The sequence below is a fragment of the Xenopus tropicalis genome, chromosome 3, assembly GCF_000004195.4.
Source record: "Xenopus tropicalis strain Nigerian chromosome 3, UCB_Xtro_10.0, whole genome shotgun sequence".
NCBI lineage: Eukaryota > Metazoa > Chordata > Amphibia > Anura > Pipidae > Xenopus > Xenopus tropicalis.
In genome coordinates this window covers 76,071,539-76,143,627 of record NC_030679.2, presented here as the reverse complement: position 1 = coordinate 76,143,627, position 72,089 = coordinate 76,071,539, and the positions used below count along the sequence as shown (strand labels likewise).

At 36.2% G+C, this 72,089-nt stretch overlaps 1 protein-coding gene across 1 annotated transcript; it reads right to left on the bottom strand.

Annotated features, from left to right (window-relative positions):
* Positions 1–16,704: 16,704 nt before the first annotated feature.
* slc26a3.2 (solute carrier family 26 member 3) lies at positions 16,705–49,888 on the bottom strand. The gene is made up of 21 exons (XM_031899013.1): positions 49,795–49,888; positions 44,919–45,092; positions 40,022–40,161; positions 38,565–38,675; positions 37,954–38,120; positions 37,708–37,872; positions 36,278–36,430; positions 35,028–35,110; positions 33,201–33,348; positions 31,660–31,773; positions 30,015–30,092; positions 27,778–27,873; positions 26,808–26,914; positions 25,310–25,379; positions 25,053–25,145; positions 24,852–24,947; positions 21,304–21,540; positions 20,358–20,412; positions 18,713–18,858; positions 17,848–17,907; positions 16,705–17,040 (listed from the first exon to the last, which is right to left on the bottom strand). The coding sequence occupies exons 2-21, from the start codon at positions 45,047–45,049 to the stop codon at positions 17,017–17,019; spliced, it is 2,274 nt and encodes a 757-aa protein (XP_031754873.1). The 5' UTR covers positions 45,050–45,092; positions 49,795–49,888; the 3' UTR covers positions 16,705–17,016.
* Positions 49,889–72,089: the final 22,201 nt, after the last annotated feature.

Below are 72,089 nucleotides of genomic sequence, written 5' to 3'. Positions count from 1 at the left end.
CTTTGGCCTTTTCAATCAGAGGTTCCTCTCTTCAGCCACTTACCTTCACTTTATCTTTACTCCTCTCACGGTGTGCTGCTCTACTTTGAGATAGCTTCCAACATGTCACTTTCTTTCCATATCAAATCACATCTGCGTATTCTCTCCTGCTTTTGTAGATAGGGATGTGTTATCCCCTGCAAGAATAATGACTCAGATATTTTATGAACTACAACAAGTGTTTTTGATAATTCACCTGGCATTTTAACCTACTCGACTCTGGTTACCTGGCTCATATAATGAGTTACTATGATGCCGGCAACCAAGCAACCTGTCCCTTGTATGTACATTCTCACCCCACATACATGGATTTGTAATCAAATGAACTTATTGTGTACCTGTAATTACTAATATTTTACCCCTACTGTCCCAATTGGGAGTGGTGTAAAAATGTAGTGTTACCATGGCAACCCATTACCATAGCAACCCATTTCCATTTACTGACCAAGTTTTCTTTATTATGAGTCTATTTCAACTCACGGGGCTCATGTGAAGCAGAACTGTGTTGATACAAACTTACTTACTTACTTTCTCGGCTCACCCCTGACAGCTAGCTATAGTAGCTTGTTAATTTTGATACTTTTGTTTCTGTTTAAGCTGCTGCTTAGACCTTTTGATTACTTGCTTGTACTTTCTATTATTTCTCTTGTGTTTTTTGTTTTTATTGCATGTTTTCAGTTTTTTTATTGGTTTATCTCTGGTATCCTGTCTCTGGCGACGTATGATGTCATCTCCACTTTTTCTCGCCACTTTGTGCTTTTTTAGACATGGTGTTTGTTGTATTCACCACTTTGATAAAGGCTAGAGTGTTAGCCGAAATGTTAGTCTCCTCTTTAATATATATATATATATATATATATATATATATATATAGTATACAGGGAGGAGCACACCCTATACAAGTCCAAATGCCCTTGGTGCAGGTCAAAAAACAAAAATATAGTAGAAAGAGTGCCGCACACACAGGGACTTGATAAAGAAAAAGTGGTTTTATTGAAAAAATTCCAACGTTTCGAGCACAATCTGTGCTCTTCCTCAGGGACAAACCAGAGGAAGAGCACAGATTGTGCTCGAAACGTTGGAATTTTTTCAATAAAACCACTTTTTCTTTTGTATCAAGTCCCAGTGTGTGCGGCACTCTTATTTTCATTTTGCTGCTCAGTTTTCGAATTTTGTCAAACCGCACTGCATCCTGCATGGAACTTATAGTTTTGCACGTTTTAGTATCATCAGCAAAACTAGAAACAGTACTTTCAATGCCCACCTCCAGGTCATTAATAAACTAAATAAATAAATGTATAAAAATAAATAACAAAAGCAGAGGACCAAGGACTGACCCCTGCGGTACTCCACTAACAACACTGGTCCAATTAAAAAATGTTCCATTTACCACCACTCTTTGTAGTTTTCAGCCAGTTCTCAATCCAAATGCAAATATTATGCTCCAGGCCAATATTTCTCTATTTTATCATTAACTTTTTGTGCGGTACTATATCAAATGGTTTACCAAAGTTCAAGTAGAAAACATTCACTGCCATCACAGAGTCGAGGTTCTTGCTCACCTCCTCATAAAAAGCAACTAAATAAGTCTGGCAAGATCTGTTACGCATAAAACCATGCTGGCACAAACTCACAGTAATGTGATTTGCAATGTATTCAAGTATCTTAATCCTTATTACCCCTTCCAAAAGCTTTCCTACCACCGATATTAGACTAACAGTCCAATGGTTTTTAGGCTGAAAACTGGATCCTTTTTTGTATAGTGGCAACACATTACCAATTCGCCAGTCTCTTGGCACCAAGACCTCAACAAATCCTGAAAAATTAAGTGAAGAGATTTGGCAATTACAGCGCTCAGCTCGTTTAATACCTTGGGATGAATCCCATCCGGTCCTGGACCTCTGTTTACCATTACATGTTCAACTCTTTTTGAGTTTCCATGCAGCAGTAGTTATACAGGTATAGGACCTGTTATCCATAATGCTCGGGACCTTGGTTTTTCCTGATAAGGGATCTTTCCATAATTTGGATCTCCATAACTTATGTCTGCTAAAAATCATTTAAATATTGAATAAACCCAATAGGACTGTTTTGCCTCCAATAAGGAATAATTATCTCAGTTGGGATCAAGTACAAGGTACTGTTTTATTATTAGAGAGAAAAAGGAAATCATTTTTAAAAATTAGAATTATTTGCTTATAATTGAGTCTATGGGAGATAGCCTTTCAGTTATTTGGAACTTCTAGATAAGGGGTTTCCTGATAAGGGATCCCATACCTGTATTAGAAATTAGAACTAGAATTTGGTCTTATAAAAATCAGACCTACAGTATATTAGCTGGTTTCTCAATGTAGATGAAAAATGACAGTTCAGAATGTCTGCGTTTTCCCCGTTCTCATTTATTAACTGACCCCTTCTTGCGCCATTTTTTTACTATTTACATATTCGAAAAAATTGGATGCATTTTACTCCTTGCTGAAATACCATTTCCATCTCTATTTTAGCCTGTTTAATCTGTTTTTGTATACTTTATTGGCCTCCTTGTACCTGATGAAAGTTTAGACTGTTCCAGCTAACTTGAATGGCCTAAAAGCACTTTGTTTCTTACCAACCTAAACACTAACACTTTTATAAAACCATAAATATGTTGTTTTGTGGTGTTTGCTTTGCGGTTCACTGCCAGCCAATTTGGTCACGGCAGAGCTTTTATTGCCAGACTCCTGAAAACCATATATTCTTGTACGTACACATTCTGATGAATCCAGCATGGGTAAAGATGATTTTCTACACCAAAGTACAAATCTGCAATGCTTTCTTAAATTTAGTGTTTTTTTTATGACTTTTCTGAAAATCACCTAAAAATGTTGCAATTTGCCATATTTATCTCAAATAATGTTTTACATACAAAGAAAAATCACCCAAAATATGAATACCAAAGGTCTACTGAATAGTTTGATGCCCAATATGCATAGATATACCAAAATATGCAGTATGTATGGACCCCAACATGAAACTCATCTTTTGCATACAGAGCCCCTGATAGCGTATTATGTGCCGTAAGACACCCTAACTATACAGAACACCCAGAAAGCCATGTATTTTTGGAAAGTACACATTCTAATAAATTCAAAATAGACGTCAAAAGACGTCTTTCAACACCAAAGTACCAAATGGCAAAGCTATGTTAGAAAACAGACCAGAAACAATAATGCAATAAAACTACAACAATTGTGCAAATCAATGAAATAACAGTAAGTAAGTCACACAACAGCATAATTACTGGTCAAAATACCTGAACCAATAGTCACTCTCCCAAAATAAACAGCTTTCAGGGGAAAGACAAAGGGTTAAAATGAATAAAAAAGTGTTTGTGTACACATTTAAAAGTTGTATGACAGCGTGTAAGTGTGTATATGAGTGTCTATAGGTATGCGATAGTGTGCAAAATTGTGTGCTGTATAGGTGTGTAAATGTGTGTGTGTAATAGTGCAAATAAATGTCACTTACCTGTTCTGAGCACTATAAACTCTTGTCTTGTTTACTTGGTAAATAAATGTTGATGTCCTGATGTTATTTTAGGGCGAGAAAGACCTTATTGGGACTTGTACACTGATAAAAGGATGCTAATCTTCATTACTGAACTAATAATGTACCCATACTGCAACTGAAAAATATCTGATTTGCAAGACAATGTAAGTTAGAAAGCCCTAATATTACTCTGGCAAAAACAACTCATATTCTTTTATTTTTCTCTAAATGCCATGCACATTTCCACTAAAATATACAATATTAACACAGGTTTAAGCACAGTGTAACATTTCTAATTTGAGAAATTGGAGAGTATATTGAATTGGACGATAACTAAAGAGGAATAATAGCAGAATCCTAAGCATTCATTTATCTCCCATATAAATAAATAGAATGTTTATTATACCTCCTCACTTGGCAAACTAATCAGTTCTTTTGGCTTTCAGTACCACCTCTATGCTGACGATACTCAGATCTATCTTTCCTCTCCTGATCTCAACCCAGAGCTTCTAACTCGCGTCTCTTCCTGCCTGTCCACTATCTCCACTTGGATGTCCCAACGTTACCTGAAATTAAACCTCTCTAAAACTGAACTGGTTCTCTTTCCCCCAGCCAACGCCCACATTGTTCCCGAGGTATCTATAACGGTTAACAATTCTACCATCACCAAATCATGTCACTTTCACCTAAGAAATATCTCCAAAATCCGATCATTTATCACCCAAGATGCTGCCAAAATTCTTATTCACTCTCTTATAATATCTCGCCTGGACTACTGTAACTCCCTATTAATTGGCCTTCCCCTCCAAAGACTGTCCACAGTCCATAATGAATACTGCTGCCAGGCTCATACACCTCTCCAACCGCTCCACCTCTGCCATGCCGCTCTGCCAATCCCTGCACTGGCTTCCCCTACCATCCAGGATAAAATTCAAGCTATTGACCCTCACATTTAAAGCAGTCCATAACTCTGCCCCACCCTACATCTCTGAACTCATCTCTAGGTACCATCCAACCCGCTTGTTACGCTCCTCTACTGACCTGCTCCTCAACTCCTCTCTCATTCCCTCCTCACACGCTCGCATTCAAGACTTTGCAAGGGCTGCCCCCCTTCTCTGGAATTCGCTCCCACAAACTGTCAGACTTTCTCCCAATCTCTCTGCCTTCAAGAGATCTCTAAAAACACGTTTATTTAGAGAGGCTTACCCTAATCTAGTTTAGCAATACCCTGTGCCCCACCTCTCACAACTCTGGTCATGCCCATTCCCACACCTTGTGTCTCAACCCTTTCTCCTTGTAGATTGTAAGCTCTTTTGGGCAGGGCCCTCTTCACCTCTTGTATCGGTTATTGATTGCTTTATATGTTACTCTGTATGTCCAATGTATGTAACCCACTTATTGTACAGCGCTGCGGAATATGTTGGCGCTTTATAAATAAATGTTAATGTAATGTAATGTAATGTGGGTGAGTTTTTATATATTAAGCTTTGAACTCACATTTGCACTAATGGGCTTACTTATCAATGTTCAAGTTTCTGAATTCAAGTTTGTTTTTCTAAATTGAATAAACTCACATATCAAGTGCTCACATATTTATTAATGTGGTAAACTTATGTGAATAAAAAAACTACGAATACCTCAGATTTTTGAGTTTACTAACTCAAATAAAACTTGAAAACTCGAATTGAAAATATGGCTTGACTTTGCCTAGGACAACTCCCATTGACTTCTATAGAAACTCACAAGTTTTTAGATACTGAATTTAAACATTGAGTTTTTGGTTTTTTTGCAATTATAAATGATCAGAATTTTGAACCATAACTCAAATTCAAACTTTATTAGTGCAAAAAAACTCAGATTGTGAAAAAAAATCGAACTCGAATATTACTAAATCTCCCCTTTAGCCTGCTCTTTCTATTATAATTCCCCTGTTGTGTCACTACTTGCAGGATTCCCATAAACTGTAACCTTGTGGGTTAGGTTTGTGGTGGTATTTATTACTGCGTATGATTCACTGATTTGATATCATATTGTGTTCTAGCAAAGGTGCCAGTATCCAAAAGGTGTGTCGTGCTATCTTAGTTATTAAAGTTTTGCATTAAAACCTGTGTCTCTGTGCACTTTTGTATCCACTTTGTAGAACCTCTGCAGAGAAGCCTCACAACAGATGTCGCTCTGAATCTAAGAGAGCTGTGGTGCCTTGCTGAGCAAACCTGAAAAACAGACCAGTATGTGTGGATGAGGGTGTATGTTTTAGGCTTTAAGTACTGGTAGTGACTTTGAGCTTGTCATGTGGTCATACTGTATGTTAGTCCAAGAATGGGATCTATTATTTAGGAACCCTATCATTTCACAAATTTCACACATTGTATTAATAGGTGTTTATTTTTTATACTGTGATTATAACACAGTATTTGTACTTTATGTCAACAAATATTCATATTAATAGCTAAACATTTGTACAGACAAAAAAATTGTTTAATTGTTTTGGATAGACTGTAGACATAAGGGGCCACATACAAGTGCAGCTGCAGGTGTGGTCCGTTTAGATTGAATAAAAATGTTTCACTTACTGACAACATTCTTTATATCCAAACATGCTCCTTGCACTTCCATATTCTAAAACCAAGGGGCATTTTTTCTGCTGTGTAGTGATGAGTAGTGATGAGCAAATCTGTCCTGTTTCGCTTTGGCAAAAAATTTTAAACTGACAATTTTTATTGATTTTATTGATGATATACATTTAGCAGACTGCTTTGCACAGTTTTCTGCTTTAAAAGTGCTATTGAACAGTAATACTGAAAAAGAGAGAATAATAACAAGTAACAGATATGAACATATAACATAGATATAGCGGCTGGGATGTAAGTATTTTTAAATTAGAAATAACTTGTTCTTCTAAGTTCTGTAGTCCCTGGTATTTATGAGAAAGTTAGGCAATTCAAGCATGTAGGGCCGTAAATAACAGGATCATTTTTATAAGCTAGCCAAGGGAACCAGATTTTATCATGAACTTTCATGTCGTTTTTTTTTACATGTAGGAGAGTTTTTCATTATAGGCTATGCTAATTATTTTTGCTTTTTCAGAGTTTTATGTGAGTTCATTTTTTTCCATTTGCTCGCAATGAGGGGGGTTTGTAGTTCTGGGTAGGTAGCTTTATTAAAGGAAACTATACCTCCAGATTGAATACTTAACCAAAAGATAGTTAGCAGGGCCATTCAGAAGATGGGGGGGGGGAGGGAATGTGGGTATTCAGGTGGTGGGGCAACCTGTTGGCGGTGGGAGGACAAGGGTGCAACTGTTGCACCCCAGGCACATGCCTCTTCTGTCTACCCCTAGTTCCGGCCCTGGGCCTGCTTCATCCCCACCAGTTGTCAGTATGGATGCTGCAGTCCCTGACTCTCCTTAGCACACTGCTGTACATGGGTCAGAGCAAAAGCCAGTAACAACTGTCCCTTCTTCTTTTCTTCCTCAATACTATTCAGCAGGGCCAGAAAAGGAATCAGGCAGTGAGCTCCAATATCACACAGCCACAGTCAACACTGCAACAACCAAGTTATATGCATCTGTGGTTCTGAAGTAAAGGAAAAAGACTAGTGGGCAAAGAAGCGTTAATGTGTTAGAGCTTGGTGTCCCTGAAACTAGCTTGAAAGAACAACAGAACATTCACTAATTGTCTCCAAGCATACTGCATTTGAAGGGATTCTGTCAGGGGAAAACATGTTTTTTTTTTTCAAAATGCATCAGTTAATAGAGCCACTCCAACAGAATCATGCATTGAAATTCATTTTTTTAAAAGAGAAAACAGATTTCTTTTTAATTAATTTTAAAGTTTCACATGGGGCTAGCCATATTCTTCATTACCATTACCCAGGGTGCCACAGCCATATGACTTATGCTCTTATAAACTTCAGTCACACTTTACTGGAGTGTGGGTCATTCCAGGGGAGATGAAGAAGAGCCCCTTAGGTATTGGCAAAGGCAGGCTTAGAATCTGGTAAAGCTAGTCTTGGCAGTGATCTGTTGTGGGGAAGCCTCTGCGTGGTGTCAACGTTCTGTCAGGGAGATGCTGGGGCCTGCTGATGACGTCAACAGTTCTGCACCTGAAAAAGCCAGGAATACATTAAGAGAAACCAAAAGAATTCTAACGCCAGAAGTCAAGGGAAGTAGGCGGAAGGCTGGCCTATGTTTTTCCCATATGGTCAAGGTTCATGATGGAACCAGTTCCCTTACTGGAACAGAGGAAGGTTCCCAAGGTAGATGGTTGGTTTTGTCTGGTGATAAATCTGAAATACCTCAGCCATTTAATAAAAAAAGAATGATTCGGGATGGAAACGATTTGGTCAGCCATAAACATTATCCAGGAAGGCAATATTATCTTCTTCAAGGGGAGCCAAAACATCCAAAACCCAACAGATCTCGAATCTTGGAACGTGACAAAGAAAGCCTGTTAGGCCAAGGTGTCTCGGAAGAAGTTGTAGAAGCTCTCATTTGTTTTAGGAAATCTTCTAAATCAAGGATTTATAGTAGAGTATGGAGAATTTTTCAGAAATGTTCAGAAAAGAAGTTAGTTGCAAGAAATGCATTAAAACACTGGGGACAGTTCCTCCTTATTTTTGGTGCCAACAGTCAGATCATCATTCCAGCATTTTTGCAATCTCCCTAGAATGAGGAAGAACTAAAGATTCAAAATTTGGTTGTACATAGGTGTCTTTTTAAGAGTTTTACACATACCGATCATCTGTTTGTTCTGTTTGCTAGTATAGGAGCAGGAGAAAAAGCCTCTAAGACAACTATTGCTGTATGGATTACGAAGGCAATTTACTTTGCTTATGAACTGAATTAGAGAGATCCTCCTGAGCATTTGAAGGTACATTCTACAAGGCCTATGGCCACCTTTTGGGCCATAGTCAAGCAGTGACCTGGTAAAGTGTCCATACTTTTGCAAAGTTCTATAAGCTGGACTTAGCAGCCCAAGTTCCATGATCCCACCCTGGATGTTCAGCTTGCTAAATCCCATATGTGTACTGTCTATAGGACAGAAATTTTTCTTTTCTTTAGTTCAAATACGCCAGCTAAATCCTGTCAAGATTATGTAGAGGTCAAGGGCAGATGTCCCTATACAATTGGAAGATCTTTCTTTGCTTAGTAGTTTTAGATGCTTTTGGAGTTTTTTGACCATGGATTTTGTGCAACAAATGGATTTTTTAATAAATGACTGCCATTTATTGAAATAATTTCGTTGTGGTTTTAAAAAAAGATAAAACCATGAAAATGCTAATGTTAATAAATTCCCCCTTAAAATTAAGCCACCTCTGCTGCTTCTGAATACTAGTCCACTCATTTCCTAAGTGTTTCCTTGATTAATGTGGCCTTTGATATGAATTTAGAAATGATTCATTGGATGGGCGTTGGCTAAGCTACAGATGGCTGATACGAGGCATGTGCTTACCAGGAAAGTGTGTCTGTCCATTATTTTTTGCACAAATGAAAATCTGTTACCTTAGAAATTATTAAGATGAGAGTCGATGATTCAGCTGTTATTGAGCTGAACATATTGATCATAATGCAGCTTAATGGAATATTGAATGATGCAGTATATACTGTATAAACATTTGAGATCACGCGAAATGCACATATGCTAGGCAGGGTCACAACAACTGCTTTAACTAATTTTATGTTTTTAATTTCAGATTTGTGTACTATAATACATTTACAAACACTCCTAGATTGGAAACTGGAATCTGATATTAGGTACAATTGTAATGTTTAAGTCATGTTTAACAGATAAAGCCCTATTATATGCTACAGAGCTTATCTGTTATCTGCTATGTAACCTGTGCTTTTTTCCTGCTTGAATGGCTGCCCCCATGGCTACACAGCTTATTTATATAAACTATAGTAGTGTCACTGTAGAAAACACGCAACTTTTACCAGTGCAGGGCAACTGTATATAATATTTTAATTACTTTAAAACACTTTCATTTTTTGGTGTTACTGTTCTTTTAAACATTCTCAGACTTAAACATTACAATGCACCTAATATCAGATTTCAGTTTCTACTCTAGGAGTGTTTGTGAATGTATTATAGTACACAAAATTAGACAGTTGTTTCAAGGTATAATAAGTGTGTGGAAAATTCCAGATAGAGATACAATTAAAGTACATTTGATAATGGTAACAGAATAGATTAGTGGGGTTATGTAATAAGCGGCACTAGGAGCAGTACCCATAGCAACCAATCAGCAGGTAGAATTTACTTGTCACCTGTTTTAAAGCAAACATCTTATTGGTTGCAATGGGTAACTGCTACTGGGCAAACTAAGTGCCTTTTATTACATATGGGTGTTGATGCCTTAAAACTTTTGGGCCTCCATGGCTAGAAGAGGGGCTGTCATCTGCATTTTGTTAATAATTCTGTAGTCATGGGGAGTATATACTGGTACAAAAAGGGCCGGTGTATGCCTGAATCACTGTTTTTGTTTTGAGCCAAGACCCTTGCTTCAATAAAGGCATTTTGTATCCTGTTTGAATTGTGTGGGGTTGGTACCAGTGGCAAAACTACCTATACAGCAGTACCCACTCGAGGGGGGGGGCTGAGCATTAGGGGGGCCTAGACCGTGGTGTCTGCTGTGTTGCTGTCCCTCCTCCCTGGCCCTCTCTTACCTTTTTTTAAAAATAGCAGCATGACACGATGCGGCTTTGGGGAAGGGAGGACAGGGAGGAGGGACTGTTTGCGCTGGCCCCCTTAGAAGTTTTTTGCAGGGGTATTGGCGCAACCAAGTTACGCCACTGGTTGGTACACCTTTTAACCACAACTCTAAGGGGCCCATTTAAAAAGTCATGTTTTTCAGTTGTGAAATTTTGGTGAAAAAGCCATGTTCATAAATATTTTTGAGATTGAGTTTTGGAAAAAACTTGAATTTGAAAATTAGTAAATAGCCCTTGAGGGGGTGACAATAGTTGTGGTTGCTTTTTTCTGTTTTTTTTTTGCAGGATAAAAATCAAATTGGTCCATTCATTGTAATTGTGAAACTGGTGAAATAATTAAATACATTTGTTAGCCACAATTCCCATAGACCAGTTACTTGCTGAGTTTTTCTGGTGATTTTCTTTAATAAATCCAGAGGTTTCAGAAAATAGTTGCCTGTGTACTTGTGGCTGCATTTTTTCCTGAATTGAGAAAAAATGCCAACTTGATTTTTTTCCTAACAGATTTATGTTTGCTCAAGCCTTTTTCAGGTGAATAAGCACTTTTTGACTAATTGACAATCAGTATGTTACTGGATTCTTTTTGATCTCTTCTAAGGAGTTATGGGATTATCACCAGTTTGCCCTGGTGCAGTAACCCATAGAAATTAATTAGCAAGCAGCATTTGCAAACAACACTGTCTACATCTAACTGGTTGGTCTTGGGCACATGGAGCATTGCTGCTCTCAGCCTGCAGCAGGCATTTTCAGGACGACCTCTGCTCCGCACTGTTTACTCAGTGAAAGCTGTACTTTTCCTTGTAGATACATGTGATGCAGAAAATACAGGCTGATAGCAGCAGGGCCAATGCTTTGTGTGTCCAAGGCCTTGGACATGAGCCTTGTTAACCCCTGCCGTGCCTTTTCCCTGTCTGTTTCCAGTAATGTGCCAGTATCTTCACCCCTATTGTCTGCTAGTACTGCAATGCAGTGTGTACTTTGTCTTGCCTGTAAATTAACCATACATGTACCAGTGCATACCTTGTGCCTTGGCTTGCACCTACCTGTTGGTTTATAAAGCTATTCTTGTTTGCCAAGTAGCATACCCCATGGTTGCGGGGGGACCTGGGGTCTGCTTCTTCTATACAGGGGTCATAAAGGGAGGCTTTGGATGACCATTTTAGCATGACACGGGCAGGGAAAAAATTATTTTGCTGAGGGGTCACTGCCTGTTTCACAATAGTTAACTTTTTCAAACCCTGAAGGGGGCAAGTGTCCCAGGGTGCTCCATAGAGGCCCCTGCTTCCCTGATAATAATAGACCAGTAGACCAGGTAATAATAGGCCAGATATCTGTAATCTGTAGTTATCTAGCTGATAACTACAATGACAAGCATTCAGAGCAGAGCTCTGTCAAGCTGGGAACACGTGAGCAGATTAATTTTGGCAAATTTGGCCAATTTTTGAAACAATGTTTGTTTATAGGTTTGTGTTAGAGATCAAGTTCTGAGACTACAGAGAGAATTAAATGTCTGTTTCCCTTTAAAGGGTGCAGTTTAGTCATCTCTTATAAAAGACAATAAGTAACAGTACAAATTAAACTATAACCAACAATTATGGATAAAACTAAGGCTTGCGGCTGTGAATATGAAACAATATATGCATTGTATAGTTTTATTCCTTAATGTCTGTAGTTAATCCATAATCTAGTGCTCCAATTAACTTATATATAAGAGCTGCATTGTGTTTTTGCTGTATTCCACACAGTTCTGACAGCTGGGTAGCTGCAGTGTATTCTATCCCTTTTTTGTTTCCAATGTAAAAGTGCTTTCTTATATACATTGCTAGTGGACAGTGTCTGACCCCTACTGGTTATTTTTGCTTATTACAGTGATAATGCCATATTTGAACAAAAGCATTTCTTTTCAAGACCTAAAAGTACAGTATTTACCATACATGAGCTTGCTTTTATTAATGAAAAATTCTATTGCATTGACTCTCAACTCTAGTGAGTGTTGGTTACCAGGTAGCAGGTCTTCTCAGGGACTCTTGCAGCCAAAAGGTCAATAGATTTTTGGAGAGAAGTTCTAAAACACATTGCAAGATGGTGTAGCATATGGCACTACAACTAGGCCATGCCCACTTTTTGTTTATGCCCTGATAAGCCACTCCCCATTTTTTAGAGGTGCCCTCATTGATCATTAGTGATAAGTGTGAGAATCCCTTAAGTTTTTACCAGGCCTGGCCGTGTGGCAAGGCTACAAAAGCCCGGACCCAGGGCAGGGCAAATTAAGGGGTAGCATGCCACTCAGCCGCACCTGAAGGTTCCCCACACCCAGAGCATTAGGGACTGGGCACACAGGACATTTTGATCTACCCTTACCTACCTACCCTATCTTGAAATCACCACAAGGTTGGAACTTTGTTTTTGTTTTCTCTGTGTAGGAGACAGGTGTTAGGCCTGCTCCTGGTTAGTTAGGACAACTGACCTGTGTTAGTTAGAACCCATTAAGTGGCAAGGATTTTTTTTAACTGTTTATTTTGTTATATTTGTTTCAAGTGAAAATAAACTGCCTGAAAGACACTACTCTCTCACAAGTTGTGATTGTGCCGTGGGCTGCTTTACTCCCAGAAAGCAGGTCACAGTTGCCTAACGTTTTACAGTTAGAGTTTTTGTTTTTTCAAACAGAAAACAGTAGCACACGGAAAAACAATGCTTAAAAAGCACTCCCAGGATGCATTTCAAGCTAAATTGAATTAAATAAATTATTCTACCATTGTGAGCTCATCAGAGTAGGTCATAAGAGTTATTTATAGAGTTAAATCATAAACCATTAATCATTGTGTGATTCTTAAGGCAAATGCCAACTTAATCTCTTATGGGGTTACGTCATAAAAGGCACTAAGTTTGCCCAGGAGCAGTAACCCATAGCAACCAATCCGCAGGTAGAATTTACTGGTCACTTGTTTAAAAGCAAAAATCGGTTGCTATGGGTTACTGCTCCTGGGTAAACTGAGTGCCTTTTATTACATATGGGGGTAAGTCTCATCTATGCTATATCTGTAGAGCTCATACTTCAAAATCTTCATCCGTGAATATTTTTATTTGCATCATGAAATAATAATTTGGATTTACTCTAGAATAAACTCTAAAGTTGCATTTCTCTAATCATAACCCGAAAAGACTACAGAGTGTTATCCACTTAAAAATACTGCCATTGGTTTTTGATCATCTTCTGTCTTTATTGATATTATGGTATAACAAGTATATTTCTGATATACAAAAGTGTGTGCAAAAGGCATAGATGTTAACATTGTCATTATATATCAGTAATACATATAAATAAGTATATATATATATATGTTCTAGTTGTGCCTAATATTTGCAGTAAAAGGCAGATCTTCACTGCAGTCGGTTGAAAAAGAGAATTGCAAAATTTATTTAAAAAAACAAATGATTCTTTCTCATACTCTCTTACTTACAAAGGCAATTAATAACCAACACACATACTTGCAATATTGTAACAATCTATGCTGCTAAATTGGAAACACCAGCAGCTAAATGGGAGAGAGAACTACAGTCATACCCCAATAGGAAAAACAGAAGAAAAAAAGAGGGGCCCTTGCTACAGTTTGAGGTGTCCAAGAGTATATTTGCAACATCATACACACTCCATAAGATCCATAAGCCATTAACCCAATAGACCAAGGTATTTAGACTGGATATAAATGCACCCCCTTGTCGGCAGACATGATGTCACACGCACATAACTTCCGGCTGAGCGTGACATCACTTCCGCAGGTGCATACACCCTTTCTAAAAAAGGAAATTGTATTATATAGGGACCCAAGGGCCACCCTCCAAAAGCTGTCTGTCTTAGACACAGGCTATCAGGTGCCTATATATAAATACTCCAATGCATTAGACCTTATAAAGAATAAACTCCTGAAACAGTTGCTTCAGTATTGCAGTACATTGCTTCAGTATTGTTCTCTTTTTGGCCTTCTTTTTTAAATACTTGCATACTAAAAATGTCAGCTTTTTGCAACAGATCAACAAGGTTAATAAATTATACATGATGAAATGAGATATACAAGAAAAAAAATTGAAAGAATAGTAAAACATGAAGTTACAAAACATTTAAAAAATATACTCCTAGTAGTAATACATGATTTATTAATTCTCTAAACTATTGAAATAACATAATTCAAAACTGGTTTAGCTGGCTTTCTACTCATAAAACCTACATAAAATGGACTCTTAAAAAATAATTTTTAAAGGATCCATGATATGTTTTTACTTACTATAAAAAGACATGACACTTGTGTAAAAAAAAAGTGGAGTGAAGCATTACCGGTGATGTTGCCCAGGGCAACCAATCAACAATTCGTTTTCAACAGTTAGAAAAACATCTGATTGGCTGCTATGAGTAACATCACCAGTAGTAATGTTTCACACCACTTTTTACACAGCATGATAAATATATCCCTTAGAATGACAGGTTTTATAAACAACAATCTAGTCTCTTCACTGCTCATGTTTCTGGGTGATGTTCAGACTTGGGAAGAAGAAAGCTTTAAACACAATTTGCAAATGAGGGGCAAGAACCAAAGTATAAAAAGGGGTGCAAGGTACAATGTTTTTTGCACTTTTGAATCTTCCCCCCTGAATTTGCTGTCAGTGCCCATGGCCACAAGTCTATCTTGAATGAAAGGCTAAGGGGCACATTTACTAACCCACGAATCCGAATTGGAAAAATTCCGATTGGAAAATGACTTTTTCGTATTTTTGGCGATTTTTTCGGCGCCTTTACGACTTTTCGTAAATTGTCGCGACTTTTTCGTTACCAATACGATTTGCGCGAAAAAAAGCGAGTTTTTCGTAGCCATTACGACTTGCGCGAAAAAACTGCAACTTTTTCGTATTGAGTGCTCGTAAGCGGCGGGCGAAACTTTCAGACTTAGCATGATTTTGGAAGCCTCCCATAGGACTCAATGGCACCCTGCAGCTCCAACCTGGCCCAAGAAAAGTCACCATACTGAAGCTTGAATGAATCTGAATGTTTCGTACTCGGCGGGAAAGCTGCGAAAAAGTTTCGACTTTTCGCGCAAGTTTTAACGCTACGAAAAAATCGCTACATTTTGCGCAACTTTCGGAATGGCTACGAAAAAGGCGCGACAATTTTCCGAAAAATTGCAAAATACCGATCATTACGAAAAAAATGCAATCGGACGCATTCGGCCCGTTCGTGGGTTAGTAAATGTGCCCCTAAGAGTGTGCCTCTCTTAGTATGCCACAGCTGGGGACACATAATGTAAAGTAAATAAGGTCATTGATGTGACCCCTTCTAGTAGTGTGGCCTGTCCTATTTCTTTCTGGCCTCTACATGCTTCCTTGAGTGCGTAAAACTGTCTCTTATATGAAACTTTTGATAGCCTCAACTTTTGTTTATTGGCTACCTCAGTTATTTAGGACTCTTAGTAGGGATGTCTAGCCATGAATGTACAGCAAGCTACAGAAGCACAGGTTTGATATCCTTGATCTCAAGTCATGTTTTCAAGCTTCATTCCAGTATACATGATATTGATAGTATGTTCTTTAATAACCTAAAATTTGTTCTACAGAAATAAAACTGAAGTTCTGCAAAGAGGAAAACGCCAACTACTATGGCAAGAAATTCTCCTTCACTACTGCCCACTGTTGAAACTACTATGGGACTGTCATCCACTTTGAACATTACGATGACTACTGTTGTAATGGCGTGCATTTTCTACATACATTCGTAAATAGTCTTATTTATAAAAAAATAATTAACTTAAATTAATTTAAGGTATGTATTGAGCAATTGTAATGTCAATTTGACTTAGGGGCACATTTACTAACCCACGAACGGGCCGAATGCGTCCGATTGCGTTTTTTTCGTAATGATCGGTAATTTTGCGATTTTTTCGGCGTCTTTACGATTTTTGCGTAAAAACGCGAGTTTTTCGGCGTCTTTACGATTTTTGCGTAAAAACGCAAGTTTTTCGTAGCCATTACGAAAGTTGCGCAAAGTCGCGATTTTTTCCTAGCGTTAAAACTTGCGCAAAACGTCGCACCTTTTAAGTTTTAACGCTACGAAAAAGGCGCGACTTTGCGCGCAAGTGTTAACGCTACGAAAAAATCGCGACTTTGCGCAACTTTCGTAAAGACGCCGAAAAACTCGCGTTTTTACGCAAAAATCGTAAAGACGCCGAAAAACTCGAGTTTTTACGCAAAAAGCGTAAAGACGCCGAAAAACTCGCAAAAAATATGAAAAAGTCGCAAAATGTTCGTTTCCAATCGGAATTTTTCCAATTCGGATTCGAAATCGTGTCTTAGTAAATCAGCCCCTTAGAGTCTGTGTTAAATATTAAATATTGCAACTTATATTGATAGATTAAAACATAAAAAACATACGGCCCACGTTGCAGAAAAATTATATTTTAATGAGCGTTTATTAAAAAGAAGGGTATGTAATTCTTATAAATAGGGGGACCTTTAGGTTTTGCTCTGTGGTGTCTAATGAAATTTACCTCTTCCCTTTTATGCTACGGCCTATTTTCATAAAAAACTTCACAAGAATGCATAAAAGACAGCAGAAAGTAAGAAAAAGTTTGATCCATGGAGAAGAGGCTGGAGGCAGGAGCTTGAATAGTGCTTTTCTTGGATTCAATGTCTATACATGTTTGGAATGTCAACAAACAGCCACTGCCAGTGATTTTCATGATAAAACATCCTTAGAACTTTGTTTCATTTGCCACCTATGAAACAAAATAAAAAGTTATATTTTTAATAAGCTGAATAAAAATGCATGCAAATACTCTAGTACAGGGGTCCCCAACCTTTTTTAGCTGTGAGCAACATTTAAATATAAAAATAGTTGTGGAGCAACGTAAGAATGAAATAAGTTCAGAGGGGGTGACCAATAAGGCATGTGATTAGTTATTTAGTAGCCCAATGTGGACTGGCAGTCTACTGGAGGCTTTGTTTGGCGGTACATGTGGTCTTTATGCCTCCAACTTGCATTCAAGTCGGAAATTAAAAAATAAGCACCTATTTTGAGATTACTGGGAGCAATATCAAAGGGGCTGGTAAGCAACATGTTGCTCACGAGCCACTGGTTGGGGATCACTGCTCTAGTAGTAAGGTTATAGGCTACTTACTACATGATGATAGCAGAAGGATAATATAGTAATATTGCTTAAGATGAATTATATATTTTTTGGATCAATCTATTATCTTTAAAGTATTGCACCTGTTATATTTTGCATAATGTAGAATACATCTATATAGAGATCACTACATACATACATTACATACACATCAAAGCAATTCATTCATGCCTGATTCTTTTCAAAACATCGAAGAAAAAAAAGGTGGTTTTTCTGCCAGATTGTACTATTCCCCAAATTTTTTACTTCAATGATATTGCATATAATATAAAGCCTGTTAGTGGGTATACAATCAAATCATATTCAAAACTGGTCATTTTCCAATTAACTTGTCTATATATGAATCTTCATTAACATGTTTTTAGTCACAACTTGGTAATAAAATTATTAACTCACTGGTCGTTCCCTCAGTGTTCCGTTTGATGCTTCAGATGTATATAAAATATTTTCTGACTCCTACAAAAAAAAAAAAAAAATACAGCTATGAAAAAAAGGATCCCACACTGGTTACTTTTATCAGCTCTGCTAAAATCTTCAGAGCAATGGTATTGCACAAACATTTTGTATCTTCTATTTGTATTTTAAATTGTTTTGTTTCCTTATAGTTGGAGTTGGGTATAAAGGTTAATCCTGCAACAAAAGAAGTGGCAGCTGTGGGGCAGAATGGTGCATGTATCAATGCTTTGTGTGCCTTAAGTTGCAACTATTTGATTGATTTACTGGAAGGGGCTTTGCAGGGAGTTGACAAGTGATGCAATACTGGTGGCGATATTAGGGGCATGCTTTAATATCATACTTCAAAGTCAACAGTGGAGCATTCTTATTATCCAGCAAAAATAAAATAGCCAGAAGGCAAAATTATTGTTGAATCATACATGTACTGTTGTGAGGGTTATTTTATTTCTGGGACCAAATGCTCGAAGGCAAGAGGAGCAAAATTGTGTGGGGGACAGCTACAGGGCTTCTAAATATTGATTTAAGTTAGAGGGTATACAAGGGGATGTTCACATTGTTACAGACCCAATAAATACAGTGCTGCTGAAAGCCTATGGGTGCAAAGTGTGGGGAAGCCACAATGTACAAAAAACATGGTGCTTTTGCTCCTTTTTTTGCACATTGTGCAGTGTCTCGATGATTGTAAATGAAGCCTTATACATCTGTCCTATCTGAATGCTACATGCACAAAATATATTTTGATTTTTTTCAGAGAAACTGATGATTATCCTAATCCTGTTATATTTCAGGAAAATTTGTTCCTTACCTTCAGCGTCCCATTTATCAATGTTCCTTTTAGTCCTTTCTTTTCCAGCACGTGTAAAACCGCATCATGGACAGTCAGAAAAAACATTGATGTTTTTACCTCATTATCAAAAAAATTACTCATTGTCAACTTTTCTAAAACTCCACCTGAAGAGAGACAAAATTTTACAATTAATGAATATATTTACATTTTCTTTATCCAGGATTGTATTTCTAGCCGCCTTCTGATTTTGCCATTTATTGGAGAGAAAGGAACCATGTGGTTAAGAGTTTTAGGGTTTGGGAGTTTTATGGATCTAAATCATATATCTGTCTAGTGTGGATGTTGGGGCTAAGGGAGTACAAAACTAGAATTTTAGTGCCAAGATCTGCATCATGCCCTATACATTTACATACAAAAATGTTAAACAAGGCATATTAGTGTTTTACTTTATCAGCTCTTCATCTGTCACAAATAGCAAATGCTACCTTTACAGAAATATGGGCACTGCAAATAGGCCAGACAATTCTAAGCATTCAACAAGGCCTATCTGTTATTGTATTTGTTACATTTATATTTCTTGCCTGTATCATTATAGCTTAGAATGGCATTTTGAACATTCTTTAAGCACTCTGGTTAAGTTTCCTTACACTTTGGTGGCTTAATTTCATAACAAACAATTCATTTGGGAAAGTATATATCAAACACATTTTAGACCTGCACTTGAGGAGAACCCCTAAAACATATTGTGTGAATCAGCAAAATACATTTTATTGCATAATTGACACTATTATTTTATAAGTAGTATTTTACAAGACCATAAAAGACTTCAGAAGCAGTAAAAGAAAATAGTACTGTGCTGAACTTAGACCTGTAAGGCTACTTTAGAAATGGTTACTATGGGGACTAAACAATATCATGGTTTTAAAATAAATCAGTATTATCTTCACTTAGTCTTTGACCCTACCCTTAAATTACAGTGTTTATACAGTTGTACAAAAAATATGATACAGCCAAAGGGCTGGGTGATGCTGTTTAATGTGTTCTTAGTAATTTGCCATTGTATATCTAGTGCTGTGAGGCAAGTACCAGAACATTTTCTGTGACGAAATTAACAGAAGGAAACAGATTAAAGAACAAAAAACTCTCATTCACTGCAGATTCCAAAATGTTAGGAGCCCTTAGTTAACGTCTAGGCAACTTATAGATAGAATATAGTAACTTGGGGAACTTTCTGAAGCAGTTTAAAGCCATTCCACCATCTTCACTGTCTCTCCCAGATGTCCCTGTCCCATATGTATAGTAGCAAACTTTTTCCCAGTTTTCCAGTACTTTAAGGGGTGTATTTATTAACATTGGAGACAAAGATCACCAGTGATGGCATAGCAACCAATCAGCAAATGCTATGGGCAACATCACCGGTGATCTTTGTCTCCAATGTCTATAAATACACCCCTAAATGTGCAAGGTGCACCTGGGAAAGACAATAAATAGGCTTCCTTGCACTGCTTTAGAAAACTTCTCTGGCCAGTGTTTTTTTTTTCGGGAACACTGGCACTGGGAAAAAATGATTTACGTTGTAATTTACTGAGCCCCCCCCCCCCAGTGAATTAGGGTTCCTTGTCTTTTAAGACGCTATCACAGTTATCATAAATAACAAACTTACAGTCAGCACCAACAATGTACACATCTACGTCAATCTTCAGAAAATCTTTTAGTGTCTGCAAAAGCAGAAAAATGTAAGTTTTATTTTTTTGCCATTTTAATACATTTGTACATAACAGTATTCAAAATTCACCAAAGACTACTGTTATTGTGATATGTATTAGCAAAAGTATTGTAATTCTTTGTTTAATTACTGCAAATCAAAATGTAATATTTAATTGCTTATACATGTGTGGGCTCTATTTTCTGGAAACCCAATCCAAAAAGTTCCAAAATATGGAAAGGCTCCAGAAATCTCCAATATGTTTCATTTTAGTAGATTATTATTTTTTTCTGTAATAACAGTACTGTTGTTCATTGTACTTATAATGCATCCGATACCTGATCACCTAATCACAGAAATGCACATCAGCATTTTGAAAATGTCTGTTTTTTCCAATTCCTATTTGGTAGGAATGCAATGGCTTCTTAAGATCATCTTGTGTAAAAATAGTGTCCCCTATGGTGTTGTACGCATGACTATCTTATATTTCTATTCTATTTAAATTTAAGTCAAGTCAAGTCATCTTTATTGTCGTCACATTTGCATATAAAATATACACAAGACGATATTGCAAATTAAAAGGCCCACCCAAAAAAGAAGAAAAATCAAAACATATTACATTTCACATACATAATACCACTATCCAAGTGAAAAGTGCAAAACCAGTGCAAGCAAGCCTGCCCTATGTAGATAAGTTAATTTAAACTATTCTCTGGCAACAGCACAAAAACAAAGAAATCAAAGAGAAATGCATAAAATAGCAATGCAGAAGATGTTTTCTTTCTAAATCAATATCACTCACTCAATAAATCTTAAATACAAAAGCTTTGGTAAAAATACCGTACATTTTTTAATAAATAAGAGGCTTAATTAACATAACAGACAACAAATTATTAATACTTACTCCTTTTAGAACCTTCATTCCAGACAAATCAATAAATGATACTGCTCCAAAATCAAGAATTAGACTGTGGATGTTAACTTTGGGTACTACAATGTCCATTGGAAGATCTGCATTCCAATCGATATCCGCGGGTAAATCTGCAGTGTATGTAGGCTGGTCCAGCTCTTCCACCTTATTATTATCTAGTTCCTCATCCTCAATGTCTTTGCAATCAGGAGATACAGTGACCAAACCTTTCTGCAAGAAAAGATGAAAACAACTGGTGGCCTGTGTTGTTAACAACATCATTAAATTCTTACTTATGCGCTGAGCTTGTAACTTTGTTTTTCCCCTGTATACATTTTAGATCCAATTCTGACTACACAACTGAGGAACCAGCTAATGAAGTCTTCCCTTTTAAAGACCCAATTCTAGTAATATAACTACTGATGCATGGGTCACTCAGGAGGAAATTAAAAAGTAACTTGAACAACTAAAGGTAAACAAAGGTCCAGGACTGGATGGTATTCATCCCAGTGTACTAAACAAGCTTAGCTCTGTGATTGCCAAACTTCTTCACTTAATTTTTCAGGATTCATTGAGGTCTGGCATAGTGTTGAGGGACTGACGAATTGACAATGTGGTACTACTGTTATTCAAAAAGGGATTCCGTTCTCAGCCTGAAAACTATAGGCATGTTAGTCTGACATCAGTAGTAGGAAAACTTTTGTAAGGGGTAATAAGGGATAGGGTACTTGAATACATTGTAAATCACAATACTTTGAGTTTGTGTTTCTGTGTAACAGATCTTGCCAGACTAATTTAATTGCGTTTTATGAGGAGGTGAGCAGGAACCTCGATGCTGGAATGGCAGTGGATGTCATAATAAATAAAATCATAACATTCAAGGTTATTGTGATACTAAAATCTACAATTAGTATTGATGTTGGTTTATATAGTTTATGTATGTGAGTGTATAGATAGGTAAGTATAGGTTAATGAGTTCACTTGGAAGGGTTGAACTTGATGAACTCTGGTCTTTTTAAACCCAATTATAACTATAAAACTTAGACTTTGCAAAATCATTTGATACAGTCACGCAGGGAAAGTTAATGATAAAATTGAGGGGTATTGACCCGGAACATAATATTTATACTTTGATAGAGAACTGGCTGAAGGATATATTACAAAGAGTGGTGGTAAACTGAACATTTTTTAACTGAACCAGTGTTGTTAGTGTAGTGTCGCAGGAGTCAGTCCTTGGTTCTTTGTTTCTAACTTGTTTATTAATGACCTGGAGGTGGGCATTGAAAGTGCTGTTTCTATTTTTGCTGATGATACTAAATTGTGCAAAACTATAAGTTCCATGCAGGACACTGCCGCTTTGCAGAGCGACTTGGTAAAATTGGAAAACCGGGCAGCAACATGGAAAATTAGGTTCAGTACTGAAAAGTGAAAAGTTATGCACTTTGGTAGAAATAATATAAATGCGAGTTGATAACGTGTTGGGGGTATCCATAATTGAGAAGGATCTGGGGATAACAAGTTTTCTAATTCCAGGCAGTGTCATTCTGTGGCTACTAAAGGAAATAAAGTGCTGTCTTGAATAACAAAGGGCACTGACTCAAGGGATAAAAACATAATTTTGCTTCTTTATAGGTCTCTAGTAAAGGGGGTGGAAGATTTAAACTATGAGGTTAGACTGTCATGGTTGAGGTTGTTTTCTCTGGGAAAAAGATGCTTGGAAAGAGACATGATTACTCTGTATAAGTACATTAGAGATGATTATAGACAGACAGGGGGTGTTTTTCCCATAAAAGGGATTAGTGCACCAGAGGCCACCCCTTTAGATTGAAGGAACGGAGCTTCCATTTGCAGCTGCGTAGGTGGTTTTTCACGGTGAGGGCAGTGAGGTTGTGGAATGCCCTTCCTAGTGATGTGGTAATGGCAGATTCTGTTAATGCCTTTAAGAGTGGTTTGGATGATTTCTTAAACAAACATAGTATCCAAGGCTATTGTGGTACTAAATTAGTATAGATGTTAAACAATAATAGAAAGTATTCATGGCTCACACAAAATTCTGATAAGATGCTCATCACATGGTATTTACCACTGTATAGATTGCAATGTATGTATCTGTAAGGTTTTGTGTCTATAGCTAAAATTTAACTAAAAATCTATATTTACAAAAATGAAATAGGCTAAGGAAAATAGAAACCAAAATAATTTGAGAACAAAAATTTGAGAACATGGACCAGTGATCGGTTGGTGGAGTGTGTGGCCTGGGGGGAGGGTTAGAAAGCTGTATTGGTAATGAATTGGGGTTAGGGACTGGCTGCATACCCATCATTACACCAATTAATTTGGTGTCTAACGAATTGATCGATTCATAGTTGGTAAATTTGAAACATATATGGGAACAACACATACATACTAATTTAATGTATAAGGAAAAGGACTGATTATCCCCTAAAAGATTATAGGTGAAATTCAGTCAATTAAGAATCATATTGTTTTTAATGATTTTGGTTTCTTTTTTCCTAAGTCTATTTTATTTTTGTAAATATAGATTTTTAACTGATATCTAATAAAAGTTACATTTTAGGTATAGGCACAAAACCTTACAGATATAGTATAGATATTGGTGTATATAGTTAAGTATGGATCTATGTGTGTGCGCTGGGGCTCACTTAGAAGAGTTGAACTTGATGGACTTTGGTCTTTTTTCAACCCTACTTAACTATGTAACTATATGTAACTATGTACATTTGCAGAAGCTGCTGAATGACTATTAAGCTGTGTGCTAACAGGTTTTACGTAACTTTCTGGTCCAAGATAGGAATGGGATTAAATTAGATGAAGAAAGAGTCATGTACCTTTTTATGTTTTGTGATTTATTATAAAACAGTATCCCTTTACTGTGGATTCTATTTTTATGTCATACCTAAACTATCCTTCGTACACTTCTGTGAATATACTGATTTCCTAAGGTGTGAGACTAGGTTCTCCACTTTTATCTGTTTTATACTTTTTTATTATATCTGAACACTGATCAGTTATGTATATGGGATTCATAGCAGAATAAAAGAGATATTTTAATTAATGTCTTTACACAGATAAGATCTTTAATAGCTCCATAGATCCATTGAGGTCACACCCTGTCCCAATGGCTCACAAACCTGGTACGCTTGACGCTTTTTTTAAAGTGTTAGTTCCTTGACTAAACAAACATAGTTAGGAGGTTTCTACTAAAAGCATTGTAAATGCTAATAAAAACACAAAGGGGGTTATGTAATAAAAGGCACTAAGTTTACCAAGGAGCAGTAACCCATGGAAACCAATAAGTGGGTAGCATTTACTGTGTAAAAGCAGATATCTTATTGGTTGCTATGGGTTACTGCATCTGGGCAAACTTAGCACATTTTATTACATATGGGGGAAACTAGTTAAATATCCACAGTTAAATAAGTAATTCTCAAACTTCTTATACTCTATGCTCCAGTTTAAACAGTATAAAGATGGATTCTATCTCTTGTTAAATATTATATTGCATCTTCAAAATTACTTACTGGTGTCACTTGAAGCTCTCCTTTCTTCAGTAACTTCTTGATTTTTCTTAAAGCCTTATTGCGTTTACGTAATACCCACAGTGGGTTAAAGCCAGTCTGCAAAATGGTATATAATATAGATAAAAAATGTAGATTTCCCTTTAAACAAAACTGCCACCTACTATATGAATAAAGAATTTTGAAAAAAGCCCATGTACTTACTGCAGCAATGATTTTATCTCTAAAGAAATCTGCATTAGCAAAAAAGAGAGGAGCTGGAGATCTGAAAATTTTTACCCCTTCTGGTTCATAAATCTGTGAACAAATATTATGCATAAAGTTATTGTTTGTGCCTGCCGAGGGAGTCTGTATGCAGATACATAATAAAGAGACAGAGGAGGGGACTTTTGGGAAAATGTAGATTTAAAATGTAAGACAGGGATGATAATGTGCTTTCCAGCAAATGCATTGCTACTTACCTCACTGTAGTCTTTTTTGTTTCTGTAGATGTCTGTTCTACCAACGTTGGCAATCACTGAATATTTGGGGCTGTGAAAATAGTAGTTGGAAAACATTACGTTCCCTTGTAATATAGCCATAATTAAATATTCAATATGTGTGTCGATGTAAAAGATATGGTAAAACACATTTGCAGGAATGAACAATGAGTTTTGGTATATAGTGCTTCCCAAATAAGTAGGTTCCTATAATATGTCTCCTTTAAACAGCTGGCACATATTCTTAACAATAACATATACTTGATTTGATTTTGACAAAATCATTGTCAAAATGAGAGATTGAATATCATTGGTGTGTAGCTAGTGGAACAGGCCGTAAATGAAATGCTCCATAACAGGGACAACTCAGAAGGGTGCATTCACTTACACTGATGCAGTGAGCAAAGTGCAATTTTGGATGAAATTGGCATGTTTTTTTCCCTCACAATGTATCCTTTTCCCCCAGAATTCATAGGTCACTGCGTTGAATCGGATGCTTTCTCATAGCATCTGACTCATGCACGCTGCATCTGGTGCAACTGTGTTTGATGTGTCAAAATGGATGTAACTTTGTGCACTTTGCATAAACTGGACACAGTTGTACTGTATATTTTTGCAGTCTGTCTGGTATCAGTTCCTGCATTAGCTTGCATCTGTTCCAGTGAATGATGTCTGTGCCCAATTCTTTAGCCTCAAGTTAGGTAAAAGCCGCAGCAGTGCTGAATTTGGAATAGAAGGAAGGACGGAACGATTGCCACTGAGTGCAACTAAACACAAGTGTTCAAAGCCGATTTGGATGCAATTACTTTGGTTTTAAAAGCAACTCACTGTGGGTAAAAATGCAAGTTGGTATTATATCTACAGACGTAAATAAGCCCTTATGTTTCCTAGTAGCCTGTACAGAGACTTAGGGGTAGATTTAGCAAAACTTTAGAGCTTAATACATATAAAAATTCACCCATGTTCTATTCATTCCTATAGGATTTTTAGAAGCAAGAAGAAGTACTTATTAAATGGTGAATTCTAAAGTTCGCCTATTGATAAATATGCTTCTAAAAATCCCATATGGAAGATTAGAATGTAGGTAAGTTTTTATGTATTAAGCTCTAAACTCACATTTTGATAATTCTGCCCCTATATATCGCATTTTCTCTTATGTAAAAATTTTAATTCTTAATGACATGGAATAGGTCTTTCAGCTGATTGAAATGACATGTTTACCATTTCTGAGAGATTCTTTCTCACCAATATTCTCAACCATTCTAATTTTAGAGTTCTAGAATCTGATGTACATAGCAATGATCTAAGGAATTATATTTCAATGATCAGCAGCAAAATTGTTTGCAATGGTTTACAATTTTAACATAAACATCTATGAATTTCACTATTCACATGTAACCACGTATGGCACATATTTATAAAAATATGTTATCTTCACATATAAAAAAAGAAAGATTTTTTAAAAAAAGATTTTACTTACAATTGTACACGGAATACCACGGTTAGAAGTTCTATTCCAACACCAACTGCCAGTCCGAGATCCAACCCAAGAAGCAGAGCTGCTATAAAGGTTAAAATCCATACAAGCTGTGAAAAATATATATCCACAAATTAACCAGTGAAGTATAAATTATAACCCTGCTCTTCTACAAAGAGCCTTATTCGATTTCTCCTACTCAAACATTGAGTGATATTTGAAAAATTATACCCTTGTACAATTTTCCATTCCATTTTATGGAAAAAGAAAACTATTGTTATGAAAGCTTTTTTTAGGTATGCAATCCTTTCATTCCTACTTCATACCACTGGTTGTATTTAGATACTTTTGCTGTCTATTTATCTCAGGCTATATCTTTTTTATATCTAAGATTTAACTACTGCCATAACTGCTGCTTTTGCAGCCATCAAATATTACAGATTTCTGGCACTACAGGTTATCTGCTTTTCCTCAGCACATTACTAGTGGGCAGCATATGAATGGCTCTGGTGGGTATAATGTATCCATGCACCACAATTTCTCCTGATTGTCAGCATATTCCTTTGTCCAGAGTAAGGCAGAGTGTTAAAACAATGCTCAAACACAACAAATGTCAGGGTTCCATGGCACATTGTGAGTAACACTGAAAAATAAGTATACCCAGTGGCAAGTTATAGGATTTTTGTTTTGTAAATACTGCCAGTACAGACTGAATTGGAAGGTCAGAGATCTCAACCATTAAGAAGTGCTGTTACACCAGAACACTAATAAAAATGTAAACAAAACTGGGTATAATGTGGTACTGCCAGTGACAAAAACTATATATACCATTTTGCAGCTAGAAATGGAACCTTTCCTAGAAGCCTATACCTGTACCAATTATTTCATACATGGCAGGTATTTCTGATTAATATACTGTACATGTGTTATAGAAAAATAGATGAGCAGTTGTCACAGAAAGCTTTGTACTTACACAGTCAAACTTATCTCTCTTGAACAACACGGGAATTTCATTAAACTTCATTAGCATTCCTTTTAAATTGATAATAATTACGCCTGCCAGGACAGACTAAAACAGAGAACAAAGTGATTACTGTTTCCATTAGCATTATAACATTTTGCTTTCTATTTATTTTCAAGATATTTAAGGAGGACACATACATTGAAGCAGAAAGAAAAAAGTTTGTTATCTTTTACTAAGATATTTTATCTTTTATCGAAATTTCTATTCATAAGGGTAGAACGATTTTTTTTACTTTTTGAATGGAATGGGATAATTTGGCATTAAAAGGTCAATGTCATAAAAAAAGTATTTTATTTACATCTAAAAACAATTTGTAATAATTAGGGTTGCCACCTTTGGACTAGGCAAAAATCATCAAGAGGGATAAGCTGATGACACCAGGGGGCTGGGCACTGAGAGCAGGGTGGATTGGTGACGTATAGGGCAGGGTCATGATGTATGGAGGTGTGTTTATAACATGGGGCGGGGCAGTGACATCAGTGGAGGAAATTGGCCAGATTTATGTTCAGGTTTGTATTCATTCATTCCCCACACGTTTTATTACTTTAAGGAGAATTTTTTGTGTAATAGCAGCTCAAAGTTTTAAGGGAGTATTTATTGGTTTTGCACCCTGTTCAAGGTTTTGGCCCATTTTTTCAGGCATACTCCAGTTTAATCCAATTAGACACAGAATATCAGTTGAATTTATATCAGGGAGAATTCACAAAATTGGCATCACGAAGAACATGAGTTAAAATGAAGCAAAATATTCATTTATGCCAGAACATCATTTATAACAACAAAAATGATCCTATAATAATAATCATACATGTTTTTATGTCAAAAAATTGGAGTAAAGAAATTTGACCACTTTACTGCCATCTTTCTGAAATTTACATTATTAACTCCTTCCCCTAGTAACCATAAACATTGTTCAAACAAGTTTTCTGCTGAAAAGTCATGTACAGAGGATTGTTAATTATATAAACTATTTATATAATAATTCATTTCAAAGTTCAAGCTCCCTTTTTTGTCTAGCTTGGGCTAAATAAGACTATAAATATATGAAACTATTTCTGCTAATCAACCAAATATAATTTTAGGGATATCCAGCATAACAAATCATTTTATAGCTTACATCTCACTCTAATTCAAGGCCCTAATGTCTACAGCCTTGAATTCTCTGGAGTGAGCAGTCTTACAGTTTAAGCACATCTGAATTAACTGAAACATGGTTCTAAGTAGTGTGCAGCATGTTTCTGTATGATGTATTCACCTTTAAATGACCTATTTCTAAATAATATTGTTCTGTATCGTTGGTATTTGCAAGTAATGATGACATGCAGTTCTTTGCTATCGTTCTAGCACAAGCCAGTCATACTCTTATTGGTTAATTTTCTACTATAATTTACAGGTGTGTCAAGATAATCAATAGTCATTACTACTAACTAAGTGTAAGTGTGATATTACGTCTGTTTACTTCCCTTTGGCATTACTGTAGAACCTTACAAAGGCTAATACTGGAAAATAAGGTATAAGGAAAGTACTGGGTTATGTTAAATCATTTTTGCTTTAATCAACTGCTAAAATTAAAAAAACTCAAGCAACCTTTAAAAATAGCAGTTCTGGTCTTAACATAATCTGCAAGTATATATTTGTTATTTGAACACAATTTAAAAAATTGTTTTTCGGCATCCCTACTAATTACAACTGTTTTTCAGGAGAGCAATGAAAATAATATAGTCTTGCAACATACATGTTGCATAAAAGAGCATATTGTTTTACAAATGTACTGAAAAAACATTTAACTGTTAAAAAAAGCCATTTTTAAAATCTTTTGCAAATCAGCACTATAAAAAAATGTGGTCTGTTGCGCTGGAAAAAAAAGCTCTAAAGAGGTGTGGAAGATTTTGGAAGAAAGTGCCAATATAGGAGCCATATTTTTCTTAGAACAGTTGTAGCTAGTGGAAAGGAGCTTCTATAACAAGGTAGGGCAATGTATATGCTATTCCTGGGATTCAGATCTTTCTGAATTACTTTCCAGAAATGGATAATACATACCAAATATATATCAAACCTTATTTTTTCAACTTACTGTAAAAGCCCAGTGATGCTACTATTCAAAAGAAGTAATGATCTGTATCGAATAATGTTACCCATTAATAATGCAGAATTATTGAAATTCTTATATTTATGTGTACAAGTACCTTTGGCAATGGCTCTAGAAGATATCCAACAGCCAATGTAACTATCAAAACAATTATTCCTGATATAATTCCAGCAACCTGTAAAAATAACCACAAAAATATCTATCAGAAAACAACAGTTCATAGGTTGGAATAATATTATCTTAACTAACACATACATACTCACCAACAGAGTTTCTTTCCTTTAAAACATTTCTTAAGGTTGCCATACCAAAAGTTAGTAGAACAGTTTTGCTGATTTTGACGATGTTATCAAATATCCAGAAATGTATGACACTTTAGGTGAACAGTTAAAAAAAAACATCCTGCAATTCTATTGGATCACAGGTGTTTTTTTTGTTTTTTTTATGTACTGGCTACATTGAGATAAACTGCTAAAGCACACAAGGAAGATGAAGCCACATCTCTTTGTTTGATCTTCTTATATGGATTGGCCTATGAGTCTGTTGGTTGACAACTATAAACCAGCCAGTGTATGGCCACCTTTAAGCTGGCCCTTGCTGACCAGTAGCTTTGATATGCAGTTTAGACACATTGCACAATTGTGTACTGGGTGACAAATCAGTAATAAAATAAATGTGAATCCATTTCCACATAAGGCAATGATCAGACAATGGTTCTCCATTTTTGGATTATTAACTGTGATGCAAGTATTTGATCCTCCAAAGTCCAATCAGTCTGAGATGATTAAATCCTATGAAATGATTGGTGTATGCTTCAGGAAGGTCTTTATACAAGCATCCTTTTTTCTAGTGTCGTAATAGATCATTTGTCTTGCCTATGAGTATTTTAAGACTACTGATCTGATTAGAATTCTATAACTAAGTTAAAAAGCAAAAAAAAAGCAAAAACAAAAGCAGGAATGCTGTTTTATTTGTTTTTCCAGATAAAAGCAGAGGTTTTTGTACAGGTATCAGGAAATATCTGTACAAAAACTGTACAACAGCACAAATTCTGACTCTAAAGGGGTCATTAACTATCCATCAGATTTTTTTTCTTTCGGATTTTAAGATCTAAAAGTTGCGAAGAAAAGAAGTTTCAACATTTTCAAGATTTACTATGTGTCCAAACAGTAGCTCAAAACTTGCCCAGATCATGCAGTCAATTGCAGATGTCCCTTCTCTTTCCTATAAGATCATTCTTTTGCCTTGAAACTTTAGAGGTGTTCGATTTTTGACAATAGTGTTTGGGGGTGTCAATTTGAAAAAGTCAAAGTTTCTGTGGCATTTTCCCACGCTGCCTTTTTCAGTTCGGATTTTGCAGATTTACTAAAACTCTAACATTTCGAATTTTTTTATTTTAAAATTTGAATAGACTCATTTCCATGAATATCTGACATTTACAAAAAGCCTGAACTGAAAAAGTACATTCAGGGAAAAAAAATCTGAATTTATCTACTTTTTGCACCGAAATCTTTACTTTTTCCAATTTTTGCATTAAAAAAAAGTGTCACAAATCTGAAACCTCTAAAGTTTCAAAGCAAAAGAAGGATCCTCCAGGGAAGTGAGAGGGCATCTACCTTTGACTTCTAGATGATCTTGGCAAGTTCTGAATATAAGCGTTAGTAAATGGCCCCCTAAGTGTAGTGCAGAGACAATAACTAAAAGAGGACTTGTGTTTCCCTGCAACAAATATACCACCTTACCTGAGTTTTTCCTCCTGTGCTTTCTTGTACTGATGACCTAGATAATGATGTGCTTGCAGCAAATCCTCTAAATGAGCCACACACAATGTTGCTTAGCCCAAAAGCTATTAGCTCCTGTATAAAATAATTTGAAAAATAAATATACATTTATAATATTCAATATCTGTGGATGATTTTACATTTTCATAACATTTTTGGCTAAAAAAGTTACGAAAAGAATCAGGTCAGTTCTCCTTAAAATTTAAATTAACTTTAATTATGCTGTAGACAGTAATATAAAGAGAATGCTTTAAACTGGTTGCTAGTTTACATTTTTATGTTTTTTAAAAAAAAAATTGCCTTTCTTTTGTTTTATGTTGGAATGAAATTTAAACAAGCAACCAAAAATCAGAAGAATCCTGCTAGAGTTCTACACGGATCTGATTTTACAGACTCGCACTCAACCTAGACTTGTACATGTGTGGTTTGTCCCTGGACCTGCGCACCTGTATTGCCTCTGGTGTCTCTCCCTAGGCGAACCTGGCCAAAGAAGTCTCTTCCTGAACACACCATGCTCCCTGACAGATATGTCTGTAAACTGGAAGTAAAATATTTTGGGGCAGGAAGGGCTTGGGAACCAGAAGTGATGTCAAAATTTGGATAAACACCAGGGTGTTTCTTCCAGTTACATAGGTTTGGTGGCCTTGCCTGCACTTGTATGTGCTCTTTAAATCACATGCTATAAAACCTGGAAGCAACCAAGTACTTAAAAGACCCCCCCCCCCCCAAAGGGAAGGCAGAATACTGAGTTAAAATTCTTTGAGCATCTGTTGTGCTTGGGTTGTCACACTGGACAGATATCTGTGCAATATGTGCACATATGATTGGATTATTTATACTTGCAGATTAGCATATCAAAAATCATATGGGTTGATAGCCCTATGAGAATTGTTGTTACTAAAATTCAAGAAGTTTGCTTTCTGGTGAGCAAAGAGGCTGTGGAGAAAATCAGACCTGATTTTGTTCATTTTCTTCAGTAATATAAAATCAAGTGAATCACACCAAGTGTCTTCCCTTTCAGCATAGTCAGGCACTGATACATAATAAATTTACAGTGAGGAAGATGTATTTTCAACAAGAAGCCCTGTCTACAGGCCGAGCATGATGGTTTATTATACAACAACTAAATTGCACAAAAATGCACTCCATTAGTCTGTGCAAGGAATAGATTGTCATACCTTGACTATCTGTAGCACTTCAAAGAAGTTGCAAAATAAGGAAACTGGTGTATAGGGTCATACTGTGTCACATAAGGCGACTTTTGTCTGATGTGACATTACAGGAATATGTTGCTCTGCTAGTGAGAATGTTGTTCTTATTTTATTGTTATTACATTTGGAGGTGAGTTAAGGTAAGCATTGGCAGGCTAATTCAGATTTGCAATGAGTGAGCTAACTCTTGAGAAGCGGAATGTCCATGAACTGGTGTTTACAAATCTTTTAACAGTTTTTCCTTATCAAAGTTACTTCAATTATTTAACACATGCAGTAAATATGTCTTACCTGGTTTCCATCTACATTATAGTTGTGCTTGATGGCATATACTTTGGCAACAGAGAATGCAACCGCAAACCCAACAATAGCAATAGAAAAAGCATTAGCTATTGTGGTTTGAAATACTTCTATACTTGGGGCCAAAGGAGGCTGGTATCTGTGTGTAAAAATAATAATATGAATGTCAGAATAAACAGCTGTCAATACTTACTATGCATTTTGGTGGTATCTTACTAATATTTGCTGATCTACTAGATAGATAGTTGCCCCATCTAGAGCACTGAGGTGGTTTTTGTTTTAAATAAAGACATAAAACATATTAGAAGCAAAAATTATACACCAATACCACAATATGTTTATTTTGGAGAAGATAACATTGATACTTCTTACTGGGAGGTGTTACTGAAGTTTGAAAGTGAATTAATAATTATATGTAATCAGGAAAAAAGTGTTTTGAGCTTTCTCAAAAACATTTATAATATTTAATACAATTATAGGCCTGTAAGTTTGACATCCATGGTGGGCAAGTTATTTGAAGGCTTGTTAAGGGATCACATACAAAATTATGTACTGGAGAATGGCATTATAAGGCAGTAATCAGCATGGCTTTATGAAGGACAGGTCATGTCAGACCAATTTAATTGCTTTTTATGATGAGGTAAGTAAGAAGCTGGACAGTGGGGATGCAGTAGATATAATATGTTTGGATTTTGCCAAAGCATTTGATACCAGTGAGGGAATACAGGGTTATGGGAGAGAGCTCTCAGTACAAGTGAGGGAATACAGGGTTATGGGAGATAGCTCTCAGTACAAGTGAGGGAATACAGGGTTATGGGAGATAGCTCTTAGTACAAGTGAGGGAATACAGGGGTAGGGGAGATAGCTCTCAGTACAAGTGAGGGAATACAGGGTTATGGGAGATAGCTCTTAGTACAAGTGGGGGAATACAGGGTTATGGGAGATAGCTCTCAGTACAAGTGGGGGAATACAGGGTTATGGGAGATAGCTCTTAGTACAAGTTGATCCAGGGACTGGTCCGATTGCCATCTTGGAGTCAGGAAGGAATTTTTTCCCCTCTGCGGCAAATTAGAGAGGCTTCAGATGGGGTTTTTTGCCTTCCTCTGGATCAACTAGTAGTTAGGCAGGTTATATATAGGCATTATGGTTGAACATGATGGACGTACGTCTTTTTTCAATCCAACTTACTATGTTATTATGTAATATGATTTAGAGCAGCATACAAAGCATCCATGCACACTGTATTATAATAAACTTTTTAAAAGTGTTTGTTGATAACTTTGCAACCTTTAAATTAATTTTAGTATGTTGTAGAGAGTGCTGTTCTGAAACAATCTGTAATTGGTCTTAATTTTTTTTATTTGTAGTTTTTTAATGATTTAGCTTTATATTCAGCCACTCTCCAATTTGGAATTTTAAGGAAATGACTCCTACCCAAATTACCCCAGCAACAAGGCAGTGGTTTGAATTAGAAACTGAAATATAAGTAGGAGTGGTCCTAAATAAAAAGATAAGTAATAAAACGTAACAAAAATAATGAATTTGTAGCCTCAAAGAACAATAGTTTTTTGGCTGCCGGCGTCAGTGACCCTTTTTTGAAAGTTGGAAAGAGTAAGAAGAGGAAAGCAAATTACAAAAATAATAATAAAATAAAGACAAATTAAAAGTTGCTAGGAACTGGTCATTCAATAAAATACTAAAAACTAACTTAAAGGTGAACAACCACTTAAATACACATTCAGAAAGGATTTCAAAATAACATTGAACAAAAAGGACCAAAAGAACTGTGGTTGAAAAATGCAAAAACTGAACTCTTACCCTTTTTGTATTGCACCTACAGTTGTTACTTGGAATCTGTCTTTAAAATTAAATCCATAGGACAGACCAGCTGTAATGATTGTCTATAAAAGAAAACAAATAGAGGTTTTTGATAACAAGACATCAAGGCCTGATCTAAACTTACCTACGCAAAGCACACATTCCTGGATATAGTCCAGGACTGCTACGTCATTTTTTTATTCTCGAGCACTAGTACATATAAGAAGAAGTGTACACAGAATCGTCGCAATCACATTTTTTTCATGGTAAAAAAATTGCACACGTACAAAAATGACATTTCATAATGTTCCATTTCATAAATAAATGTGCTTGAAATCTTTAGAAAAAGTTCCAAATGACTTCTATAGAAGCTGCAGCTTTTACTTGCAGAGTATTTAATGCAAAAGGTGCAGGGTTGAGGGGATTTGGGACAGGGCAGGTTAGAGGCTTGGCCAGCTGGGTGTAGGTGGTCACATGGATCATTATAACAAACTGTGAAGAGGAACCAAAACAGTTGAAGACAACTCCCGGCAGTTCATGTGCCAATTCCCTTGTTCCAGTAGCACACCTACCAGGCCTATGGCCAAGTCAAAATGAGTACATTTATATAAACAAAAGGGGCCATAACACCACAATTATGCTCTAATTGTTATTAATTGTGCCATGTCCCAAAAACGTTTCAGTGGATAACCCTGTCCTTTCGTCAAGTTTAGCTCTAAAAAAGGGCTGCGTGGAATTGGAAAATCTCTGCATGTATGAACTGTGTTAACATACTTCAAGCAAAGTATACAGCCTTTCTTGTTTCTAGTTTCTAGTAAGAGACTATTTACTGGTCTAGTCCACTTAGAACAATTAAACTGAAAACAGATTATGCTAATCACACATGGAAGCATTCTGATGTACACTATGAAAAATGATGGGAAAATTGCACCAATGGGCTGTTTTTAGATTACCTGATCACTAGAAGTAAAGTTTTGTTCTGTTCTGGCTAATTCCTGATGGCAGCATTAATAAACTGGTCTTATTAAATAGGCTGTAAAATGCAGATTGCCCTCGCTTGAGGCAATGTTACAGTAGGTTTTGATATGACATGTGAGGTGGCATCCCCAAAGAGAAACCAACTGTTCCAGAGGGTGATTAGGTAACCAGTTATTGTGCATTACATAGAATTATCCATGTGCCAAAAATCTGTTTATAGTATGTGGGTGACAAGTAATTAATAATCTGTCAAAAATAGATGCAGTACTTACCAGTATTATTTCAATAGGAATTGGAACAGGCAGTTTTGCCTTATATTTCACATTAAGTTCTTTCACAATGTAAACAAGAACCATTATTATAATGCCTATAATAAGATCGGGAATATTGGTTGAGGTTATCTGAGAAAATATGCTCTCTAGAGACTGAAAAAAGGAAGAAATAGTTAGAATACAGTACACTGCTTTAATTTAAGAATATATAATCCTGATAAATCCTCTGTGTGTTAGATATATATGTATCCTACAAAGTAGTGTACATGCGCTGCTTCGTAAACCTTATGTTTAGCATATAATGTTTTAATGCTTAAGTTTTACATCTACAATGTACAGGTAAGTATGCTTTTAAATTATGCTTTGCATTTTTAAACCATATATGTGTTGCAGCCTAACCATAATATCTCTATCTTTAAAGGGCTCAGTGGATTATGCTTGTTGACACTGCCCATAATTTTCACTCCTGCCAAATATGCTAGTTATAACCCCTCTATTAAGGCCAAAATATAAATACCTCTGTGTGCGATAGGCAAAATATTAGGTTACTGGGATTGCCCAGAATTTTTTTTATATATGGCCCTAAAATGATGACAGTTTTTTTGAAAGAAAGGCAAATTCAATAAATTCAGTCTGCACTTAGGATGCCAGGAAACAGTAAGATGGTGGTATGATATTAATCTTTTCCATGGGCCAGTGCATTTTTTTTCTAAAAGGAGCACTGGTATAGGGAAAAACTTAACATACTAGCATCCCACAATTAATTTGTGCTTTCTTGTGCTTTAATTTAGAAACTGCACCAGGGCTGAAGTACAGATGGACCAAGCAAGTTTTACAGATGCATCTGGCACATACAGCTACTTTGTACACTGAAATGAACTGTGTGCTGTTTTGGATGCATTAAAGGAGAAGGAAAGGTTAAAACTAAGTAAGCTTTACCAGGTCTATATAAATACACCAATAAACAATTACAGTGATGCTGCTTTGAGTGGTTTGTCAAAAGAAACATGGCATTCCTTTGCTTCTATTGTGTCCACATGGGCTTCTGTAACAGATTTCCTTCTCCCAGCTCAAACTTACCGGGCACAGGCGTGAGCCTGCACAGCTTTCTCCGCTCTCCATGTCCCCCCTACCTCCTCCCCCAAACACAGAGAGCTTCTAGGGCTGTTTACTCAGGTATGGAAGGCACATAGGTGTCCCTCTACCAGTGCACTAATTTGTGGCTAATTCAACCCGGTGCTAAGTGAAGCATTCTCTGGGGTGCAGGTGCTTGTTAAATGAGCATATATATAGCACTAAATGACCTCTAGTGTTTTCTGCAAAAGGTAACATTTTTCATTCTGTTGACAGTATCCCTTTAACAAATAAATACATATGTCATTTTCATTTACATTTTAGCACAGAATGTACAAAATGAAAGCAATACTTACATAAAATATAGATAGTGGTCCACTAAATGAAGGAATTTTAATTCCAAACATATATTTAAGTTGTGACACCACCACTTCAATAGCAGCAGCAGTCGTGAATCCATTAATTAATGGGTCTGACAAATATATGACTATAAAACCAACTTGCAGAAGTCCTAAAGCCAACTAAAAAAAATAAAAATTATTAAAAATAATTTGTGAATTTAATATAAATAATAGAATTTTATCTAAGCAGGATATACTCACCTGTATAATGCCAACAAGAAAGCATAAAGATGATGCTACGATCATTCTTTGTTGCTCTATCAATGCTTCATTAGTGCCATTGGTAGAATTTGAAAAGCTTGTGGTGTCACCAGGGACAACACTGGCCACAACTGAGCCCACCATAAGACTCACAACTGGAAAAGGACCTATAGTGAACATGACGTTTTGTTTATTCAACGGTTATTATAAATATTTTATATGTAGAAACAATAATTTAAGGGCAGAACAATCAAATGGAGGATTTTCCAGTTTTACAATTTTCCAATTTAATATCACTTTTCTCCTGGCTGTTCTCAGCACTGCTCATGTCCAAATTATTTTTCAAATTCAAGTAAATAATTAAACAGTTATAAAAAAATTATCTTTTTATGAATAGTACGCAACGGTACCTCAAAAATATCCTTAATAATATATCATCTCCACAGTGTAATTTACTGAATACACACATGTGCAGAAAAGCACTCCAACACACACAAAATGTAAAATATAGAAAAAGAAAAAAAACATTATTTCACAAGCACATATAAAAAATTTTTATAAATATAATTCATGTTGATTATAAACTGTTGCAGAAAACCATAACTGATTACCTGCTGATACATGTCTGGAAGAGCCAAAGAAGAAATAGACCACTACTGGGAAAAATGATGTATACAGTCCATATCCTGGTGCTACATTTGCAAGCAGTGCATATGCTAAACCTATAAAATATAAAGTCATTTTATTAAACAGAAAAACAGAAAATAAAACCAGAATGCATGCAACTGGTCCATCTGGTGATTTCAAAAGCCCTTGCCTCACCAACAATTCTAATTTCATCTCTTTTGCTACTTTCATTTGAATTCATTTTGGCAGTGGTAGTATGCAAATAACAGATACTTAGAAAAGACAAATTCATGGAAACCTAACCCCAAAATCTTATATGGTGAAGGGTCCCATGCCAAGGGTAGCAGGACTATAGGTTTCCCATGATTAATTTACCTGTAAAACACAAACCCCATTGGTTTTTTTAAGAATGAATGGGTTATCAAGACAAAAAGTGTCACATCATTAAATTATAAAGAATCTTTAAAACCTAAAGGAGTCATGCATTCAGTTGAGAGAGATTAGACACGTGTACAGTATGGGGGAGATTTATCAATCCACGAAAGCTCCGAATGCGTTTTTTTCGTAATGATCTGTATTTTCGCGACTTTTTCACCGGCGTTGCGACTTTTTCGTATCTTGCACGTATTTTCCGTGAATCTTTCGTTGCAGTTGCGAAAAAATTGTATTGTTGCACCGAGTGCGAAAGTTTCGGATTCATTCAAGCTTCGGTATCGTGACTTTCATTGGGCCAGGTTAGAGCTGCAGAGTGCCATTTATTCCTATGGGAGGCTTCCAAAATCATGCAAAGTCGTAAAGGTTTTCCCACCGTTTACGATCGTTCAATATGAAAAAGTTGCGCCAGCGACTAAATAATAGTGCAAAATACGATAAAGTCGCGATCTTCAGAAATTTTCGTTTCCAATCTGGTTTCCAATTTTGTAAATCTGCCCCTATATGTTGGCATAGGTTCCCTAGATGGACCATAAGATCTATGTCATTGTGTCACAGTGCTCAGCATGTTGAAAAATGCATTTTATCACTTGGATTTCCAAATTCAAATACAGTTGCATTATCAACTTAAATTGTGCATTCAGGAGCAGATCAGGTAGCACATTTGGCCAGGTGTGTCCAATGCTATTAAAGGTTACAGTTGGCCCAGGATCCTCTTTAGGGGGGTTAGCATTAAGTGCAGAGCTTCCTACCGGGTTTACTGCGACATAGTACACATATCTACCTGTGGAGCATCAGTCCAGCATCTAAACATGTACTGTAACTATGGTAATCAATAGCCAGTGCCAAATTGCCCAAATATGGTGTATTTACAAATACAGACATTGACAAATAACCCCTAAAGTGTTTGGGTGGCCATTTATAGTTAAATGCAGCATTTAATTTATAAGGAGATTTCAAATGAGGTAATTTGCTATATAGGAGTTATAAAGCAAAAACAACTTATCACCTTGAAGCACGGCCACAAGTCCTGTGGTGACGCCAGAAATAATATCACTTAGGAGCCATTCCTTAAATCGGTAAGCAGGAAGCCAAGTCAAAACAGGTAAAAAACTTAAAGCAACCTTCTTTGCTTTCTGAGGAGAACACCTATAAAAATGATAATCAAACATATTAATTTACCTACATGCAGTAATGATCAAATCGAATTTCTAATATAATGCTATTTTATTAAACTTATGGTGGTCATACACATTGCAATCCGCTCCTTTGGCGAGTTTACCAAACGAGTGGATCTTCTCCCAATATGCCCACCTTAGGTGGCGATATCTGGCTAATTTCTGATGGTAACAAATGAGCCTCCAGATGAATGAAAAAGAAACTGTTCATGAAACTCATGATCTAATGATAAATGAATGTGCTTATGCATACTTTGCAGTCAGAATCTAAATGCTGTACCTTCAGCTCATTAAACAGTTCTAAAATTAGATGTAAATGTTAACGAGTGGTCTTGTTCAGACCTATGTAGTCAATATAGGGACATAATCTGCCATTTTTTTTACAAAGAAGAAGTCAGTGCCAACACAACCAGAATTTAGTTCAGTAGATTTAGTTGATTGAAGTAAAATCTAGGGAAAAACTAAGAGTTAGCATTATAGATGGACAATACTGAAAACCGGTTAAGCTCCAGGAATATATCTAGGAGGATAAGTCAGTGGAAGGATTGCGTTATAGCATCCAGGACAGTCCCAATAATATCAGAAATGAATAATGAGCAACAATTATCTCTATTGTCTTTCTCCAGATCTCCCTCTGAATATGACAGATCAGCGACTTGGAGTTAATGTTAAGTTTTGCATCACACCTAGGTGCAGAAGTTTCCCAGCTTTGGCAGCACACTATGGGGTTGATTTAGTAGTGGTCAAGCCTGCCGTTTCAAACAGTTGGTTCCGGAAACATGTGTGAGTTACGCATGGTTTCTGTATCCAACTACCTTGGCTTGCAGCCATTCATTTTTCTTCTTTTCCCAAGTGGGTTTTTATTTAAAAAAAAATTAAAAGCTTGGCACCTAAAACCTGACAAGTTTGTTTATTTTTTAAAAAGCCTGCTCAGGGAAAAAATTTTTTGAAAGCAAGGTAATTGGATACCAAAACCACGTGACTTCAGGAACTCATGCATGTTTTTAGTAACCAATTGCTCAAGCCCCAAGGTTCAAGCATTTATAAATCTGCCCCTTAGTAATAGGCTACCTTTAACTATCATAAAAGAACACTGATGAGTGATTGTTATTCATTTAATAAAATATTAATACATTTTGTCGAGCTGTCTAGTGTGTGTTGAGTCCACAATGTGATTCATGTACAGAGCCTACAAAGTCTATTTGTCTCTCATTGCTCTACATGCTGCTCATATAAAACATTCAGTATGAGCAAGTTTGAGGCATAATGGTTGTAGTGCTTATTTAGTCTATTTATTCTATTCTATTTATTTTATGTCCTGCTGTCCTCATTAGGGCTGAAACATGTCTGATATTCTACCATTTCAGCAAGTAAATCTGATGCTTCATGTCAATGTTAGTAATAGATACAGAAATAGGAAGCCTGTTATTTGTTTTGTAGAAAAGTGGCAACCATACTTCTTATTCAATACTTCTTTTAAAAAAAGAAGAGTAGCTCATAACAAACAAACAAAAAAAATAGATATATATACAGTATACAGTATATATTTATATCTACACATGAAAAAGTTAGTTTTAATATGTATTGAATTTACTATTTAGAAAGTAAATGGTCTTGGTAGAAGGTCAAATGACAGTTATCAATAACTATTACTCAGTAGATCTGAATGTGTTTGCTAAGTTAAATAGTGCAAAGGCTAATGTGTTTACGTTGCCAGAGAAATGACAAAAACAGTGACTTAAGCAGTGAGGCCCTTAAATTATTGGTAGGGCTTGAGAAGCCTTTTGAACCCAATATTTTTCCATCCTCTATTACATCTTTCCTGTTTAGTTAGCTTGTATTGTAAATTAATATATTTACATATTTCGTAGCTTGGCTATATAATAAAAGAACATACTGTGTGCATAAATTGGCATATAGTATCTTGAAGGAAAACTATGGCCTAAAATGCAAGCTACTCCTACATGAATATGTTTTAATGAATATGATATGAACATTATATTTTCATAAACACATGTAGAATATCAAAACTGGAGGGTAAGAAATAGGAAAAGAAAGGGGCATGTAAAGTAGGAAATGTAAGTTAAATATATAAACATAACTTTTTCATTGTAAGTCTTTTTGCTCATTCACAGAATATTGTAAAATATTTTTCAAAGAGTCTAATTTTCATGACAAACAAAATGAAAACAATTAAAACAAAAACAATCTCTCTCCTACTCTTTAAACAAATGTATTTCTATTTAATGGCTTTCAAATTCTGTTAATCTTATAATCAACTCATTCAAACAACTCATTTCACCCATTTCAACTCAAGTCATTTTCGGTAAATTTCTTTAATGTAAAATATTTGTTGGCCAGCGCATTGAGCATTTTGGTTGTTCCAATCAAAGAAGAGAATTAGAAATTAAGATAACACACAAAAAACAACAATGAATACAATATTATATTTATTATCATTTGATAATCCTATTCGTAGTGGTGGCATTTATTGCTTGTTTTTTTCTTGGTGCAGGATTGTTTTCTTGCACAACTATTTTTTTTTTAAATAATAAAATGTTTGAGTTAGAGCTGTTGAGTTAGAGAGGGTACAGAGAGGGTACAGAGAAGGGCAACTAAGCGAGTAAAGGGTATGGAAAGTCTTATTTATAAAGAATGACTGGCCAATTTGTTGTACTGGAGAAGATGCATTTAAGGGGAATATGATAACTATGTATAAATATATAAGGGGATCATATAATAACCTCTCTAATGTTTTATTTACCAGTAGGTCCTTCCAACGGACACGAGGGCACCCATTACGTTTAGAAGAAGGGAGGTTCCGTCTAAATATTTGGAAAGGATTTTTTACTGTGAGAGCTTGTGAAGTTGTGGAATTCCCTCCCTGAATCAGTGGTACTGGCTGATACATTATATAGCTTTAAGAAGGGGTTGCATGGCTTCTTAGCAAGTGAGGACATACAAGATTTTTGCCTTCCTCTGGATGAACTAGCAGTTGGGCAGGGTATATATAGGCATTAAGGTTAAACTTGATGGACGTGTCTTTTTTCAACCTAACTTACTATGTTTGCCAGCCAAAACCTGCCAAGCATTTTGTTTGAAAAAACTTGAAAAAGTCTGTAATTCTATGCTGGTTTTTTTGCACTTAATAAACCTTGAAAATTTGAGTTTCAATGATTTTTGCCATGTAAAACTTGGTTCACTATAAAAATTCAAATTTGAATTTTGATAAATCTACTCCAAAATGTAATGCATTTTGCTTAGTCTGTAGCTGAGAATTCTGGTGTAAAAACATTAACTTAATATAGCTGTTTGCAAAGTAATTTATTTTGTCCCATTTAATTAATGACTAGGTGAAATCAGGTCTGAGGTAGTATAATATAATAGAGAAAATTTAGGTGTTGATTTTAGTATGGAAATTAATTTTGAAAAACATAGCTTTCTATGGGAAACCCCCTAATCGAGAATAATGATTATTTTTTAACCTAAGAGAAGGGTTGTTTAGAAAGATGAAATAGAATCAGGATACCAAAAGAATGGAAAATGTACATTAGAATTGAAATGATTAGAAGCTATGAAAGTGTCCAGTTCTCCCTCTTAAAGGGGGTTGTGAATGATCTGACCAGATCACACTATCCAATAATGGCATTTTAAAAGTTCTCCAGGGCTGATCTGATTATTTTCTAGGTATTTGCTTAGACATGTATTGGGATCACAAGCTGCAGGCAAAATTTCTATTAATATTTTCCTTTATTTATATAGCACTAACAAATTCTGCTGTGCTTTATAGAGATTATATGTCATTCACATTGCTCCACTAGAGTGTGTAGTCTAAGGTCTTTATCATGTATTCACTATGGCCATAACTATGGGGAGTCAGTTAACCTTGCTGTGTGTTTTTGAGTATGGAACTAAACCATAGCACCTGGAGGAAACTCATGTACGCACTGACAAGGCTGCTTCTTCTACATAGGCATCCAAGGTCCTATGATTAGGGCAACAGCTTCAGGGGGTAGCCCACATGTGCCTATGTAGTTAAACCCCCCCCCCCTTTTTTTTTTTGCAAGCCCCCAATCAGCGGCTGTACAAACCACAGCAAAATGCACATGTGCTTTTTCAGCCACCTGTCCCATCTCCTATATTGTGCGAAACATGGGGAGAGGGGAGGGTGAGGAGGCAGTAATCACAGAGAGAGAGAGAGATTTATTAAACAAGCCTGCAAACTGCTCATACCATTAAATCAAAATACTGATATGGTGCCCCAGCCTCCATGAAGAGTGTTGGCAGATAAGCCCCTTGTGTAGTCATGGGTAAGCTATAAATATATATATATAATTTAACATTATATTAAGCAACATCTTGAGTTGACTTTTGTTTATTTTTCTGTATTACAGGTATGGGATCCCTTATTCGAAAACCTGTTATCCAGAACGCCCTGAATTACGGAAAGGCCATCTCCCATAGACTCCATTATAAGCAAATAATTCTAATTTTTAAAAATGATTTCCTTTTTCTCTGTAATAATAAAACAGTACCTTTCACTTGTTTCCAACTAAGATATAAATAATTCTTATTGGAGACAAACAAGTCTATTGGGTTTATTCAATATTTAAATGATTTGTCCTGCACATTCTGGATAACAGGTCCCATACCTGTACCTATTTGTTATATTCCTTGCATGACATCTGCAGATGTGCTATATTGCAAAGTTTTTAAAAGATTACTTACGTGCATATCCTCTTCAAATGATCTAGTAGTGTTTTATGACGTCTCTCCACTATTTCATGATCAGAACTGAAGGAATCCTCAGAGTAAATGGGCCTTGCCACCAAATATTTATTTTCCACCACGTCCGCCATCGAGGGAGCTTTTGTTTGAAAATATATATTAGGTTTAATTCATCTGAAAAAAAAATACATCTTCATGATAAATCAGTAAATGTAACTAAATCCTCTTCATTTGTATTCTATTCTAGGTTAGCAGTGTTTATCAACTTATAAGAAATGCAACAGATTCATAAATAAATGTGGCTTCTTATAGAATAAAATAGGGCTAATACTCTATTCTACTTTAATGAAGTGGGCTTGTGATAAGCATATGTTGCCTTTTGGTTTAAAGGAACACTTCAGTATAAAAATGAAACTGGGTAAAATGGACAGACTGCGCAAAATAAAAATATTTGTTTTATAGTTATTTAGGCCAAAATGTAATCTATAAAGCCTGGAGTGACCAGATGTCTAACATAATAGCCAGAACTCTACTTCCTGCTTTCAGCTCTCTAACCTCATAGTTAGTCAGTGAATTTAGGGGGAGGGGCACATGGGACATAACTGTTCAGTTAGTATGTGAGCATGCAGGTCAGATTCAAATACAAACTAACTGAACAGTTATGTCCCATATGCCCCCCCCCCCCCCAAAGTCACTGATTGGTTACTGACTCCTAACTAGGGATGCACCTGTAACCCTTTCTTGGCTGTAACCAAGCCAACAGCACAGCTAGATAGGTCTAGAGCATGGGGTACACGCGACTCAGTCCTTCAAGATGGGCCTTCGCTATGTGGAAGTGACCAAACGGAGCTATGGTGTAGTGAAATTACAACTCACTGTAGCTGTGTGAAGTGCAAAGTAACAAATGGGCGCCAGAAGGTTCTTGCAGTTGAACAGTAGAACTGGTTTATTGTTAGAGACAATCAATTTGCAGGGTTGGTGCAATATACTCACCCACATCAGTTAGCATAACAATTTCTCTGAGGACAGCACAGAGAGGGTGCACACCCGCACCTCCCAACTCCTCTTGAGCCTGAGCAGGTCAGTGCTACCGGTTCAGTTGCTCACTCTCTGGAACAGTCAGCTTGGGTACCACACTCCTCAGGTTGAACACCTCTAGCCCTCAGACCCCACAGCAACTCTGGATCAGGGTTCACACACTACCTGCCTCCTATGTCTAAACCGTGGCCCTACGCTAAGGCAACAGTGCCTGTCTGGAAGGGTACTCCCAACTACTTTCCTCTGAGCCAAACTGCTCGTGCTTCCTTCCCTCACTATCTCACTTTCCTAGAAAGTGCTCCACAAAACTTGCTATCTAACTGGTCCTCATTCACGGGGTCCCTGTTCACGAGAGTGGATGACAACACTCTGGGGCACATGGCTTTACTGGGGCCTAGTTCTGCTCCCAGGCTCAGGGGTCCTTCCCCTGTGAGCAAAGGCAGCCAAAGAGCCAGACCCACCCCTCTACTAAGCACTATATCAGTGTGCCAAGGGAGTGGTCTCCCTGTTAACCAATAAACACACATATACAACTCAAAACTGATACATGGGTCTTTGCCCAGTAACAGCACAAAACAAGGAAGCTGCAGGGTTTAAAGGGACTAGTTAACCCTATGGATCCCTTTACACCGAACCCACTTTTTTGGGTTCGGCCAAACCTCTGAACCCACCCAGCAAGATTTGGGTGAATTCCAAACCGAATCCTAGTTAGCATATGCTGAGCGTTCGGCAAATTTTTTTTTCACTGCCCATTTAACCCTTTCCGAATTTGAATTAGCATATGCTAATTTATGCTAATTAGGATTCGGATTCAGTTTGCCCAGGACCGCAGATCCGGCCAAAACCCGAATCCTTTAAAAAATGCCGGGATTAGGCTGAATCCCAAATCGAATCCTGGATCCGGTGCATCCCTACTTCTAACAGCTTAGAGACGTAAAGAAGGAAGTTAAGTTCTGCCCATTATGTTAGACATCTGCTCATTCCAGCCCTTATAGATTACATTTTTGCCCAAACATTATTTATTTTGCGCAGTCTATCTTTTACCCAGTTTCATTTTTACACTGAACTGTTCCTTTAATGAAGAACTATATATAGATGTAGTGGAAAAATGCAGAAACGGAAAAAATGGTCGCAATGGGACAAGGTTTTTGCTTTGCAACAAATTTTGCATTTGCACAACAGAAAAATACCATTTGTGAACCCTTTGCATTTCTTGTGGCAGTAGTTTTGCGACTGCAAATTTTTTAGCTTGCGCAAGTGCGCTGTGTATGTAATAAAAGTTCTTAATGAAAAAAATGAATGCCATCAACATTCGCATTGCACAAATTAAAGTAGCAATGCAATAAAAGTCTAATTATTATCATTGTGAAATGCATTTTTTTCTTATTTAAGTGCAATCGTTTCCGTTTCTGTGAATTTTACTAAATTCCTCCATAAGTGTCTTGTTATTCCTTGAATTAAACAAATTGCTAAACAGACTGAGATATATATAGATTTAGCATTATTCTTACTTCCTAGTTCTTATGGGACTTCTGTAGAGATCGCTCATGTTAAGGGCATTAAAGTACAGGGCTGCAGATGCACCAAGCACTTGCAGGCACTCCAACATGATAGTCATGAAAGTTTCTAAATAGGGCATGTGCAGAGGGTATGCAGGTGGAAGCCATGGGTACCCAGATACACACCACTTATATGGCAGACTCTTTTTCCATTTTACAGGGTACATTTTTACCATCAACTTTGCTAAGAGAAAGGCACCTAAAAGACCCTTTGTTAGCATTACACATAAACAAAAACACACATTAATGCTTATGCTTCTATGCAAACATATTTTCTGTTGTTGTAACAACTGATTTCTACAAATCTCTTACCACTTAAAATGTAGTTAACAATGTGGTAACAATGCTTTTCCCATATATTTAAACAGTGGGTGTCATAGATAGGTGTTGGAGATCAGCATTGCTCCTGAGCTCTGGCACTTGTTTGCAAAGCATGGAGTTTGAGTGTATACACCTATATACACTTTTTTTTTCAAAATTAGCAACACAAATAGAACTTATGCTGAAATTACATGTCTATTTTCATCCATATTTTCTCATGCACCTCCCTGCTCACAAACCCCTGCTACACTGAGTAAGTCATCCTTCTCATCATATTTATCTCCCTTCTTCCCACTTTGCTTTACTTTGTCACTGTTTTTTATCAATACAAACCATTTTTAGAGGTATATTTATTTATTTGATAACCACATCAAGCCCAAGGGCATCCAGCTTGGCAGTCCTGTTCTACATAAGTAAAAAGAAACTTAACATTTTTCTCCCTTGCTACATTAAAAAAATGAGGATCGACTAGCCATATAACTATTCAACTTCAAAGGTTAAATGATTACTGTATCTTATCAGACTCTGCCTGCATCTTGTGTTATAAAGTAATTTCATTTGTAATTACCATTTTTTCTTGGTTAACCCTTGTATACTGCCTCTATTGCCGCTACATAAAACAGTGTGGATTATGGCACATTTAGAAGCTGATTTATTAAAACTCAAGTTTCATTTTTAGTGAAAAACAACAACTGCAATTTTTCACATTTATCAAATGGAAATCTTAAAAAAAAAGAGACAGATGGCATAGAATTCAGTTGGAAGTGTATTTGCAACATTCAAGCAAGTTTGTTCAATTATTTCGCCACAACAAATGCTGTTAAGATTAAGTCATTCAAGAATCATATTAAATATAAATAATGTGATTATGTAAAAAGTAATGATATTTTTTATTCTCAAAATACTGAAAATCTAACATTAGATGATAGATATATAAAGGTTATTTCTTTATCAGTAAAACAAAGAAACAATCTTGTCTGATTTCTAAAGATATGTTTCTGCATAACATTTTACTCAATGTTATTGATTCAGTTAGGTGTAAGAGCTCGAGTGCCCAATGCAGTCAAACATATCCTGATGAACTGACACATTCGAAAACATTTCGAAATAGAAGAAATACATACTGATGTAAATTCATGATTCTTTGGTTTTATTTTGAAACACATCTGTCGCTAAATTGGAATAATGTTGATTATGGCACAGGGATCTGATTAATGCCTTGAGACATGGGTATCTTGAAACGGTATTTTGGTAGAGCTCCAAGTGCAAACAGCCCACATTCTTTTATTCAGTGTGCAGATATCTGAACTGGCAAGTTTTGTCAGATTAATTAACCATTTTATATGTAGTAAATAATAATAATAAAAATATGAGCTATATATATATATATATATATATGATGTAAATGTTACATTTCTTTAATATAACAGCACATAGATTTCAGTATTTTATATAGTTTTACAGTCTTTGAGCTGCTTATCTAGCACCAACTGAAGCCAAGTCAATTCACAGATGGACTTTAGTTTTTACGTGTTACCCTGGACTGTGATTTCAGAGTTCATATAGCGGTTATTCAGTCTAATACAGGTATTATATATGTTCTGAGCACCACTATAATAAATATGCAGGCTGTTAGATTTGTGTGCCATAAACATTTAATACCTTCTATAGCAGTGCCACAGAAGATACCATTAGTTTAAACATTTTTTAGTAATCTTTCTTCGTCACATTTGTTATTTTAGTACAAATAAACAAGTTAATGTCATTTAATGAAATTGTTTTATACAGTCACTGCAGTTTGTAGAGGTTCTTCTTATAAAAGGAACTCAGGAGAAAAAAAAATCTAAATTCTAAAGATTTTGTTCAATGATTTTATATCAACCAATGTAATAAAAGTAATACATGTAATAAAATGTATTGTAGTTTAAAAAAAAAAAATTAAGATTTTGAAGACTTACCTATGAGCACAGTTAATTGTGGAAAAATAGTTCCTTAGAACATCCCGTTCCTAAAAGCAATAGCAGGCAGCTAATAACTGTTTTCAGGCAGTAAGCATTTCATATATTCCTGTAGAAGGCGTTTCAATTTTGTGTAGAACAATCATTAACTTGATTTAACTGTTTAAAGATTTTGAATGAGTTGACCTTTGAATCTGTCATCAATGAGTGATTTTGATAAGGAAGTTTTAAATGAACAGTGTCTTTGCATTTGTTATTATTCTCATAATAGTATTGTATAGATGATATATATACATATACTATACATATATATAATTTTGAAACTTCCATGCTGCACAATACTGATATCTATTTTAACATTATTCTGGGCATGTCTAAAGGGATGGTATAGTACAGTAAAACTATAAGCGTATCAGTTATAGGATTTTGGCAGTAGAGCTCTTTCATTCTCAGTATTTTAATGGAATAACAACTGTTCCAAAAAGTGGAAAGCAAAAAAAAAACACCTTCAGTTAACTGTTTGAACCTGTTTAAGTTACCTGAATAAGTGAATATGTTCAAAACAGACTGTTGTTTCAGTTATGAAAAACATTGTTTAAAGACAAACCCTTAAATGTTGACATATTTATACACACAGGTTTGGGACCTGTTATCCAGATTGCTTGGGACCTGGGGTTTTCTGGTAAGGGATATTTTCTTAATTTGGATCTAGATACCTGATGTCTACTATAAAATCATTTAAAACATAATAAATAATGTTATTTATTAATATATAATAAACCGGATTGTTTTGCCATCAATAGGGATTCATTATATCTTAGTTGGGATCAAGTACAAGGCGCTGTTTTTTTATTACAGAGAAAAAGGAAATCATTTTTTAAAATGTAGATTATTTAAATTAAATGTGATCTAAGGGAGATGGCCTTCCCATAGTTTGGAGCTTACTGCATAACAGGCTTCCAGATAAGGGATTATGTATATATATATATATATATATATATATATATATATATATATATATATATATATATATATATATGTATATATAATGCTTGAATATCCTTTCTAAACTAACACAACCTCAGATGCTGTTCTGCAAAAAAGAAGCTCACAGTCTCCTTTTATCAAAAGACACTGAAACAAAACAGTGAATTTCAGCAAGAGATCACAAAGCTACAAGTACAATAGAGGACTGTTCTCAGTTAAAGGGAGAATAACCTCTTAAACTGAGCCAAATAACAGAGAATGCAGTAAAATGTTCTGTCCATTCTTTTGATTTCAAAAGCATCTACACTTTCTTTTTTCATTACCAGTACTAGCAAGTCTATGTTCTGTTTTTACAGTTACCACATCATCCTCTCACCCGCTGGAATGAGATAATGACCTCTGTATAAAAAAATCAAAAACAACTTTGATTAACTACATGCTCCTACAGTTGCTCTTCAAGCCCAGTTGTTCATAAAAGATAAGTGCTTTCAGTTTTAATGGTATGACAACATAGTAAGTATAAGTGCTTAACATAGTATAAGGGGCTGATTTACTAAGACACGATTTCGAATCCGAATTGGAAAAATTCCGATTGGAAACAAACATTTTGCGACTTTTTCGTATTTTTTGCGATTTTTTCGACGTCTTTACGATTTTTGCGTAAAAACGCGAGTTTTTCGGCGTCTTTACGATTTTTGCGTAAAAACGCGAGTTTTTCGTAGCCATTACGAAAGTTGCGCAAAGTCGCGATTTTTTCGTGGCGTTAACACTTGCGCGCAAAGTCGCGCCTTTTTCGTAGCGTTAAAACTTAAAAGGCGAAAAACTCGCGTTTTTACGCAAAAATCGTAAAGACGCCGAAAAACTCGCGTTTTTACGCAAAAATCGTAAAGACACCGAAAAACTCGCGTTTTTACGCAAAAATCGTAAAGACGCCGAAAAAATCGCAAAATTACCGATCATTACGAAAAAAACGCAATCGGACGCATTCGGCCCGTTCGTGGGTTAGTAAATGTGCCCCTAAGTGTTTTCAGTTTTAACGTTATAACATAGTGATATAAGTTTGGTTGAAAAAAAGATATACATCCATCAGGCTCAACCTTTTATATCTATATAAAGCCTGCTTAACAGCTAGTTGATCCAGAGGAAGGCAAAAACCCCATCTGAAGCCTCTAATTTGCCTTAAAGGGGTACAAATTCCTTCCTGACTCCAAGATGGCAATCGGACCAGTCCCTGGATCAACTTGTACTAAGAGCTATTTTTAATAACCCTGTATTACTTCACTTGCTAAAAAGCCATTCAATTTCTTCTTAAAGCTATCTAATGTATCAGCCTGCACTATTTAGTAAAGCAAAAAACCTAAAAAAAATTTTTTTATGTATTTTGAACACGGTGAATACTGGCAATATAGGTGTTGAGAAAGTCATTGAAGCTTTGGCAAACTGCCCCTCACCAGAAAGTGCAAACAGCATGACCAAAAATGCCTGTATAGAAGAATGTGTCCTGATCACTTACAACAGTGCAGTGTAGCATAAATCTAGTTGTGTATTAATTAAAATGTTGCTGGGTCTCCACTGTATTACTGTCAGGCTATGTCTATACAAATTAATAGTCTGGTTGTTAAGAATTCAAAGAAGAAATATATGTGCCTATAAGGCCTAACACAGAAAACTATGCAGATTCTTGATCAGATTGTCTAATTATTATCTAGACATTTGGTTGAAGCAGATATTCCTTTGTAATTCTGGTAATTTGTTGTTCGTAGAACTCAGTCATTAGATGATGCAGAAAGAATTACCTTTGGTCAAAAACTGTAAATTCCCTATTTTTCAATGATGATGAGGCAGATATATAATTTTTTTGAGTCTGAGGGCAAACATTTTTTCTACTACCATGTTTTTCTGACTGAAAATCTTGTCAGTTTTAATAAACTGGGAAAAAATACATGAAATAAAGTTGCTCAAAATTTTTAGAGACAATTCCCATTGACCTCTATATCAACTTAAGCTTTTTTTAGGCAGGTGTTAACTCTCTTAGTTTATTCTTGAGTATATTTGCATTTGTGTTTTTTCCCCAAAGTTTCTTCTCAAATCACAAAAAAACACATCTCAAATACTGATAAATCTGCCCCTCAGCAGAAGGAAATGTCACATTAGTTTAGTTCTAGCTTCTACCGCAATAAGGGTGAACTGATGCTGGAGAAGGGAGATAAAATAAGCTTGCATATTCCTGAGGCACTTTGCACTTCTAGATTGGACTGCAAAGACTTGAGCCTCCTTCTTTATTCAACTTTGCCTGCATCAGTAGTGCTGCATGTATCCCCTGGAACAACCATTTTTTGTGCACATCTGATATGAGATGGGGGACAGAAGGTTCTGCTATCAATTCTATCATAAAATGCTTCCTTTTAAAGCAGTACATACCAAATGTATGGTCTGCTTTTACATTTATATGAGAGCAGATCTAGATCTGCTTCTTTGTGATCTGCTGAACATGAGAAAGACTTAAATCCTTTGATAAATCTTGGTAGCAAAAAATACTGGCATAGAGGTGATCCATTCAAGCATCTATAAACATGGACAGAAGCAAATCTGACCTCATCAATAAGTATTTGCCAAAAGACACAAAGACGTACTAAGAGGACAACAATTGCCAATGATATAGGGGCAGGCTTATAGGGAAGTTTAACAGCTCAAAAAATACCTAGTTTCATGCACTCTCACAAACACACAGACATTCTTACACTGGTGTCAGAATCAGTCAGGATTCAAACACTGGTTGATGTGTTTCTGGTAACATGCATTTACCTCCTGAGCCACTGGAGGTGTTTTGAGCTGGTGGTGACCAATTCTCTTGACACATTCCTGGTATTCTCTGTCTGCTCCTTTTCCTCCACCCACCTCGTTATCCTCATGTGTTTCCCATCTTGTAATCATGGCCCTTTATATGCCTGTCCCTGACCATTGCACCTTGCTTGGTCATTAAGCTATTTCTGTGATCCTGACTCTGATTCCTATGTTCCTTGTTTATGTAGTATTGATATTGTGACCCCCTTCTGGTTCTAAGCTCCAGATTCCATGTCCTGTTCCTGCTCTCTGCCTTGTTCCAGTTCTCTGGCGTCCTTCCTTATCCTGTTCTTAGATTACCCAGTTCTGACCCTTGGCCTGTCCTCAACTCAGTTTGATTGCTGCTAGCCCTGACCTTCGGCCTGATTTTGGATTGTGTCTCTGCCTGCCGTTTTCAACTATTCAGGTCTGTATATTCATAGTGTGCACTGCTACTTGTTTTCACTTCACCACATTTATTAAAGTTCCAATCACTGATCATCATGGCCTCAGACATCAATTCCGTGGTATATGGTTTCACTCCGGGTTACCCAGTCTTCAGGCTCCCAACTTCCTGGTACTCCACGGCTTCTCCTCACATGGAAAGATTTCGCTTCTGTTTTTTTGACCCCGTTATCACACCAGTAGTGGTGTTTAATCCATAAGGAAAGCTTTCCAAGGTGGCATTTTACCGGTGGGGTGGGGGGAAATAGCTGCCCTGGTAACTAAGAGCTGGAATGCCAGTTTTCTAACCAGAAATTCAGCTTTTTTTCATTTATACTAAGGTGATCACCAATTGCTCTATATAATTACTTTTGTATTTCATTTTGATAATTTGATGCCATTATAAGCCATATTGTTTGACTTTCACTTCTGCAAAGCATGGGTTGAGTGATATTTTGAATATCTCCTAAATAAACAGAAATACAAGGTTCCGCACTCACAGGTCTTATGAGAAATAAAGGAAAAATTTATTAGCAAAAATGCATCTTCCTAAATAAACAGAATATATATTTTACTAGTAGAAAAAACAAGGGTTTTTGTGTGCTGAAAGTCACCATTTTCTTCCAAAAAATGCAGATAGTAGTTTAAAAATGGACATATAGTTACTACAGCAAGTATAAACCCACACTTAGCCAAAAACAAACAATGAAGTTTAAGGTGCACTGTACCCCAAAAAAGCTGTGCACTAGTTTGTCATGCTTGCACTGGGATGTAATAAAAGTACAGGTATAGGACCCATTATCCAGAATGCTCGGGACCAAGGGTATTCCGGATAAGGGGTCTTTCCGTAATTTGGATCTCCATACCTTAAGTCTACTAAAAAATCAATAAAACATTAATTAAACCCAATAGGATTGTTTTGCATCCAATAAGGATTAATTATATCTTAGTTGGAATAAATTACAAGGTTCTGTTTTATTTCTACATAGAAAAAGGAAATCAGTTTTAAAATTCTGAATTATTTGATTAAAATGGAGTCTATGGGAGACGGGCATTCCGTAATTCGGAGCTTTCTGGATAACGGGTTTCCGGATAAGGGGTCCGATACCTGTATAAGGTTTTGCTACAGGAGAACTGGCTAACATGACACCTACAAAGTGGTTCCAAAACTGATCATGGTAAAATTGCACCTGTACTTCCTTATGATACCAAATGGGGAATTCACAAAAGTGAAGACAGTGATTTTTGGAGTAAAAGTGGTGGTAAAATTGGTTTTTAGTACTTTCTCCATATTCACAAACTGAAATCCACCTAAATTCTGACTCCATCGCCATTTTTCAGTTTTTGGTAAAAGAAAAAAACATTATAGACACTTTTGTGAGGTTGTCTTTAAAACAACATAAAATAGTGCAAAAAAAGAACATTTTTAATGACATTTTTCCTTGACATTTTAAAAATAGAGTAAAGCTCAGTGAATATCTCCCCCCTGTGTCAGACTAATTCTCTGCTTATCTGCTCTGCATTGTTTCACACAATCTTTCATTCATTCAAAATTTCCAATTTCATACCACTTGTAGGTATAGCATTGGAAATTCAAAAGCATATTAATTGGGATAAGCAGCCTATTGTCAGAGTACAAGTTTCCAACCATAATTTGCCCAGACTAGAATAGGAAGCCTTATGAGCACTAAAGAACTTTTATGAAACTATTATAAAAAAAAAAGAGGATAAAGGTGGGGCAATAGTGATAATTGATACGAGTGATTACCTGGAGGAAGAAAATCACCAACTAGGAGTGCCTGAACACTATAAAGAAATTGGCTACGATCCAACATTAAAGACTGAAAAAGAGATAGATATGCTTGTGAATGAGGCATTTACTAACAATATAATATCAACAAGTGAAAGAATGTCTTCTAAATGATTTTCCCTGTACACCTGTGTTATACCTACTCCCCAAAATCATGAGCCCCTTGTAAAGCCTAAAGTGCTTGAACCCGCTGTCTATATTTGCAGACAGTTACCTTTAACCAATTGTGAAAAAATACCCACATGTCTAAAAGACACCAATGAATTGCTCAATAAGTTGAATGAACTACATGACCGACCAAATGACTGTATCCTGTGTAGCACAGAGATTGAGAGCCTTTATACATCTATTCCACTGGAGGAAGGCATAAGGTATGCAGAAGAGTCACTATTAGAGACTAACTCAAATTTGAAGCAACTGGACTTGTTTAGTAATCATTGAAGACGTTTCACTGCTCATCCGAGCAGCTTCTTCAGTTCAACTGACTGGTATGGGAAGTCCTCAGCATATATACTCTTCCACTAATCCAATCACAATGGCACTATGTAACTCTTCAGAAAGGTGACATCTGAAACTCACAGAGGTGTGAATGCTGTGAAGTAACTCCACAGCATTCACACCTCTGTGAGTTTCAGATGTCACCTTTCTGAAGAGTTACATAGTGCCATTGTGATTGGATTAGTGGAAGAGTATATATGCTGAGGACTTCCCATACCAGTCAGTTGAACTGAAGAAACTGCTCGGATGAGTAGTGAAACGTCTTCAATGATTACTAAACAAGTCCAGTTGCTTCAAATTTATTTATACTAGATATACCATGACCTGGATGAATGAAAATCTTCATAGACATATTAGAGACTAACACTCCACATAGCCTGCTATACATTTATAGTAAAAATTACTTTAGGGTCAATGGGAAGTACTACTTACAAAAACAAGGGATGTCAAAGATGAGCAGAGGTCACCCCTTCTTTTGCTAATATATTTGCATATTTCCTGGAGAATACCTACTCTTTGTGGACAATGTTTTTGTTATTTGGGAAGAAGGTCTGGACAGGTTCCACCAGCTAATAAATGAAGCCAAAATAAGCAGCATTCCATTATTAAGTTTACATATGAAGAGGGAAATTTCTTGGATGTTAAAATCACACTGGGGACACATTACAGTTGGTTTATACCCAATTGTAGAAGCAATTTGTTGAATGTTGAGGGTTTCCATAACCCACCGATGAGAAAGGCCATCCCCAAGGGGTAGTTTTCTATTTCACCCAGTTTCAAGTGAAACTTAAACATATTATTTTTTTCCAAGAATGAGTGCCAATGCTCCTAAAATGGCTACTGGAGCAATTCCTGCTTGGAAAAAATAAAGAGGATTCATGGAAACAGTGCAGCAAAAATTCAATCGGCACAACAGGTGTAATGCAAGCGGGCAGAGCCCCTGCGTGTTTATTCAAGCAAAAACAGCAACGTTTCGGGGGCATACCCCTTTGTCAGGCATACAAACCAGTGCAATCAACAAGACTAAATAGTCTCACACTTCATTAACATACAAAATTGTGCAATTTGCATAAGTAACCCCTTAAAGGAAAACGAAAGGCAAAATCACTTGGGGGTGCCAAAATGTTAGGCACCCCCAAGTGACTTTAACCGCTTACCTCGTACCCCGAGCTGGTGCCCCTGTTAGGAGAAAACAGCATCAGCCTGGGGTACCTGTAGCGGAGCGCTTCCTTCTCACACTTCATTAACATACAAAATTGTGCAATTTGCATAAGTAACCCCTTAAAGGAAAGCGAAAGGCAAAATCACTTGGGGGTGCCAAAATGTTAGGCACCCCCAAGTGACTTTAACCGCTTACCTTGTACCCTGGGCTGGTGCCCCTGTTAGGAGAAAACAGCACCAGCCCGGGGTACCTGTAGCGGAGCGCTTCCTTCTTCCTGCTTCCGTTGCTGAAATGCCAGCGGTGGGCGCATGCGCAGTAGAGTGAAAAGCCGACTTTAATGTTTAAATTCGGCTTTTCACTCTACTGCGCATGCGCGCGCAGCGAATCAGGAAGAAGGAAGCGCCGGCAGCTACCCCGGGCTGGTGCTGTTCCCTCCTCACAGGGGCACCAGCCCGGGGTAAAAGGTAGGTGGTCAAAGTCACTTGGGGGTGCCTAACATTTTGGCACCCCCAAGTGACTTTGACTTTCTTTTTCCTTTAAGGTTTGTTTCTTTAAAAAGACATTAAAATGTGCAAAAGCGTGATTCATAGTGACACTTTTCAATAAACAAGAGCAATAGTCCACGAAACAAAAGTCCATGAAAAAAATAAATCCATGGTAACAATCAATTCTGTAAAAAAATTAGAAAAATCTTAAAAATCCATCACGTATTTACTTTAACTTGAAGCATTTTCCCAAAAGATACTATACAACCTTTAGCACATATTATTGTTACTTAATATTAATCATACAATTAATAATAAGTAACAATATATATATTATATATTATATCAGGCTCCCTTATTTGGTCCTAAGCAGTCCTAACAGTTAGTTTGGAGTTTCCACCTATGATCTTATAATGCATCAGTGGACACTCAGTGAGAGTGGGCCATGTGTCTCCATATTATTTCTTGAGCTTTGAAACTACAAGTGACTTGGGCAGTAGCACATTGGAGAGTCGCCTCAAATTCTAACAGCCAGATTGGACCACTGGATATTTGTAGGGATGCACCAAATAACCAAAAAACTTACTGTTAGAGGATTTTTTTGGCCTTGGAATCTGAAGTACAGTATGCTGATTTCTGTGGTGGTGCTTGGAAATTTTGGTAGTGTACCATGTTTTTGACACATACCAGTCAGAAACCTCCATTAAACGATACATTATTAGTATTGGCACATTCATGAAACATTCAGATTTCGAAATCAGTATCAGAATCATTATTTTCACTCATAGAATAAAACATGTTTAAATAAAACATATATATCCCTATAATTATTTTTGGTATTGAGAGCCTTATATCTTGTTGCAGAAGTGGAATTAGACAAAAATGTAGAAACTAAACTAAACTAAAATTCCGCTGAAGGATATGCCCCTGAAGTCAAATGACTAGCAAATTAAATGCAAAATCCTTGTTACAAGGATCAGTAGATTTGGGACTTGGTTTGATAGCACACCGACAGATTTAATAAAAGCTAAAGACAAATTCATAAGAAATGCTGGTAAAATGTCATCTAGAAGACAAAATCTAAAAACTGGAGGTTATATCCACTTTTATTTTTTCCTCAACTTGCAAGGTAGAATGCACTGCACGTGCTAATGGCAGATATCTTAGCAGACACTGAGTGGCCATAGTTCTCTCTTTTCCCATTGTGCATAATTGCTGTGGAGGACTTGCCTTTTTCAAGCTATGAAGTTAGAGAAAACATAGTACAGTAGAAAACATTGATCCGAAGTAAATGACTACTTTACATGAACTATACATAGGTGCTTGAAGTAAAATTTCTAATTTTATTTTGAGGTTACACAGAAAATGTTTTATTTAATTACTTAGTGAGTCTCTTGAAGGTAAACAGACCATGGGTGTAGTTCCATGAACTTTGGTTTTTAACAGCATATATGCAACAATATCTTGGGCCTCTAGTACAAGGTTCATTTTCATTTTTATTGGTATTTGAGAATGCGGACAAAGGATCAGCATTACCGTTATGTGAAACAAATCAGTATAAAAATGACAATATAGCATTTAAAAGAATTAGATATTCATTATTATGTACACAACTATCTCACAAAAAAATCAGAGTAAGAGTAGTAGTAGTTTTGGCTAATGTGGCTCTTACTTGGTTATTTATCATGTTTCACTAAAAGTGAATTTGACTATCATCACCTCTCAATATAAAGCCCATTCCCCAAACATGGAGACAGTCCTTTATGCATTTTCACATTGTATTCTATTAGTCAAAACCCGGTATTAATTGTATCTAAAAGTTATTTTATGTTCTTTTTGAAGGTGTTTCAGGTAACAAATAAAAGATGTCTGCAGACTCTGAAACAGATAAGCACAATGCAATAAAACCTATGCTCTTTTTCTTTTAAGAAAATGTTTTAAATGCAGAGAATAGAACTAAATGGAGTGTGAATTCAAATGAACAATATTTATTTTGTTGGTGTAACTGTTCCATTAAAAGGATCAGCATTTTATGATCTGTTTATTTAAACGATAAGAAGGGTAAAGCCATATCTAAATATTGGACCAGTACTGCTGATTTAAGTTTTTTTATGGTAGGTTAATTGCCTACAAGACAACAAAGCAAGGATTTAGGTAGCTGGAAATGTAAGCTGTGTTAAACAGACTTTTTGCTTTAAATGCAAATGGTGGAATACCTGGGGAATCAGTAGGATTCCTTGACATTCATAGCAGGAAAGGGCTTATTATCTATGACCATTTGCATTTGGTGCAGTATGAGGGACAGGGTGTACTTTGGCTATCAGCAGATTATGCATCATATGTTTGTACTGTTGTGTGATTAAAAAACATGGCAAATTCTGTTTATAAGTAGCTTAGTAAAGTTTTTATAAAGATACAATAAATATCTACCATAATCAAAATAAATGTCTACCATAACTTACTTCAACATTCAGTATTAATTAAACTAAATTGTTACAACTAAATTCTCTGAGGTATCATATTAACATATTAGCCCAAATCTGTGGTCATTCATACATATTCCTGTCGCTTATTGTTTGCACTGTACAACAACTTGAATTAATTGCCATATAAATCAAAATGCTTTACCTAATTACGTACAAATGTTCTTGGGCGTTATTAGGTACTGTTATCTTATAATGTTATATTGCTGCCAAATTCATTTTAACACCTGTTCGGTGTTCTACTTGACCCTTTGCTGAAAAACTTGAATCTATTTGTGGATGCAGCAGTGGTCATACTTTTAGATTTAAAAGTCACACAAGATAGATTTATATGGACATAATAAATAACTAAGAAAGAACTTTGCATTGCAAATGACCTAATCTTACAATAATAGAGGGAAGGGGAGAAAGTAATCAATAAGGGTCTCAAATATAATTTGCCTGGTTGTTTAGCAATATCTTGTTTGGCATCTTTTTTTGGCTATAGGGGTCAATGACCCCCATTTGAAAGCTGGAAACATGTATAAGTGGATGGCAAATAATGCAAACTATAAAAACTAAATATAAATAATGAAGACTAATAGCAAATTCCTAGCAACGTTGCTAGGAATAAGGCACTATCACACTAAAATGGAAAATGGTTGCCAATGGTCCCGAAAGGGATCAAAATTTCACATTGGCTATAAATACTACAATAAATAATTATTGGTTATTTTTTACTTTAATTCAGTGTGCTGGTCCTCTCTACAATATATATATATATATATATATATATATATATATCCCGAATAAAACACAACAGCATCAAGGGTCTTGTGGCTCAAATAAATATTAGTGTATTATAATTGTCCAACCGACGTTTCAGTCCCTTTTGGGTACACATACAAGTATGCATTTTAGTGCCAAAATCTGCTCAGTGTGACTGCATCCGGGTTGATGCTGTTGCTCTGGGTACAGGCACATTAGAAGGTTGATGAGAGTGTAGGGGCTGATTCTCTGCCCGTCGTGTGGCCATAGCCTTAAGCGCAGTGTAAGGGAAAGTTAGGTTGTGGTGAAAACTTACTTCCTGCCCTAGATATACTTTAAAGTCTTATTAAATGTGTCATGTAACAACCCTTTAATACATCTTTAACCTGTTATTAGATGAGAAAGCCCTGACCAAATATTGGACATTAAAGGGGACAACTGAACCAAAATAGCCTGAAACCACTGGTCTAGAGAGAGGTACAGTATATTGAAAATTAACTAAAATAATTAAGGTATTTCCTGATAATCGGTTCTGATATCAGGTGTGTCTTTTAATACAGTTCAGTTTATAACATGTAGTCACATGACTCCAACATTCCTTATGTGAAAAATCACCAAGACTGTACCAGCTGCATGGCAACAGTACACTTGTGTCTGTATGTTGGGTACAGTGTAGCTGCATTGTTTTTACACTAATATGAATGTGTGACCTTTGGCGTTATATGTTTATACACATTAATTATTGTTAATAATGTATTATAAAGATCATTCACATTTAATGTGTTATGAAGGTGGAATGGTAAGTTGACATGCACAGTTACCTATTTTAATATATATAAAATGTTGTACTGCTATGTATTATTCACACACTAGGAAGTCTTTCTCCATCTGCTGTATATCTTATCAACCTGGTGTATGACGACAAGTGTGGGGAGCAGCTATCAGAATTCCAATTTATAATCATTGGTTGTTGAAGGAGTAAATGTCATTGTGTAATACTGTGTAGCATTTTAGCAGACATTAAGAGCAGAGGTCCCCAACCCTTTTTAGCTGTGAGCCATATTCAAATGTAAAAAGAGGTTGAGAGTAACATAATCATAACAAACTTCCTTGGGGTGCCAAATATGGGCTGGGATTGGCTATTTGGTAGCCCCTATGTAGACTGGCAGCCTACAGGAGGTTCTGTTTGTCAGTAACCAAAACTTGCCCTAAGCCAGGAATTCAAAAATTAGCTCACCAAGTGGCTTTGAGGCCAATTGGTAAGCACCATGATTGGGAATCACTGCTCTAGAGTCTATTTGCCATATTGGGCAGACAAAGTATTCTATTTTTTTGCATGTTTTCTTGAAGAGAATTGCAGGTAATTAATTGCATAGAACTAGCAAACATGAATACCTTTGCAGAAAGAAAACACTTAGGGCTCTGGCACACGAGGAGATTTGTTGCTGGCGATTTTTAAAAGAGCGATTTGGCGACAAGACGAGCGACAAGACGCCAATGCTAAATCAATGGAAATCGCCAGCGTCAAAACATACGAGGCTACTTCAAATCGCCTGCTGTTTCAAATCGCACACAGACCCTGAGCGACTTGAGTAAACATGAGGGGGGGTTAACTGTTGAGTGTACCATGGATAGCAGATCGCCTGGAGCTCAACTCGCATGAAATCTCTTCGTGGGTATTGTCATGGCGACTTGTCGCCAAAGCGCCAGGGGGAAAAAACGCAGGCGATAAATCTCCTCATGTGCCAGAGCCCTTAAAGGATAAGGAAAGGTAAAAACTAAGTAAACTTTATCAGAAAGGTCTATGTAAATACAGCCATAAGCACTTACAGTAAAAGAATCACAGGATTTCTTGTCTTCTTTTATGTAAACATGTTCTTAGGGTATCTCTCTCAGAAAAATCCTTCATTCCCGGGGACAGAGTCTGTGCAGTTCTCTTCTCTCTCCCCTCTCCTGCTCCCCCCCCCCATAAGAATTCATAAAATTCACTCCCCTCACCCTTAGGAATGTGTAATCTAAGCTATAACAGCTAAGCTGCAAGCAGGAAGCTATTAAGACCAAGCTAAAATGGCAGCTGCAATCTTAAACAGAGAAAGCTTCTAGGGCTCTTTACTCAGGTATGATAAAGCTTTCTGCAGAATAAAAATAGGTGGCACTAATGTGGCGAATCTATTAGCAGTAAAATGCCAAAATGACTTTCCTACTCCTTTAAAAGAGGATTCTACCCCTAAAACTTAAATTGGCATTTTTGCAGTTTACATTAATTTTCTATTTTAAGTGGTTTCAGAGATATTTTCTATGTATTTGTATATATACAAAACAAAAATCATGAGAACTCTTTAAGTATACAAAAATCCATCTATATCGAAAAGATTAAAAGCAGCATACAAAATACATGTGCCACTTTGGGACTCACGTCCCTTTCTCAAACATGATATGTATGTGTGTGTGTGTATATATATATATCTGTGGAAAGTCCTTACCTGTTTTGTTTGGGACCTAGACTCATAGGCTGGGTCAAGGTCCTTTATGCACAAACCCAAGCTAAAGTTCTGGTGGCTGGTATTCTCTTTTCAGTTATACATCTTAAGTGATGCATCAGACAGGGTTGTCCACCATCGCAGATGCACTTTGCCCTTGCCATTGAGCCACTACCAATTCACATATGCAGGATAGGTAAATTGTGGGGCTCCACTTAGGGAACCTGGTAGAGAAAGCTTTTATATTTGGCAAATTCCCAGGACTCCAAGCCCTGATATGATTATTATTAAGCTCTGGCCTAAAAGTTAAATATAAAAAGCCTTTCCTATAATCTTTCCTATAGACGATATTTCACAAAATAGCCGGTGCACAATTGCACTACTGAGTGCTTTATCTAGATTCAGCTATTTAGCCATACAGCCCCACAAGGACCTGAAATTATATGAGCAACTGAATATCTCCCCCGTCCTCACTCAGCTACGAGAGAGAAAGTCAACCTCCTAAAAATGGTCTTTCACCTAAAAATTATACAGGGATTCTAACTCAACTATGATAAAATGGCCTTCCCAATATATGTCACCCAGCCTATGGGGCTGATTTATCAAAATGTGAGTTTAGAGCTTAATAAATAAAAACTCACGAAATTCATTGCTATGGCATTTTTAGAAGTGTATTTATCAAATGGTGAACTCTAACTAACACACATTGATAAATACGCCTCTAACAATTTTATAGGAATGAATAGAATGTGGGTGAATTTCTATATATTCACATTTTGATAAATCTGCCTCTATGTCTTCTGGGTATTATGGGAACTTTAAAGCTGCTAAACTCTGCTATTTACAGATACTTTATTACTCCAAAAAAGCAATATTGCTACACTGGAAGTCTACTGGGCCTCCTGCACTGAACTTTTGGAAAAGCTCATAAATAAGTCTCTTACCTAAACCAAAACTTTTATACCAAGCCTGTAGATGCCCCGCTAATTTGAGGCTGCTTGGGGAGCATGGCTGAAGGTAAATGACTCAACCGGAGTTCCCAATACTAAAATTGAATACCTAACTGATGGTGCAGTAGCCTTTATGTAATGTTTCTGACCTTAATTTCTTCCCCTGCTCACCTTCTCTTCTCTTTCCTTCCTTTTATTCAGGGGGCTGTTCCCCATCTATATTGTTATAATTAAAATGCAAAATAAAATCTTTAAAAAGAAAAAAAAACTTGCCTGTGCTTTTCCAAGAATTTGCCTATCAGTATAAAACTGTCTGCTAATATATCAGAAATTGTAGATAAATGTTGAATGTAAAATGCAAACATGCTCAGAGAAGCCAAGAATGTTTCTGTGAATTCATTTTAAATTTAGACCTCTTTTAATGATTTAAGTTTAAAGTTGTTTGCGCTGTATGTCAATGTAGTCTGTACCCTTTATACAACATATTTAAGAATAATAATCATTATGGAAATGTTGAGGTAACAAAGTACACCTTATTCAAAGTTGCTTGAGAAATTACTAATGGAAATGTATTTCCTCTAGCTAGCTGTACCATATGCTGGGTACAGTTCTAGCTCCTTGGCCAATTCCACCTTTAAAATAAACATACCCAGTATATCTATTTCTGAAAATAAGAAAGTTTCACACTCTAGTATGGTTTGACCCAACATCTGCTGTAGTCTGACATCTTTGATAAAATGGAAAGCCCCTAAAGAGATCACTGATGCGCTTTTGGGGTCCTGAATTTTCTGCAGTGACACTGACAGAGATTTGACTCACTTCATTTGACCAAACAGGTGATAAACCAGTGCCAAGACAAAAACAAGGTAGACAGTATGGTGCAATCAGTATTCAGGCCAAAAAGGAAGGCAGCAATCATCAGAATCCATAACAAGTCTAAGGGTCAAAGATGGCAGCTAGTATTGAAAGATAATGGCTAGAGAATAATGCACAGAGAAGGATAATCAACCTCCAATGTAAAGAAGCTTTAACAGACTTTGCAGCAACCCAGATACCAGGTCATTTTATCAGGTTATTTATATATATGATGTAGCTCCAAACCTGTTATAATTCTTGGGGTTGTTGTCCCTAGAATTGGGTGGAGGAGCCACTATTGAGGTGATCTGTGAAATGTAATGTATAGAATTATGTTCTATACAAAAGCCTTATGAAGAATACCAAGCTTTTATCAGCACATAACCGATTAGTAAATTCATTGTTTCCTTTATGATTACCAGAGCATGAAAGATCGGGCAATCATAACTGTGCCCCTAAGTTTACTATTTCAAATGTGTCTGTTAAAGACGAGGAGTCTTACAGAAACTGATAGTAGTTTTATAATGTACATAACAGAAACTCAAAGTAATAAAAAAATCAATATCATTCAATGCCTTCCATGCACAATGAAAGAATTATTAACCTTATTCATAGAAGAAGCTAATTACACTGTAAAAGACAAACACACTATTTTAAAGGCTTAGAATACTACCATAGAAAAGTGGCAGGAAGGTTAAGCATAACTTGAGTATATATAAAATGGTATATGTATTATGCTGTCTTTATAATGTTAGTTTATTTAATATCATTTTAATATTCATTATGTAAGACCACTTGCTAACAAGTTTTCTTTTAGACTGTAGGGGTCATTTATTTATGTTCTGAACATAGAAGAACACAGAAATCTGGAGCAAGATTAAGAGTGCTGTCTGATGGGTAAGCCGGAGAATTGCAGCAACTTGCAAACAGGAATGTTTCCTAACTTGTTTATCCGAATAATGGGGAAGGTAGGGGGTGGGTAAGCGATAAGTCTATAAGCACTTGCATTTGGAGCCATGCTACACACTGCACTGCATGCTTGATTAAAATTTCAGATGCAGGGGCAAAGCACAACACTGGCACATGGCAGGGACTCAAACCTTCGACTCAAATGGGCATCAAACGCAAATCTTGGATCGAGTAAATCCATATCATATAGTTTATAATAATTGTTTGCACAACTTAAGCACAGTAACAATCAACTATGACAGTTCCTCTTTAAAGTAAAGTACTTTTGTAAAAGTAGATTTAATTAGATTTTTGAAAATACAATAGCCACTCTTTGTTCTTGGGTAAGAATGACGGGTTTTCACATGTGGGTAATCCTGTCAGATTTAACAAGCTCTCTTTTGATTCATCTATTTTCTAACTTGCTAAGGCTTACATTTACTTGTAATTTAAAGCAATGCTTGTTAATTTCATTGGACAATGCTTGTTAATTTCATTGGAAAATGCTTGTTAATTTCATTGGGCTTAATAATAAGACCCCATAGAACAGAATGGTGCTTGACTGCTGAAAACTATACAAACTGATGAACTGAAAAACTGTTCAACTTTAATAAACGTGACAAATTCTTAAACACCTTCCAGGTGGTCAATAAAGTGTTAATAACTGATGAAAACAGCTGCTTTAATTGTGCCCTTAAAGGAGACAAAGTCATTTTGGCATTCTACTGCCAACATATTCACCACATTAGTGCCGCCTACAGTAGAACAATATATTTATTCTACAGAAAGCATTGCCATACCTGAGAAAAGAGCCCTACAAGCTTTCTCGTTTGCTTAGGACAGCAGCTGCCATTTTAAATAGCTTCCTGTTTGCAGTCTAGCTGTTACAGCTCAGATTACACATTCCTATGGGAGGCATCTCTTAGCATTCTAATGGGAGGGGGAAGCAGGAGAGGGGAGAAAGGAGAGAACTGCCCAGACTCTGGCCCAGTGAATTAAGGATTTTTCTAAAAGAGGAAGTCAGACAGGCAAACATCATGTTTACAAAAAAGGAGATAAGAAATCCTGTGTTTCTTTTGATAGAGCAGCATTTCTGTGAGTGCTTATGGCTGTATTTATATAGACCTTTTTATAAGGCTTACTTAGTTTTTACCTTTCCTTCTAATTTAAGCCTTCTTCCTTGTTTCTGCTTTTTCAGGCTCTTCATGCATTACTGCTGAAATACAAACCAATATCACTGTGCATTTCTGTGGTGCAAGTGGACGTAGAGTTGTGAAGCACTTTAAGCTTTTGTAGACATATTCTGGGTTTCATATGTAATGGAGTAGGATTAAAGGAACAATATCCTTTCCCCCCGATTTTCAACATGAGCTCAATGCATAGAGCTCGATTGTTCCACAACCATTTTATAGCATATAACTATGCTCATAGACGAGCTCCAACTGCATGTACTGTTATACATAGCCTTAGGCAAAGATCTTTGTTATGATCCTGTAATATCTTGGACAAAATAATCCAAACTAGTCATAAAATTCTACTTTTCCTATAAACATGTTTTTTTTTAATGTATTTCTACAGGCTAGAAATGAAGACCCCAGTTTCAGGCAAGGTAGGGTTTCACTTGACTGATAAAACAATGATTCAGTTAACTTCTTTAAAACTAGAAATCCACAGGTGACCACTTACCTGCTTAATACATGAAAACATGCAATTCAGAAATGCATTGCTGACATACAAGAAATTTTGTATAAGAATTAGTGGGTAAAAAGTTGGCCCAGCTAAATTACAATGGATCACAACTTCACAGTTGCTAACTTATAATTCTTTCAGATGCATACTTTATGGGGCTGATTTATCAAAGTACAATTGGGTCCGAATATTAAAAATTAATATTTTTTCTAAGTTTTAGAACTGTGCGTATTTTCTGCAATTTGTTCGTTAATTTCCGCAACTTTTTCGTACTTTGCGACAATTTGAGCAACAAAATGTATGAGTATGAAAGTTTCGAAATTCATTAAAGCTTCAGTATTGTGACTTTTCTTTGGCCAGGATGGAGCTGCAGAGTGCCATTGAGTCCAATGGGAGGCTTCCAAAAACATGCACTGAAGGATCTAAGTCAAAGTTTTTTGCGCCGTTTCCAATAATTCGGATACAAACATTTCGGAACTTTTCGTACCACGATATTTTCATACGACCATGATGCAAAATTTTCGCACTTTTAATGCACATCAGAAATTATCTGAATTTTCTCTATCGTACTTTTAAATGTCCGAAATTCAGACTTGGATAAATGGGCCCCTAAATTTTATTAGCTTTCATGTATTAATCTGACATGTATCGAAACTAATTGCTATTGAGACAAGCATGCATATTTTGTAAATGTTAACAGTTATTGATGAAAACAATAATTCCTTTTCACAACTACTATATTATAGTACAATACTGTAAAGGAAAACATGCTTTTTTCAAAATGCATCAGATTCCTGCAAAAAATTTTTGCACATGGGGTTAGTCATATTCTTCATTTCTCAGGGTGCCACATCCATGTCACTTCTGCTTTAATAAATTTCAGTCACACTTTACTGCTGTGATGCAAGTTGAAGTGATATCACCCCCCTCCCAGCAGCCAATCAGCAGAGCAATAGGAAGGTAGCAAGATAGCAGCTCCATGACACCTGTATTGCTAGAAGTGGTAGATATCAGAATAACACTCAATAGTAAAAACTATTGAGCTCATGACTCCTCCAGTTACATGGGAGTAGGAGAAACAATAGGTTATCTGAAAGCTGTTCTAATGTGTAGCGCTGGCTCTTTCTAAAAGCTCAGACTCAGGCACAATGCACTAAGATGGCTGCCTACACACCTATATTACAACTAAAAAAATAAATTTGTTGGTTCATGAATAAAATTGTAAATGGTATAGTAAATTATTTGCTATGTCAACAGTATAATATTGAAATAAAAAGTATACCGCAAAAATTATGACAGAATCCCTTAAAACTAAGTGCTACTGTCCATATATTATATCTTGTTGCACTACATTGTGCTATTTTATAAAAGACCCAAGGCTGGGACCTGTGTTAAGCAGGAGAGGCACCAGTTTGAGTGAATCTAAAAAAGAACTTTCAAACAACAATTAATAAATAAAAGTAATGATTTCCACTATCTGGAAGCTGCTCTGATCCTAGTGCTCCTGTATGTACTGAATAAATATTTGTTTATACAGTATCTTGTGTGCCCACGTATACACATTAAATAACAGCAAAGCTTCTGCTTCCAGCTGAGATTGCAAAACCCTCTAAATGTTCATCTAGAAAAAAGGCAAACAAAATACACCAGCAGTTATATGATACTGTGACAAAGTTAACTCACAATGGGCCAAATTCAATTCTACGAGAAAACTTTTTTTTTATGGTTTATCACATGAAAATATATGGATGAGATTTAATTAGAGGAGAGAGTTATATATATATATATATATATGAAATATATTGCTTTGAGAAGCAGAATTGTTGCAGAAAATGGGTCTGGAATTAAGAGGACATGGCCCCATTTTTGTATGAACTGACATTCATTTTTATGTAAGTTGCAGTCCTTGGTAAGCAAGCTTATCCTCAGTACTTGCTCATTTACTTGTTATTGCATTAGATTGCATTTTAATTGCAGTTTCCCTATTGTTCAGAAATCCAAAGCCTTTTTAAAACAAATACTTTTAATCAATAAAAAATGCTTCAATAGACTTTGGGTAGTTACGTAACTATATGTTTTTCTTCCTTGTTCCTGTATATTTTAAACAGTACACAAATATTGAGTTATAATTAGTCATACTTTTACTCTGTTCTCGCATTAACTCTTTGAACATAAACTGATGAAGCAGTGGCTATATTGATGCCTGCACACAGCATAATTGCATCTCAATGAGAAGAATGTGTGCAAAAGTCCTTTTGTTATTAAATAGCTAACAGAAATGCTTTATGCTTATTATTTATTTTACGCCATTGTCTCCTGCACTGCTTTAGAAAGTAAGGGATACAAACACAAGGCATAACAATTTATACCTACAAACAATGTGAGTTTGCATAGAGTTAAAGACAAGTAGTGTTTCACGTTACTTCTGGAATGCATAGATAAATCCGTTATTTGTGTGGATTTCCTTTACCCCAAAAACAAAAGTTCTATTTAGCTTTATAGCAAATTGTGTAGGCAACACTAAAAGCAGCTAAAGGGGGGATTTAGGGTGAGGGCAGACAAAGCGTATATCCGCTTCGCTCAGCCCTGAGCTTTTCTGCCTGGCTGAGAGAAGAGGATCCGCTTCCGTACACCGCTCTGTGTTCCTGCACTGAAGGCTACGGCAACAGCCAGAGTGTGTGCACACAGAGCGTTGCGGATCGGCGGTCAGCCTGGAAAAACATTCGCTCTGCTCTCTGTGCGCTGTCGCCATAGCCTTCAGTGTAGGCACACAGAACGGCGTACGGAAGTGGAGCACCCAGTCCACCCATGGAACTACATGAAAGTCACATACATGCCTTCTTTTCATTGCCTAGGACTGTGTGCAAAATCATTAGTCTGTTAAAAAAATCTGGTAATCTATAAGAAATAAGCTAGATGAAACATTTTGTAATTAATTTCATTCATATAATATATTAGCTATAAGAAAATCTATAAACACTTAACTGAAGATGGTTTGCCCACTTAATTCCAAGAAATCGCTTAATAATTTCCCTTCCTTTTATCTCTACACTGCGACATTATTTAACAAGAGGAGATTATCAGCTTTTGGACATACATAGATTCAACAAAAACAAGTTGAAGGCCAAAGTTGATCGGCTGCCAAATACTCTTCTTTCATTATGAGAAACACAAAGTCTGGCTGTGCCCACAGTCAGATTGTACTGCTTATTACATTACATACAGTAAGGGCACTTATTACTTTATGACAGGATGTACTCAAAATGTACTGGCCAAAATCTTGCCACATCAAGACATTTGAAATCCCTTTGTAAATTGTTGCTGCCAAACAATCTTTAACCAGTTACACTACAAAGAACTGTAACTGAAATATCGTAAATCAATGCCAATTTCTTCATAATACTGTGTTATGCAACCATTTGCAAAATATCATCATATCACTAAAATAGGGCTAGACTCACAGGACATTAAAAAAAATTCACAATTTAATTACTAATTAGGGATCGACATTTATTTTTATCACACACTGCGGTTTAAATACTTGGTGGAATAACTTTCAGCAAACGAGAGAAAACCCAAACTAAATGCTAAAAAGGGAACGCCACCCCATTTTTTCAGATCCTAAAAAGCAAATGTAAAATTAAAGCAATTATTAAAGGGATGCTGTCACGATTCTTATGTTATACATTTTATTTCTAAAGTACACTGCTTACATAGTAAATAAATCACTTTACAATTTAAAATTTTATTCTTGAACCAAAAAATGTATTTTATTTAGTTGTAATATTGGTGTGCAGGCAGCCATCTCAGTGCATTGTGCCTGAGTCTGAGCTTTCAGAAGGAGCCAGTGCTACACATTAGAACTGCTTTCACATAACCTATTGTTTCTCCTGCTCCCATGTAGCTGGAGGAGTCCCAAGCTGGACTTGGATTT

Excerpts from the sequence above, each read along its gene's own strand:
- slc26a3.2 (XM_031899013.1), bottom strand. The coding sequence starts at position 45,049 with ATGGCGGACGTGGTGGAAAATAAATATTTGGTGGCAAGGCCCATTTAC. Across the intron at positions 36,431-37,707 it reads GACCACTATCTATATTTTAT|TCTCTAGAGAGCATATTTTC; the intron begins GTAAGTATTGCT and ends TCCTTTTTTCAG. Across the intron at positions 30,093-31,659 it reads GCACAGGAGGAAAAACTCAG|GTTGCTGGAATTATATCAGG; the intron begins GTAAGGTGGTAT and ends TTATTTTTACAG.